The following is a 72,089-nucleotide window of genomic DNA, read 5'->3' as shown; positions in this document are numbered from 1 at the left end:
GGAGCCCCATGTAGAGAGCGTTGCAGTAGTCAAGGCGAGAGGTGACGAGGGCATGAGTGACTGTGCACAGGGAATCCCGATCAAGAAAGGGCCGCAACTGGCGAATCAGGCGAACCTGACAAAAGGTCCCCCTGGTAACAGCCGTCAGATGTTCCTCCAAGGACAGCTGCATATCCAGGAGGACTCCCAGATTGCGAGCCCTCTCTGTGGGGGCCAAAGACTCACCCCCAATAGTCAGTGATGGAGTCAACTGACTATATCGGGATGCCGGGAGCCACAGCCACTCAGTCTTGGAAGGGTTGAGCTTGAGCCTGTTCCTCCCCATCCAGATCCACACAGCCTCCAGGCACTGGGACATCACTTCAAGGGCATCGTTGGGGTGGCCTGGGGTGGAGATGTACAGCTGGGTGTCATCAGCGTACTGGTGGTATCTCACCCCGAAGCCATGGATGATCTCGCCCAGCGGCTTCACATAAATGTTGAACAGAAGGGGCGAGAGGACCGATCCCTGCAGCACTCCACAGATGAGAGGCCTCGAGGTCGACCTCTGCCCCCCTGCCAACACAAACTGCGACCGGTCGGAGAGAAAGGAGGAGAACCACCGCAACACGGTGCCTCCCACCCCCAACTCTTCCAGCCAGTGCAGCATGATACCATGGTCGATGGTATCGAAAGCCGCTGAGAGATCTAACAGGACCAGAACAGAGGAGCAACCCCTGTCCCGAGCCCTCCAGAGATCATCCACCAACGCGACCAATGCCGTTTCCGTGCTGTGCCCAGACCTGAAACCCAACTGGAACGGATCTAGATAAGATGTTTCCTCCAGGAATTGTGGAAACTGTTGCACGACCACACTCTCAACAACCTTCGCCATGAAGCGAAGGTTGGAGACAGGACGGTAGTTGGCCAATATTGCTGGATCCAGGGACGGCTTCTTGAGGAGAGGCCTCACCACCGCCTCTTTCAAGGCAGCGGGAAAGTGACCCTCACTCAACGAAGTGTTGATAACACCCTGGAGCCAGCCTCGTGTAACCTCCCGGGAAGCCAGTACCAACCAGGAGGGACACGGGTCCAGTAAACATGTGGCCGCACTAAGTCTCCCCAAAATCCTGTCCACATCATCGGGAGTCACAGCATCAAACTCCTCCCAGGTAACATTCTCAAGACTATTCCTCATCACCCAGCCCTGATCTACCCAGTCAGAGTCCAAATCCCCCCGGATCTGAGCGATTTTGTCATACAGGTATTGTCCGAAATCCTCCGCCCTGCCTTCCAAGGGATCCTGCCGCACTCCCGGATGGAACAGGGAGCGGGTCACCCTGAACAGGGCGGCCAGACGATTCCCTGATGATGCAATAGAGGCGGAAAAGTAGTTAAACTTTGCCATCTTTATCGCCACTAGGTATGCGACCTTACCAGTGTTCGATCAGATTCAGCGAGACTGGCCCTCCAACCGCTCTCCAGGCGTCTTTTCCGGCGCTTCATTTCCCTCAGCTCCTCAGTGAACCAAGGAGCTGCCCGGGATCGGCATCAGGTCAGAGGCCGCAAAGGCACGACTCGGTCCAAGGCCCCACCAGCCGCCCGATCCCAGGCGGCTACCAGGTCCTCGGCCGAGTCATGTGCTAGATCCTCAGGAAATGGCCCAAGCTCCATCTGGAACCTATCAGGATCCATCAGGCGCCTGGGGCGGATCCATCTAATTGGGTCCGCCTCCCTGCGGTGAGGGGTAGTGGTTCGAAGATCCAGGCGAAGGAGCGAGTGGTCAGTCCATGACAAGGGTTCCATGTCTATATCCCCTATAACAAGACCACTCAACCACTGGCCAGAGACAAAAATCAAGTCCAGAGTGTGACCTCCCCTGTGAGTAGGGCCATGAACTAACTGGGTCAGGTCCATGGCCGTCATGGAAGCCATGAACTCCCGAGCCACCTCAGACGTTTCACCGACGGATGGCAAGTTGAAATCACCCATGACTAAAAGCCTGGGTGTATCTACTGCCACCGTGGCTATCACGTCGAGTAGCTCAGGTAGGGCTGTTGCCACGTGGCAGGGAGCCAGGTACGTAAGCAACAAGCCCATCTGAACCCCACGACCCCACCTCACAAGGAGGGACTCACATCCGGCTATCTGAGGCACAGCGGTCTCCCTCGGACCCAGATCCTCGTTAATAATAACCACCACCACCCCCGCCCCTCCCCTGGGCCCTCGGCTGATGGAATGCTCTGAAGCCTGGTGGGCACATTTCAACCAGAGGGACGCCGCCCTCCGGGCCCAACCAGGTCTCCGTAATACCAGCCAGGTCCGCTCCTCCCTCTTGTATAAGATCGTGAATGAGGGGGGCCTTATTTACCACGGACCTGGCATTGCATAGCATCAGCCGAAGGCCCAGATCCTGAGTATCTAAGCCACCTAGTATCCGAGCGGAGCCGTGGGGACCGGGGCAAGCAATTGCTCTCAGACAGCGAGTGCAAGCCCCCAACACATGATATGGTCCCCTGCTCCCGCCATATCTGCCCCTCCCATCTACCGTGCTGATGGTACGACCCTCATAGGTATCGTCCCCCATCCCTTTCCCAATCCCTCGTCCAGTGCCCCCCGAATCATTACCCTGTGCTGGGCTCGGCTCTGACCCTGGTGGATTTCCCCCCCCATCCCCCAGAGTCGTCTTCCCAATTTCTCTAAAAAGATTATTACAAACCCCCCTCCCAGAACCCCTTAAAATCTTAAAAAATTTCCCTAGAAAACCCCACAAATTCTTCCTTGCTCCATGCCATCTCTCTGGACTCCAAAGTCCATCATCGAGATAGGCCCTTGATAATGTGGAGGGCCAAACCTGCGAGAGGGGAGAATCTCGCAGGGCGAGGAGTTCCAACACCAAATACATATAATCATCAGGGGAGCCAAAGTCCAAGGGTAGGGGACCACCCTACCCTTGGACTTTGGATAGGGTATTACTATCTCTTCACAACTGTGATGTCACAGTTGACAATTCTTTAGTTGGTGATTGGTGTTTCTATGCTTTAATTTCTTCCCAAAAACAAATTTTTAAAGTGCCATCCAAGTTTTTTGGTATGGCACCCAATGTGCCAATCACCCTGGGACTACCACATCCAATTTATACCATACTGTAATCTTTCAATTTCATTTTCCAGATCTTGATACTTTGTAATCATCTCCAATTCTTTGTCTTTGATGTTACTATCCCCTGGTATTGCCACATCAATTATTCACATTCTCTTTTCAACCAGTTGTGTCTGGTGGTGTTTATCATTATTACTTAACCTGCTCACCTGTGCTAACCTCTAGTACCATGATGGTGAACCTATGCCATGCGTGCCAGAGGTGGCATGCAGAGCCCTCTCTGTGGGCATGCGCGCCGTTGCCAGCTGGTCTTCTGGTTTCGGCCGTGTGCATGTGCACCAGCCAGCTAATCTTCATGCATGCTGGAGCCCTGGAAACCTGAAGACCAGCTGGCCGGTGCACATGCGTGCACCCGAAACCAGAAGACCAGGTGGTCTTCGAGTTTCCGGGGCTCTGGTGCACACACACACACCGGTTTGGGCATTCAGTGCCGAAAAGGTTCGCCATCACTACTCTAGTACTTTGAATTTTCTCCTTTGAATCTCATGGAAATTAACCCTAACTAAATGTTGCCTCCTAGTGGTGAAACCTGGTGACTTTCAATGTGAAACATTTAAAGTTTGAAAGAGCTGTTCCAACCAAGTTGCAAGACTGAATTGCCTGTTTTGAATGTGGAACTGAGCTGTTTTGACTTTAAAACACTTGGACTGTGAAGACCCCCATAAGGACAAAACACCCAAGGATATCTTGCACGCCACCAATGCCCCCTTCCAATATTGGCTGGTTCTGTGGCCTTCAGTATTTCCTGTCCTTGCCATCTGAGATGCAGTCTGAAAATGTTTTTGGTGCCAATCTTGGTTGTTCGTTTGCAGACATTTTGTTAGCCAACTAGGGCACAATATCACTGTTATCAGCCACGAACCCCACACGCTCATTGATGATGTTCCTTAGTTGGGTAATGAACAATCAAGCTCAGATAGCACCAGGAACTCTACAGTTCCTCTGAGCTATAAATATTTTACTGATAAATGTTTAGAAGATGCCTCCTTGTGATCAGTAAAGTGGATAATTCACGATCTCAACAGGGAGAAAAAGATCAGGAGTCTAGTAGCATCTTTTCCAATGAACACATTTTATTAAAACTCATAATGTGAGCCCATTAAAACTTCTATCCATTAATAAAATGTCAGAAAGGGTACTATTCCCACCAAAGGCTAACATAGCTATCTTCTGCCTCCCCTAACAGAGCGATTGCTGGTGTATTTTTTTAGAACAAGCCTAGATAAGAGAATTTCCCAAGTGACTGCCTATCGGGACATCCCAAACCGACTCTCCGAATGGTTCCGGGTAGTGATAAAAGTCGACAGAGGGCTGCGGGCAAACAACATGTCGAAACCACCAGATGGAAAGGAGAGAGGCCGACCGGACCAGGGACCACCCAACAGATGAGAAACCCCAACATCACAGCCCACCCAGAGGCCAGCCGCCCCACGGAACCCACTGAAATGCTACAGATGTGGGGGGAGTGGCCACATAGCAGCAAGATGTGGAACCCCTAGACCGGGACCAGCTCCACCGCACAAAGAGTTCAGGGATGTCGTTCTTTCTATTCTTAAATTAAAAAAAAGATTCATTAGAGACCTTGCGTTTGAGAATGAAGTTTATTTAAGATAGCAGCGAAACCTGACAACACAAGTATTACAGCACTCCTGCAGCATTGTGAGAAATTGATGTGATGGCTTACTACTGCATCCACACGGAGTGATGCTGATGTCAGCTCCAATGTGCTTGTCAGAGGTACTTAGCCCCGTTACCTTCCTGGGGTAATTGCCTGGATCGTGGCATTCTCCTTGTGTATACTTTGAAAAATAAAACCGGAATACATCTTCTAATAAACTCATATTTATTGTAAAGAAAATAAAACATCTAACTATCTAAAAATTTAATTGTTACATTTTTGCAAAGTTCTATCGGCTACTTCTCCGCAGCCGGACGTCTCTTGGCAAGAGAAGAAAGAAAAGCGTGAAGTGAAAAGAAAGGAATGCGGATACACGTAGTTAGCTTACTGATAAGAATTTTGGCAAGCTACGGAAAGTCTGACAGTCCAGAAATAATGAGCTCTGCTGGTAAATACAAAAATGCAGTGACAATCCCTTCTTTTGCCAGTTGAGCGAATATCAGGTACATCATCAAATAAGGCACATCTTCTTATGCAGATACTCGTGTTGAGCTGCTTGAAGCGGTTTGTTGAGCATATCAGCAATTTGATCATGTGTAGATACATACTGCAATTTAACAAAACCTTTTTTCACTAATTGTTTTATGTTTTGATAACGGATGTCAATGTGTCTGGACCTAGAACCTGTGAAATGTGATTCAGAAATATAAACCACCGATTCATTGTCTTCCATCACTGTGATCGGTCAGATCGGGTGTGTCCAGATATCTGTGACCAAAGCATCAAACCAAGTTAGAGAATTACATGCATCTGAAACACAAGCATATTCAGCTTCAGTAGATGAACAAGAAACAAAATTCTGTTTACGTACTTGTCAATAAACAGGACATCCATTTAAGAACATCATATAACCTGAAGTACTTTTACGTGATTTCTTATCACTTGCCCAATCAGAATCTGCATAACAACATAATTCTGCATAATCAGTATGTGTTGGTTCTAACAATAATTTCAAGTGTTTTGTGTATTTTAGGTATCTCAATAATTTCTTAATACATGTCCAATGAAACTGTTTTGCCTTACCTACGTGTCGAGACAAGAGATTAACACTAAGTGCAATGTCGGGTCTGGTCCAACTACTAATATACAACAGTGACCCAATAACTGAACGATAAAGTGTTTGATCCTCGAACTCAGGACTTGCTTCATGTGTTAAGTTGTCAAAATCTGTTTGCATGGGTGTCTTTGTTGTGTTAGCATCCTTCATGTTGCAATGATGCAAAATTTGTTCAATTTTATCTTCTTGTGAAAGACTAAACCCCTTCTGTGTTTTGTCAATCTGAACACCTAAATAAGTGCTAATGTGACCCAATGATTTCAATGTGAAGTATCTCTGCAAAGCTTTGGCAAAAACTTCACTCATTTTCTTAATTGGACCAATATAAACAATATCATCAACATAAACAAGAACTATCTCATATGTACTGTTAGATCTTTTTGTGAACACATACTCATCAGTTTCAGACTTAATAAAGCCCATTGAATTTAGTTTATCAGTAAGACATAAGTACCACATTAAACCAGACTGTTTCAGACCATAAAGACTTTTGTTTAGGAACCAGGTATCCCCTTCTTGCTGTCAGAACCCTGGAGTGCCTCTCACGTAGATCTCTTCATCTAGGTCTGCATGTAGATAAGCTGTGTCAACATCGAACTGGAAAACTTCTAAACCAAGGATAGTTGCAGTTGCTAAAGCAATTTTTACACTCTCAGTTTGAACTGTCGGTGTGGGAATGCGGTGGCCATAGTACATGTATAGACCAGTTTAACTGGTTGGACACGTGTATGGAGCTTAGCACCGAAATAATCTGACTATGAAAAGCGGGTTCATATGGATACTCTCTGAAGGGCCCTATTTGTTCTCTCTTTGTTCAGAACATAGACTGTATTTGCAAAGATAGAGACATCTCCTTGCAGAACATTCCTGAGAAGTGAAGTAATCAGATAATGGGAGATGGGCCTCTCGCCTGGCAGTAACTGGCAGCAAATAGTCAGAGTTAAGTTTTGTTTTTCACCTTAAGTATTGCTTTCCTAGAATTCACGTGATTTACTGTAATTTGTAGAATGTGAAACCTATATGGATGCTTCTCTTCTTCATGCATGTAATATGAGATGTGTAGCCATAATAACGCCTTCTGATGATGCTGTATTATGATAACTAATAAAAGAGATGGCAGGCTGTTGTTCGCTGCTCCATCATCCCGAGAAACACCTGTTCTTGTGTTTTTCCTAATCTGACTCATGAGGAGCCCGCCAGAATGAATGCAACAGTCGGTGAATAGGTATTTGTGTAGTCCTCAGGATAATGTTGAGCGAAACCCTGAGCTACAAGTCTGGCCTTGTACAATGACTCACCATTTGGCTTCTTTTTGATTCTGTAGACCCATCGAGTGCCAATGACCTTTTTGTTTGCTGGAGGTTTTGCAGGTGTAAACACTTTAAGTTTCTTTAGACTGTCCATTTCAACCTGCATTGCTTCATACCATTTGTCTTGCTCTGAATCAGGAAGATGTTTGATTTGCGTGAAACTATCAGGTGGAAGTGTAACATTGCAAATCAAAGGCAAGGGTTCTTTTGTCAGTTGCCAAGAATATCGTTGTGGAGGGATTCCTTTTGTGGCCCTCTTGGAACGTCTCGGAACAACAGTCCAGTCTTCTTCTGCTTCGTCCTCGTCCTCACATTCATCGCTAGCGTCAGCATCCGCGGCTTGTGAAGACGGAACATCAGGTTGAGAAGAGCTAGAGTCAATAAATTTACTCCATTTTGAGTTGTCATCAATACCCATAAATCTCAGTCTCTTTGCTACTGGACTTCCTTTCCTTCTTTGAGCTAAGGGAGTGTTCACCATAGCATATGAACCAAAAATATGGATGTTTTTGAGATCGGGCTTGTAGCCATACAACATGAAGAAAGGAGTCTGATTTATTACACTGCTCCAAATACGGTTCACAATGTAATTTGCATATTTGATAGCTTCACCCCAGTATGGGTTACTAAGGTTGGCGTCTTCTAGGAGACAACGCATCATGGTTTGCAGGACCCCTTGTCTTCTCTCTATGACCCCGTTATGAGCCGGTGTGTAAGGTGCCGAAGTCTGATGAAGAATTCCATTCTTACGCATCCAGTCCTGGAAACGCTGAGACATGAACTCAGCACCACGGTCACTCTGGATTCTGGCGATGCTTACTTGGTGTTGGGCAGAAACAAGAGCAGCAAAGTCTTTAAAGATCTGAAAGGTCTCAGATTTTTCTTTCATAGGATATACATATCCATATCTAGAGTAATTATCAACAATTGTTAGAAAATATTTTCTACCACCAATTGTTGGCGGAAATGGACTAACTATGTCAGTATGTACCAAATCAAAAATGCATGTTGACAGGCGTGTAGCGTGTTTGGGAATGGCTGCTGCTTTGGATTTGGCTTTCTTGCAGACAGCACAATCCAAAAACACCCTACACCCCTTTAGATCCAAACCTTTTGCGAACTCCGGCATCTTCCTAAGAACACAGAAACTGGCATGCCCCAATCTTCTATGCCACTTATGGATACACCTAGAATGCAAAGGTTTACCAGTTAGTGAATTCTCAACATTAACAGTTTTATGAGGAACCTCAGGCTTGCTCTGAGCAACCTGTTTCCCAATTTTCTTTTTGTTGGCTTTAGGAGCCTTTGGAGCAGCAACAGGATCTCTCACTGGAGCATCTCTCTCTGGGCCTGTGCTTTCCCTTTTTGGAGTTTGTATACTTGCCTGTGTTTGCGGTTTAGGCTTTGGCTTTAAGTAATAAACACCACCAATTAATATGGTTTCAGCAACAATATCTCCATTTTTAACTATGTAACTTGCTTTTTCAAGGTGGTGAACCTGGAACTTTAACGCTCTAGACAAGTGACTCTGACTAAGCAAATTACTGGTTGCTGTTGGTATATAATAAACATCAGGAATGAATGCATCAAGCTCTTCAACATAAACAGTTCCTTTTCCTTTGACCTGACAAGGATGATTTGAAAAAGAATAAAGTTCATGTAGTTCGGGTTCAGACTCGTGCATGTCTGTGAAAAGTTCCTTTCTGTAGGTAACATGCAAAGCTGCACCACTGTCCAACGTCCACAGGAGTCGTCTGTCGTACTCTGGTTGAGGTTGTGGATCATTGGTTAAAGCCAATGTGGTGAGTGGAGCTTGTGGATCACGCCGGGGACCACGACGACCTTGTCTTCCGCCTCTGCCTCTGCCTCTGGAGTCTGTTCCTCTGGGCTGGTACGAGACGGGAGCTGGAACTCGTTGGGGACAATCCCGGGTGGCATGTCCCACACGATTACAGATGTAACATCTTGGCATCCTTGGAGCCTAGGTCCTTCCTCGGAAGGGGCGCCTAGCTGGAGCTCTTGATGCGGGTGGTCCTCTCAAATGTGGCATGGCTAACATAAGTGCTTCTTCTTCAATTAAAAGTCTGCATACATTGTCCACTGTGCGTTGAGCAATAGGAACTTGGTTAATCTTTGTAATGGCATCTTTCCATTCATAGTTCAAAGAATTAATGATAATGCTGATCATTTGAATATCTTCAATAGGATAGCCTCTTTCTCTTAATTCTTTTCTCAGTCCTTTCAGTTTGGTCAAATGTCCTCCAATTTGTTCACCAGGTTTCAATCTCGAACCATGGAGTTCAGACATGAGCAAACATGAAGACTCAATTGAAACAGGCCTGTAGCAATTTTCCAATTGGACCCAAATTTGTTGGGCCGTTGCATCAGGCGAAAAGGTAACCTGCAGTTCAGTATCCATGGACATCAATAATGTTGTGCAGGCTTTAGTCTCTAAGTCTCTTATTGCAGGAGTCCATGGCTGAGCAGGAGGATTAAAAACCATACAGTGAGTACCTTCTCTACGAAGTAACAATCCAATCTCACTGACCCAGGCCTTATAATTCTGCCCTGACATCTTTAATTTTGACTCACCAGCCAGTGGAGCAACAGAAGATGCCTGGTGAGGAATGTGCATTTGGTATGCTGGCTGTGGAAGTAAAGGCACTTGTTGCACTGGAGGTGGACCAGGAGTTGGCCCTGGTTGTACAGCTGAAGGCACGTGTGCATGCATTTGTGGTTGAGGCTGTTGCATTTGAGCTGAAATATTAACATGACCTGCTGGAGATGCAGTCATTTGCCTTTGCTGCATTAAGCTTTGTTGTGTTCCATCTAAAAGGACACCAGCACCACCAGGGGGTGCTGGAGATTGAGCCTGTGGAGACGCTTGTGGCATTGCAGCCTGAATATCTGAGTGAGTTAAAGACATCTCTAATAGAGTCTTCTGCAATAATTGTAATTGCTCTCTCAAATTGTGATGCATTTCAGCTTTCTCTAGTAAATTACTTTTGCCAGCAGATGGTGCTGCAACTTTAGTTTCGGACAGCTCAGCTCTTTCTGCATACGTGGCATTGTATGTAATTTGAGAATAGAAATGATCATGTGTTAAATGTGACGTGTGCACAGCTCTCTGTTCTGATTGGCCTGACACAAAATCCACCAGGGGGTGTGTCTTTGGCTCCGGATGTTAGATCAGGCGCAGGAACAGAAGACGTGACCAGCTTGATACATTGAATAACTTTATTAGTTAACAAAGTAACAAGACAAGACTGCTGGTGCGCTGCCGGAGCTCTCCTTATATTCGCTCCCGGCAGACGCACCGCCCCTTGACAGGGATTCAAATCTCCCGCCCGATGGCTAGCAGCCAATCAGGGCGGATGTCCTTATAAGGACATAACACTCCTCCCCCCTTAGTCCGAACTGTCAAACTTCATTAACGAAAGTCACGTAATCGCGCAGGTACGTAGGACGCCTCGGCACCCTAGCTGACCTGCGCAGCCTCACTTCTTCTCAGTCTCCGGCCTGGATGGACGGGGCTCCTTCGTCTCCTGGTTCCTTCTCCGGAACCGGGCTCGGTTCGGCTGTTGAGTGAGCAGGGTCACCCCCAGCGCCTCCGGCCGGACCGCAAACCTTGGATGGCTGGTTCTGGTTGTCTTCCTCCTGGCCTGTGGATCTATCGCCTCGTCTCGGTTGCTCGGTTCCGACCCGGGAAGAGCGTCTGAGTCTCGGTAAGTCCATCGCTTGCTCCTCCCTGGTCTCCCGGGCGCTGCGGTTCGGTTGCGGTCCGGCTTGGTGCCGATTGGGTGGTGGTTCCGCCTGGTGTCCTCGGGTCCGGTCCTCCGGCTGCGGGTGGTGCTGGCCTGCGCTGTGCTGTCCGACCTCGCAGGGGTGGCGTTGGTCCCCTCGGTTGGGCTGGCGTTGGTCTACCCCATCTGGTTGGCGGTGGTCGACCCGGTCGGGGTGTTGTTGCGGGACTACCTCTGCGGGGCGGCGGAGGTCTCCCCTGCCGGGGTGGTGTAGGTCTCCCTGGCCGGGTTGTTGTCGGCTTTTCCTTCCCCCTAGTCCCTGGTCTACCGTTGGGTGGTGCCTGGGGTCATCCGGGTTGGGTTGTTGTTCCCTGGCTGTCTTCTGCGATGGGCGGGGGTCCCTCTCGCCGGGGAGTCGTGTGCCACCCTCGCCCATGGGTAGTAGGTTGCCCGTCTTGGCTGGGTCCCGGTCTACTCGCCTGGAACTGCGGTCTCCCTGGCTGGGCTGGCGTCGGCTGCCGTCACTGGTGGGGTGCGCTGCTCCTTCTCTGGGCAGGTCCCGGTCTACTTGCGGGCTGGGTTGGTAGTCCCTGGCCCTGTTGTGCCGGGTGCCCACCTGGCTGGGTTGGTGTTGCCATCCCCCGTGCGGTTGGCCCCGGTCTACCTCGCTGGACTGCCGACGTGACAGTACCTGGTAGTGTGCCAGGCCGACCTTGTCGGGATGGCGTTGCTCTGCCTCGCAGGGGTGTGGTAGGCCTACCTTGTCTGGGTGTTGTAGGCCTACCTCGCTGGGGTGTTGTAGGCCTACCTCGTCTGGGTGTGGTAGGTCTACCTCGCCGGGGTGTTGGAGGCCTACCTCGTCTGGGTTTTGTAGGCCTCCCTCGTCAGGCTGGTTTTCGTGTGCTCCCCCCCACCTTTTCTGGAGTTGGTCGATGTGACGTCTACAGACCTGTCCATCTTCCAACTCGACGGTGTAAGATTTGGGGCCGGTTGTGCTGGCAATTTTCCCCTTCAGCCACTTAGGAGAGCCGTTGAAATTCAGCGCGAAAACTGAATCTCCGTTGCTGAAGGCGCGAAGCGGGCGGCTGGCGGTTGCGGTCACTTCCGGGCTGTATTGGGGGTGCAGCCGGTCCAAGGGTGACCTCAACCTTCTGCCCATCAGCATTTCGGCTGGGCTCTTGTGGGTGGTGGCATGTGGCGTGATGTGCTGGGTGAGGAGGAAGTTGTCTATGCGTTCTTGCCAGTCTCCCGGGCCCATCTTGGTGAGGGCTTCTTTGGTCAGTCTGACCATGCGTTCAGCTTGTCCGTTTCCGGCCGGCCTGTAAGGGGCGGACAGGGCGTGGCGGATGCCCAGTCCTGCCAGGAAGGACTCCATGGCCAGGGATGTGAGCTGGGGGCCATTGTCCGAGACCAGCACGTCCGGTAGTCCATGTGTGGCGAACAGACAGCGCAAGGCTCGGATCGTCGCTTCTGTTGTGGTAGATGCCATGGGTACCACCTCGAGCCACTTGGAGAAGGCATCTACCACGATGAGGAGGTGTCGCCCCTGCATCGGACCCGTGAAGTCGATGTGGATCCTCGACCAGGGGTTGCTGGGGGTCTCCCACTTTGCGACTTCGGATTGCGGCGGTGCTGGGCGAACTTCTTGGCACGGGTCACATCTGGAGACCCATTGCTCAATGTCTTTGTCCATGGAGGGCCACCAGACGTAACTCCGTGCCAGGGCCTTCATGCGGACGATGCCCGGATGCCCTTTGTGCAGAGTCTCTAACGTCCGCCGTTGCAGAGTGCTTGGGATCAGCACCCTGTCTCCCCATAGCAGACAGCCCTTTATGGTGGACAGCTCCTTCTGTTTTCTGGCAAACGGGCTGAACTTTTCCTCTGGCTTTTCCTCTGGCCACCCTCTGAGGATCCAGGACTTCACTTGGCGGAGTGTGGGGTCCTTTTGGGTGTGAACGGCCACATCTGCGGATGACACCGGACAGCTGGCGTTGTCATCAATATGGAATAGGTGGAGCGTGGGGGCTGGGTCTTCGACTGGATTTTTCGACGGGCATCTGCTGAGCGCGTCGGCGTTTCCTATGGCTGTGCCTGGCTAGTGCACGAGCCGGTAGGAGTAGCCGGCTAGGAAGATGGCCCATCTCGTCATCTGTGGAGACATGAAGGTCGGGGTGGGTTGGTCGCCTGCAAGGAGTCCCAGGAGTGGCTTGTGGTCGGTGACTATGGTGAAGCGTCTTCCGTAGAGGTATTCGTGGAAGCGCTTCACTCCAGCCACGATGGCCAGGGCTTCTTTGTCCAGCTGACTGTAGTTCCGTTCTGCGCCGGACATGGTCTTCGAGAAGTAGGCGATGGGGGCTTCCGTGCCGTTGGGCAGTTCGTGGCTGAGGACTGCCCCCACCCCATACGGCGACGCATCACAGGTCAGCTTGATGGGCAGCGTCTCACTGTATTGAATGAGGACGCTTTTGGACGTCAATAGTCCCTTGATGGCCCGGAACGCTGCTTCCTCTTCCTGGCCCCACTTCCAGGAAGCCGATTTCCCCAGCAGGCGGTGGAGTGGCTCAGCAACTGTGGCTTTCTGTTTTAAGAAAATGGCGTAGAAGTTGAGCAACCCAAGGAAAGCCTGAAGCTCCGTTTTGTTTTTTGGGCTTGGAGCTTCATGGATTGCTTCCACTTTTGATTTGGTGGGGTGGATGCCAGTGCTATCAATGAGATAGCCCAGGAACTCGACTTCCTGTACTCCTATGATGCACTTGTCCCGTCTGACCCTCAAGCCCTTGGCCTTGAATCGCTGCAGGACAAGCCTGAGCCTTTCAAGGAGTTGAGCTCTTGAGTCACCGGAGATGAGCACATCGTCGAAGTAAGGCACCACCCCTGGAACGCCTTGGAGAAGGCGTTCCATCATAGATTGGAATATGCCGGGGGCAGCGCTGACTCCAAATTGGAGGCGGTTACATTTGAATGCCCCCCTGTGCGTGATGATTGTTTGTGCCTCCGCCGTTTTTTCATCCACTGGCAGTTGCTGGTAAGCCTGGGCCAGGTCCAGTTTCGCGAAAATTGAGCCAGACCCCAGGGAATGCAACAGGTGTTGCACCACTGGGACTGGGTATGCGCTTTGTGCCAACGCCTTGTTGATGGTACAACGGTAGTCGGCGCAGATGCGCACAGACCCATCATGCTTCAGTGGGGTCACAATGGGAGTCTCCCATGAGGCATGATCGATCGGTTCCAGGACGCCCTGGGCGATCAGCTTATCCAGCTGTTCGTCTACTTTAGGCCGCAGGGCAAACGGAACTCGGCGGGGCTTAAGCCTAATTGGGGTGATTCCCTTATCCAGATTAAAAGAGATTGGCCTCCCCACAAATCTCCCCAGCTTACCATCGAAGACTTCCTTGAACTCTTCGATGATGGTGTCGAGTTCATCCCTGTGGATTTCGTGGATGCCCTCGATGGAAAGCCCTAGCGGCTTAAACCACTCCACACCTAACAGGTTCGGTCGACTGTGCTCCACGATGGTGATGGGCAGCTCTCCGTTGAACTCGTTGTACTTGATGTGGATGGTGGCTCTGCCCAGGATTCCAATGGGGTTTCCGTTGAAGTCCACAAGCCTCGACTTTGGGGTTTTCAGCTGGGCCTTTTTGTAGGATGGCTTCAGCTGCTTTAGGTGCTGCAAGTCCATGATGGAGTAGGCGGATCCGGAGTCTACCTCCATCTTGCACGGTGACCCCTCTGCCAGCAGCGTCACGTGGAATTTGGTGGTCCCCTCGTCGCTTGTGTGAGCGATGGTGGTCTGGTGCACCGTTCTATTTCGGGGATAGTCCTCCTCCCCGCGCCGGGACTGGTTTGAGGACCATTTGGATGTCCTCTGGTTGTCTTTGCGATTCTCCCAGAATCGTGGTCTGGGCGGTTCCGGGGCTGGATCGGTGGCTCTGCAGGCCTCTGCGATGTGCCCCCTCTTCAGGCATCGGCGGCAGGTCGCGTCCCTCCATCTGCAGGTCGCCCTGGGGTGGTCGCCTCTGCAGCTGCCGCATCGTTCTCCCCGGTCGCCATGCTGTGGGTTTTCCCGCCTGGGGGGGCGGGAGACCTTGTGGACGGCCATTTCCTCATCTGACTCGGATTGAGTGGTTGCCTCGTCTGATGAGGTCAGGCCCGACTTGTGGATCTTATGGATCCCTCTTGCCTTTATCATCGCGGCGGCTGCTTGCTCGGATGTTTCGGCTGCTGTCGCCTCGTCGAGGACGTCTTTGAGCGGTATCCTCTTTCGGCTGAGGAATTTCTTCTGCAGCCCCACATCTCTCATTCCAAAGACAACGCGGTCTCGGATGGCATTATCCACGTTGTTGAACTCGCAGTTGGCAGCGATTTGGCGAAGCGCTGCCACGAATTCCTTGATGGATTCACCTTCCCGCTGGTTTCTTTGCTGGAAGGTGAACCTGTTTGCGATGGGGGTGCCTGTAGGTGCATAGTGCTCCTGTAGGACTTCCTGCAGGTCGTTCCAGGACATCTCTTCAATGTCCCTGGGTGCCACGAGGTCAATCGCCATCTCTAGGACGTCCGATCCGCAATGAGCCAGGAAGAGGGCTCTTTTCCGCTCATCGTCGAGGTTCTGGTAGCCATTACCTCGCAGGAACTGTCGGAATCGGACCATGTATGACCTCCACTTCTCCCGGGATGGGTCGAACGGGTTCAGCGCGGTCATCGGGGCTTGCGGGGTAGCCATTCTGGAAGTCGCTGTGGTGTAGTGACTTCAGCTCGGTGGGCGATCGTGCCGTGAGTCTTTCTCAGGTTCTCTTCTCTTAGTCCTTCGTCGCCAGTGTTAGATCAGGCGCAGGAACAGAAGACGTGACCAGCTTGATACATTGAATAACTTTATTAGTTAACAAAGTAACAAGACAAGACTGCTGGCGCGCTGCCGGAGCTCTCCTTATATTCGCTCCTGGCAGACGCACCGCCCCTTGACAGGGATTCAAATCTCCCGCCCAATGGCTAGCAGCCAATCAGGGCGGATGTCCTTATAAGGACATAACACCGGAGAAGAAGGCAAAATGGCGTTTTTAGACATTTTGAAAACACTAGACTCTCTCTTATCTTGCTCAAACATAGATAAAGCCATTTTTGTTTGAGATAGCTTACATTCAAAAATTTCTATCTGGTCACGATAGTTTCTTATAGCTTGCTCTTTAGGAGTGACCCTGAAGGTTTGAGAGGAATAATAAATTGTTTCTCTCTCTGCGTGGGAGGAAAAAGGCTTTGCCCTTTGTGGAAAATCTGGCCCTGCACCAAGTGTTACAAATTCAGAAGGTTCTGGGGCGGCTGCATAATTGGAAGGGGGCGTTACTGACCTCAGTTGTAGTGCTTCGCCTTCAAAAGCAGCTCTGCCTTTATCTTCCTTCTGAAGCCTTTGTAAGAGCATTTCATCCATTTCTTCTCCTCCCATGGCTCCCTCTAGCCGGGTGGCTAAAGCAAGTGGCTGGAAACTTGGAAACCTCCTTTCTGCCTCCTCTTCGTTGGAAAAATCAATCAAATCATTTACGAAGAGTGGTCTTAATTTCATTTGTCCTTTTTTCTTCTTTTTTGGCATCTTAGCAGACAATTAATCAGCGTTCCACAGTCGCAAAAATAATCATCTGGCTAAACTAGCCTAGAGGTCTAATTATCAAAGCAACAAGGAAGGAAAAGTCATAAATCAACCATCCTCTTGCTACCAGTGTCAGAGGTAATTAGCCCCGTTACCTTCCTGGGGTAATTGCCTGGATCGTGGCATTCTCCTTGTGTATACTTTGAAAAATAAAACCGGAATACATCTTCTAATAAACTCATATTTATTGTAAAGAAAATAAAACATCTAACTATCTAAAAAATTAATTGTTACATTTTTGCAAAGTTCTATCGGCTACTTCTCAGCAGCCAGATGTCTCTAAGCAAGAGAAGAAAGAAAAGTGTGAAGTGGAAAGAAAGGAATGCAGATACACGTAGTTAGCTTACTGATAAGAATTTTGGCAAGCTACGGAAAGTCTGACAGTCCAGAAATAATGAGCTCTGCTGGTAAATACAAAAACGCAGTGACAGTGCTGTCGGCATGGAGCTGCCATTCGTGGGGGGAGGAACACACAAACCTCGTTTCAGCCCAGCATCTCCTTCGTTGAGCCTCCCAGGAACTGACAGGATTGACAGGAGGGAATAGCTGGGGGATGACATCATCATGGCCAGCCAGAAATAACAAGGGGATTAACTGTTTAGATGCTGGTTGCAAATACTCAAGTGGATTAACTGTTTAGATGCTGGTTGTAAATGCTCAAGAATTAAACATAAACCAACTTCCGGGTCACATGGGAGGGAGCAGCGCGCGTGATTGGTTGGGTGGTGATACCTAGTGGATAAATGGTGGTGGGAAGCACAGGGCAGTAGCCCTAACAAGATTTTCATCTGTGATTGTCAGTGAGTGCCAAGAAGTGATTAAACTAAGGTAGCAGCCATCCAGGTTTGTCTCCTTTTATTTCCTTCTGTTTGGAACTTGACAGATTTGTTAGGGCTCATTTCTTTTCAGTGGCTGAGGACACGGTGCCAGGGTTAGAGGCAGCTGACCTTGAAGAGTCAGTAGCTCCAACCGAAGCTACTGTGCTCGAGACCTCTTCTCCTACAGAGGAGTCTGTGGCCACGGTCAGGCCAAAGGACAGGTCAGGTGGGAAGAGCTCACCGGACAGAAGGCTGCAAGTAGCAGTAGAGGCAGAGCAAGGTGATTCCAGGGATTGGTGGCTGGACACCAAGACAGCAGACCAACGAGGGCGGACACTTCCTGGGCCACTACTCACACCTTCGGGACAACACTTCACTCAATGGAGGGAGAGACAAATCTCCGAGGACGATGACTGGAGTTACTCCACAGCGCTGGGAAACCAGACCATTGAAGTGCTCCAGGAGATATATGGAGTGGCTGGGTTCCGAGAGCTGACCCGAGGTAATGTGTGGCAGAGGCCAGGAGTGGGACTGCTTCCTTCGCTCAGGACCCAAGGAATAGAAGGTCCTCTGCTTCGATCCAGGCTGCCTGGGAAGGGAAGGCCATATGACCTCCCAGGGGCTTTAGGGGTCCCACGAAAACCCATCCCAGAGGACGCTGGGCTGACAGGACGTCAATATGAACCGCAGGTGCCGGGGTACAGGAGTACATGGGCCAACTGCCCAACCTCCTGGCTGACCAACCAGCCCAGCAAGGCCCCTCTACAAGGGGCTGCCCTTGGGGTGTACCCAGAGGCTCCAACTGGTTCAGAATGTGGCCACGCGAGTAGTTACGGGTGCGTCCCGCTACTCCCATATAACACCACTATTGCGCGAGCTGCACTGGTTGCCGGTGGTCCTCCGGATCCACTTCAAGGTGCTGGTACTCACCTATAAAGCCCTTCATGGCACGGGCACGGGGTATTTGCAGGATCACCTCCTACCGGCCTCCCACCACCCAGTGCGCTCACATAGGGCTGCCCTCTTCCGGGTCCCCTCAGCTAGACAGTGTCAGCTGGTGGTCCCCAGGATGAGGGCGTTCTCTGTGGCCACACCGACCCTCTGGAATGGGTTGCCCACCGAGCTCCGCACCTTCCGCGCCGATCTAAAGACATGGCTCTTCCATCAACTTCCCTGATCTGCTGCGGGTTTTAATTTAATAATTTAATTTAATTTAATTTAATTTAATTTAATTTAATTTAATTTAATTTAATTTAATTTAATTTAATTTAATTTAATTTAATTTAATTTAATTTAATTTAATTTAATTTAATTTAATTTAATTATTTAATTTAATTTAATTTAATTTAATTTAATTTAATTTAATTTAATTTAATTTAATTTAATTTAATTTAATTTAATTTAATTTCCAATTTATATACCGCCCTTCTCCCTGAGGACTCAGGGCGGTGTACAGCCAAGATAAAAAACATAGAATACAAATATTAAAACATTTAAAAATATATATAAATTTTGGCCCGAAAGTTAAGAATCACAAACTAATTAAAAGAATTTAAAAATTTCTTCTAAGCCAACCCGGCTTGCTGAAAAAGATAGGTTTTCAGGGAACGATGCAAGGCATTGAGGTCATGGATTCTTCTTATCTCCGGGGGCAACTGATTCCAGAGGGTGGGAGCCCCCACAGAGAAGGCCCTCCCCCTGGGGGCCACCAGCCTACATTGTTTGGCTGATGGCACCCTGAGGAGGCCCTCTCTGTGGGAGCGCACGGGTCGATGGGAGGTCATCGGTAGCAGCAGGCGGTCTCGGAGATAGCTAGGCCCTATGCCATGGAGCGCTTTAAAGGTGATAACCAACACCTTGAAGCGCACCCGGAAGACCACCGGGAGCCAGTGCAGCTCGCGCAGGAGCGGTGTTACATGGGAGCGCCAAGTTGCTCCCATCACTACCCGCGCTGCTGCATTCTGGACCAGCTAGAGCCTCCGGGTGCTCTTCAAGGGGAGCCCCATGTAGAGAGCGTTGCAGTAGTCAAGGCGAGAGGTGACGAGGGCGTGAGTGACTGTGCACAAGGAATCCCGATCAAGAAAGGGCCGCAACTGGCAAATCAGGCGAACCTGATAAAAGGTCCCCCTGGTAACAGCCATCAGATGTTCCTCCAAAGACAGCTGCCTATCCAGGAGGACTCCCAGAGCCCTTTCAGTGGGGGCCAAAGACTCGCCCCCAATAGTCAGCGATGGAGTCAACTGACTATATCAGGATGCCGGGAGCCACAGCCACTCATTCTTGGAAGGGTTGAGCCTGAGGCTGTTCCTCCCCATCCAGATCCGCACAGCCTCCAGGCACTGGGACATCACTTCAAGGGCATCGTTGGGGTGGCCTGGGGTGGAGATGTACAGCTGAGTGTCATCAGCGTACTGGTGGTATCTCACCCCAAAGCCACAGATGATCTCGCCCAGCGGCTTCACATAAATGTTGAACAGAAGGGGCGAGAGGACCGATCCCTGCGGCACTCCACAGATGAGAGGCCTCGAGGTCAACCTCTGCCCCCCTGCCAACACAAACTGCGACCGGTCGGAGAGAAAGGAGGAGAACCACCGCAACACAGTGCCTCCCACCCCCAACTCTTCCAGCCAGTGCAGCATGATACCATGGTCGATGGTATCAAAAGCCGCTGAGAGATCTAATAGGACCAGAACAGAGGAATAACCCCTGTCCCGAGCCCTCCAGAGATCATCCACCAATGCGACCAATGCCATTTCCGTGCTGTGCCCAGACCTGAAACCCGACTGGAACGGATCTAGATAGGATGTTTCCTCCAGGAATTGTGGAAACTGTTGCGCGACCACACTCTCAACAACCTTCGCAATGAAGCGAAGGTTGGAAACAGGACGATAGTTGGCCAATATTGCTGGATCCAGGGACGGCTTCTTGAGGAGAGGCCTCACCACCACCTCTTTCAGGGCAGCGGGGAAGTGACCCTCACTCAACGAAGCATTAATGACGCCCTGGAGCCAGCCTCGTGTAACCTCCCGGGAAGCCAGTACCAACCAGGAGGGACACGGGTCCAGTAAACATGTGGCCGCACTAAGTCTCCCCAAAATCCTGTCCACATCATCGGGAGTCACAGCATCAAACTCCTCCCAGATAACATTCTCAAGACTGTTCCTCGTCACCCTGCCCTGATCTACCCAGTCAGGGTCCAGATCCCCCCGGATCTGAGCGATTTTGTCATACAGGTATTGTCCGAAATCCTCCGCCCTGCCTTCTAAGGGATCCTCCCGCACTCCTAGATGGAGCAGGGCGCGGGTCACCCTAAACAGGGTGGCCGGATGATTCCCTGATGACGCAATAGAGGCGGAAAAGTAGTTAGACTTTGCCGTCTTTATCGCCACTAGGTAGGCCTTAATATGCGACCTTACCAGTGTTCGATCAGATTCAGCGAGACTGGCCCTCCAACCGCTCTCCAGGCATCTTTTCCGGTGCTTCATTTCCCTCAGCTCCTCAGTAAACCAAGGAGCCGCACGGGATCGGCATCGGGTCAGAGGCCGCAAAGGCACAACTCGGTCCAAGGCCCCACCAGCCGCCCGATCCCAGGCGGCTACCAGGTCCTCGGCCGAGTCATGTGCTAGATCCTCAGGAAATGGCCCAAGCTCCGTTTGGAACCTATCAGGATCCATCAGGCGCCTGGGGCGGATCCATCTAATTGGGTCCGCCTCCCTGCGGCGAGGGGTCGCGGTTCGAAGATCTAGGCGAAGGAGTGAGTGGTCAGTCCATGACAAGGGTTCCATGTCTATATCCCCTATAACAAGACCACTCAACCACTGGCCAGAGACAAAAATCAAATCCAGAGTGTGACCTCCCCTGTGAGTAGGGCCATGAACTAACTGGGTCAGGTCCATGGCCGTCATGGAAGCCATGAACTCCCGAGCCACCTCAGACGTTTCACCAACGGATGGCAAGTTGAAATCACCCATGACTAAAAGCCTGGGTGTATCTACTGCCACCGTGGCTATCACGTCGAGTAGCTCAGGTAGGGCTGTTGCCACGCAGCAGGGAGCCAGGTACGTAAGCAACAAGCCCATCTCAACCCCACGGCCCCACCTCACAAGGAGGGACTCACATCCGGCTATCTGAGGCACAGTGGTCTCCCTCGGACCCAGATCCTCGTTAATAATAACCGCCACCCCCCCCGCCCCTCCCCTGGGCCCTCGGCTGATGGAATGCTCTGAAGCCTGGTGGGCACATTTCAACCAGAGGGACGCCGCCCTCCGGGCCCAACCAGGTCTCCGTAATACCCGCCAGGTCCACTCCTCCCTCTTGTATAAGATCGTGAATGAGGGGGGCCTTATTGACCACGGACCTGGCATTGCACAGCATCAGCCGAAGGCCCAGCTCCTGAGTATCTAAGCCACCTAGTATCCGAGCAGAGCCTTGGGGACCGGGGCAAGCAATTGCTCTCAGACAGCAAGTGCGAGCCCCCAACACCTGATGTGGTCCCCTGCTCCCGCCATATCTGCCCCTCCCATTCACCGTGCCGATGGTACAGCCCTCATAGATATTGTCCCCCATCCCTTTCCCAATCCCTCGTCCGGTGCCCCCCGGATCGTTACCCTGTGCTGGGCTCGGCTCTGACCCTGGTGGATTTCCCCCCCCCCATCCGCCATAGTCGTCTTCCCAGTATCTTTAAAAGAATAATTACAACCCCCCCCCAGAACCCCTTAAAATCTTTAAAAATTTCCCTAAAAAGCCCCATAAATTCTTCCTTGCTCCATGCCATCTCTCCGGACTCCAAAGTCCGTCATTGAGATAGGCCCTCGATAATGTGGGGGGCCAAACCTGCGAGAGGGGAGAATCTCGCAGGACGAGGAGTTCCGACACCGAATACATATAGCCATCAGGGGAAACAGTCCAAGGGTGGGGGGACCGCTGATGTTATAAGCGTAGGGAAAATTCCAGTCCATGGTCAGGCTGCCAAGCTCCACTGTCCTCTCACGACAGTGGCTAAGGAGGTTCATATCATTCGACCCCGAAAGTTTCCAGGGTTTTAACTTGGGGATTTGGGGATTTTAAATTGGTTTAAATATTATTAAATATTATTGTTGGGTTGTTCTATTGTTGTGAGCCGCCCCGAGTCCTACGGGAAAAGGGCGGCATATAAATCTGACTAAAATAAAATAAATAAATAAATAAATGGGCAGGTGGGACCCACCGCCTTTGCAAGCGTCATTTTTTTTTTATTGCAAAAGTTTTACAATTACATTTTCACCCCTTTCCCCCCCCAACCCATCCCAAACTTCCCAACCTCGCCCTCCCTAACCCTCCCTAACCCTCCCCTCCCCCCGGACTTCCACACAATATACTCAGATCAAGAGAAAAAAACCCCTTTGTATAAAACTTGAGCCCCTCCCTCCCCCTTATAATTTTTCATCTTCATTACATTAAAATATATCTATCTTAATATAACATTTTCAAATAAAAGCTATTTGATACTTCCTAGTTTGATATTTGTTCTGGACATAATCTATCCACTTTTTCCATTCCCACTCATAAGTCTCTTGTGAACAATCTTTTAAATATGCTGAAATCTTCGCCATCTCTGCAAAACTGGCCATCTTCAGAGTCCATTCCTCGATAGTGGGCAAAGCTTCATTTTTCCAGTATTTACCTATCAATAATCTCGCTGCTGTTATCATGTACAATATCAGCTTTGTTTCACCCAATGTAAAACCCTTAACTATACCCAATAAAAACAGTTGTGGAGAAAATAGAATTTTTTTCTTCAAAACATTCTGCATAACCCACCAAATTTTTATCCAAAAAGCCTTAACTTTCCTACAAGTCCACCAAACATGATAATATGTAGCATCTAAACAATCACATCTCCAACATTTTGGCTGAACATTAGGGTACATACACGACAATTTTTGGGGGTCTAAATGCCATCTATAAAACATTTTATAGAAATTTTCCCTCAAGTTCTGCGACTGTGTGAATTTAACGTTCTGAACCCAAATTTTTTCCCATGTTTCCAACATCACTGGTTCTTCAAAATTTTGTGCCCACTTAATCATACAATCTTTAACCAATTCAGTTTCTGAATCCCTTTCTAACAGAACATTATAAAGCCTTTTAATATGCATTGGACCTTTCTCTTTTATATGTCTAACCAATTCTTCCTCGTGCAGCATAATACCAGTTTTTTGGTCCTCTTTCCATCTCAGTTGAAGTTGATTGTATTGTAACCAAGTTAAGTTAATCCCTTCATCCCACAGTGTCTCTAATGTCTTCAACTGCCATCTGCCCGCATCTGTAAAAAGAACCTCTTTGTATAAAAACCCCCCGAGTGACATTATATTTGTATTCCAAATAATATGACCAAGATCCAGCCATAGCGGTATTTTGTAATCCCATTTGAGTTGGTGCTTCTTCCAAACCCTCATCAAAGAGTCTCTAAGTATATGGCTTTTAAATACTTTATCAACTTTGTCGTCATAAAATAAGTAGGCATGCCATCCAAATTCAAGATCAAAACTTTCTATATTCAATATTCCAGTCTTTTTCCTTCCAAACCAGTCGCTTGCTTGAGTCAAAGCTGCTGCTTCATAATATAATTGTAGGTTTGGAAGTTTAAGACCTCCCCTTTCTGGAACGTCTTGCATAATTTTCAATTTCACTCTCGGTTTTTTCTCGTTCCAGACAAACTTATTCACTCCAGTTTGCCACACATTCAGTTGTTTATCACTTTTTTTTTTTAATAAAAAAGTTTTTATTTTCTGATCAAACAAGTATACAATATAAACAATCATTCAAACTATCATCAGAAAAAAAGAAAAAAAAATCAATTTAGTAAACTCAATCTTCAACCCCTCCTCACCACCCCCCACCCCTGACTTCCCAGAACAAAAACAGGGCATAGATTTCACCAAACATTCGCTAAAATAAACTAGCTAACTGCAAGATTTAATAACTCCCAAGACCCCTTAACTCCCCTTTTACAATTTCATCAACCTCCCTTTTTATAGACACAAAGTAACATGTAATCCAATAACTCTAAGAATTTTAAAACCATTAACAAATATTAAACATTCAAACCTAAAAACATTTTTCCCCCTCCTACTTTTCTCAAAGTTCAGATATTTTGAAATCTCATAACAAAAAATAAACCTTAGATATTCACTAATTAAATTTCTACATTTTTATAATTAACCATTAGTACATTAACTAGAAAACCAAAAAAGATTAATCAACCATTAATACATCATATTTAAAAATCAATATTCAACTTTATACTTTTTCCCCCTCAGTAGTTATAACACCTAAAACATAATCATTTTTAACCATGAGTAGAACAACTGCAAAGCCAAAAGAAAAAATTAATCTTCCATTCTTGCTTTCTTATTTTGAAATCTCATAACAAAAAATAAACCTTAGATATTCACTAATTAAATTTCTACATTTTTTAAGTTTCTAAATTTCCCCCTTCATTATTCCTCCCTCCAACTTTTAAAATTTGAAAGATGATCATCAACATAATTAACCATTAATACATAAACTAGAAAACCAAAAAGGATTAATCAACCATTAATACATCATATTTAAGAATCAATATTTAACTTTATACTTTTTCCCCCTCAGTAGTTATAACACCTAAAACATAATCATTTTTAACCATGAGTAGAACAACTACAAAGCCAAAAGAAAAGGTTAATCTTCCATTCTTGCTTTCTTTTTATATTTTTTCCAGTCTTTCTGCATCCCTCCTACTTCTATTTTGAGGAGGTTTTTCATTTTAATTTGAGGTTGATGTAACTGCAAAGATTGTCCCCTTTTTAAGAAAATTTCCTCTGATTTAGAGCCCCCAAATCGCCTCTTCATGCTTATATAAATCAGTTCATTCCTTCGTCTGTAAAACCAAAGTTTATCAAGAGTTTGTGAAAAAAAGTTCAGTTGTTTCTTTTCTATTAAATGTATAGATGCCACTGACAAATCTCCTTCATCTTCTGAAACTTCGAAAGTCTGGTCATTTACTACTTTTTTCCAAACCAAGTCATAATTTTGAAAGATTCTATCAATTTTTCCGAAAAGAGCAGAGAATAAGCTCGAAAATTCTTGAGAAAATTCTTCCACCCTCTCTGCTGCAATATCTCCTGAATTGTCATCATGCTCCGTAGTTGTTTTTGTTTCCTCAGTCATTTCTGTTGTTATCCCTTTAAGAATTGCTATTTGGTTACTTATAGCTGCAGTATGATTATTAGGGTAACAACCAGATCATCTGCAAATGCCTTTATTCTATAGTCCTCTTGCCTTATCATTATACCTTTCAGGATATTAGAGTCCCGAATTGTATTTAACAAGACTTCTAATGCTAAAATAAATAGCAACGGGGATAACGGACACCCCTGTCTTGTTCCTTTTTCAATTTTAAACTCTGTTGTCAAGCTTCCATTAATAATAATCTGTGCCTTTTGCTCTTGGTAAATTGCTGAAACCGCCTGTATAAATTGATCCCCAAAGTCCATCTTTTTTTAAAGTCTTTAATAGAAAATTCCAATCCACTCTATCAAAGGCCTTTTCCGTATCCAAAAAGACCAGCACTGCAGGTACCTGTTTATTCCTCTCAAGATATTCCAATAAGTCAATATGCGATCAGACTCAGAGGTTTACAGGAAAATAACAGAGATGATTTAAGGAAAATATCTTCTGAAATTCTGGCTGGGATTTTAAAGGTTCAACCTGGGGAAGTGTTTTGTAGGATTGATAGAGTGTACAGAATAAACTCCTGGATTGCAAAGCAAAGGCAATTGCCTAGAGATGTGGTGATTTATTTTACAGACAAGGAAATTAGGAATAAAATTGTGCAAAATTCCTTCAATTCTACTTTGCAATTGTATGGAAGGAAGATATGGATCTACAAAGAGCTTCCCCCCAAGATGTTAATGGAAAGGAAGAAATTTGGTTTTCTGGTGACTGAGTTAAAATACAGAAATATTCCATTTAGGTGGAATGCCCCAGTTGGCATAATATTGAGATATCAAGGAGAAAGATACCAATTAGATACTGTTGAAAAAGCGGAAGAATTTTATCAAAAAATTTTGAAAATGAACTTAACATCTATAGGCACAATACAGGATAAGCAGAAGGAGTTGGAAATAAAGGGAAAACATCGAATTACAGAGGTTGTGGTAGACAAACTGTCTTTGGATTCTCTTGATACTCCAGCTGGATTATCTACAAATATGAGAGAAGCGGCATCTGATTTCAACGTGATGATCCAACAAGATCAGTTTATAAAGCAGAATGAAAACCGATCAGTTGATATACAACTTGTAGAAAGGAAAACAGGATGGAAATCAAACCCACAAAAAGAAAAGAAAAAAAGAAATAGGTCTCATAAAAACAGAAATTTCTAAACTAAGCAACGGTGAAGCCAGTGATTTTAAAAAAAAAATGAATGAATATGTGAAAAGATAGTGGAGGCGAAGTATTGGTTAATATCATCCTGAGGACAGTGACAGACCTCTGCAATGCCGTAATTTTGGGATGTGAAAAGAGCCTTAATCTGTTGGATTTGAATTATCTATTTTGGATTTCTTTTCTTGTACTGATAAATATATTATAATTATTCTGAGCTACAAGGCAAGAGAGCTACGTTGGGGCATGCAGAAGATCTGGTTGTTACCCATTACGATGATGGGAATTAATAATCCTGATGAAAGCCACAATTACAACTATATGGAATACAATTATAATGTCACTCGGGTGGTTGTTTTTATTTTTATATATATATGAGGATATTCATTACTGATGGGGGCAGATGAAGACTGAAGACTTTGAACAAACTGTTGCACCAGGATGCTATGTTACCCAATTATGGATGGGGGACTCAACAATCTAGTGGAAAGACATCAAAGAAGATATTATATGGATTATAAATTTAAAGTTATTGTCTTTTTTTTTTAAATAACGGAATATATGTATATATATATATATATATTAGTAGAGTGGGCAGATATTAAGAATTGAATTGTTGTGTATGGTAATTTTGTAGGAAAGTGGGTGGAAATATGTTAGTCTACTGATGGATTAGCTTAAGAAAAGGGATGTTTAAGTGATATATTTAGGGTAGTGGAGGAAATGGACAGAGTTGAATAAATGTTAAATTAGGACTTATGTGGAAGGCTGCTTTGAAATGTTATATTAATATACACAAAGAATAAATGTTAAAGTAGGATTTATTATACAGTCTTAAAGTGGAAGGTTGTTTTGAAATGTTGTAACAATACATAGATATAAGTTTTGGGGAGGACAAAAAGGGTAGATTATTGCTAAATTGGGGGTTATAATAATATTATACTAAACTAGAAGTTATCATACAATGTTATAGCAGACTGCTTTTTTTTTTTTTTTTTGAAATGTATGGTAAAAGGGGAAAGTAACAATATTAATAATATTTTTAGTAAGTAAGGGTCAGTATATAGAGGAGAGAGTAAGGCGATGGTAAAATATTATGTAATCTGTTATGAATTAGGTTTTTGGTGTGAAGAAGTCACGGGGGGATGGGTGGCGAGGGGGGGTTAGGGAGGAGGGGGGGAAGGAAAAAAGGGGAAAAAAACTTTTTCAATAAAAAAAAAAAAAAAAAGATATTCCAATAAGTCTATTACTTGCCTTACGTTGTCCTTCATGTATCTACCCTCGATAAATCCCGCTTGATCATCATGAATCACCTTTTGGATTACTGGCATCAACCTGTTGGCTAATACTTTTGCATAAATTTTATAATCAGTATTCAGAAGAGATATTGGTCGATAATTCTCCGGATTTTTAGGACCTACTTGCTCTTTTGGTATCAAGGAAATATAAGCTGTTGTCCATGATGGGGGTATTTTACCCCCTTGTTGAATATTGCAAAATAAGTCTCTAAGTTGTTCCACCATTTCTGCTTGCAAAGTTTTGTAATACACTGCAGTCAAACCATCCGTTCCAGGAGCTTTAGCTGTTTTTAATTGTTTAATTGCTACTATTATCTCCTCCTCTGTTATAGGATAACTCATTCTTTCCTTTTGTTGATTAGTAATTTTTGTAACTCTTTTATTATCTAAGTATTTTTCTATAAGTCCATTCTACACATCATCTTTAGCATATAGTTTAGTATAATAATCCAGAAAAGCTTCTTTAATTGATTTTTGTTGAGAGATTTCTTTCCCTCCAATATCAATACTATCAATAGTCCGAATACTCTGCTTCTTCCTTAATGTATAGGCCTCGCATATTGTAGATTTGTTGCAACTTGTTCCGCCATAAGCATTTGAAATTGATCTTTCAAAAGTTGTATAGCACCACATATTCTTTCATCTGTTGGGTTCTTAATAAGTAGCTGTTCTTTATTCTTTATTTCTGCTTCCAATTCAGATCTTTTCTTTTGTCGATTCAATCTATGTTTAGAATTCATATAAATGAGTACCCCTCTCATATAAGCTTTGCTTGCATCCCACACAATTTCAAGTGGGGTACCCTTATTCAAGTTCATTTGAAAAAATTCTTTCAAGTGCTTCTTAAGTTCTGTTATATTTTTTTCATATCTGAACAAGTTTTCATTTAATCTCCATGGTCGTCTTTCAATTTTACCCGTCTCAAATTCTATCCATACTGGGCTATGGTCGGTCAGAGTTCTTGGAAAAATCTTTGTTCTTTTTATCTTAACAAGTAGATCATCTGACAACAAAATAAAATCAATCCTAGAGAAGGATCTATGTCTATCAGAAAAAAAAGTATAGTCCAATTCTTTTGGATTATGTATTCTCCAAATATCTTTTAATTCCAAGTCCTCTTTCATATCGAAAAAAGTCTGTGGTAATCTAATCCTGGATTTCGCCAAACTCTTTTTATCTAATTTAGAATCGATTACTCCATTCCAATCTCCCATAATTAAAATAGATCTATAGTCCCATTGCAATATTTTAGTGTGTAACATTTTATAAAAATGATCCTGTTGTTGGTTAGGAGCATAAATTCCGATCAAAAGAATTTGGCCGTTTACCGTGAATAATTCAATTGCTATAAACCTACCATCTTCATCTGCCTCTATAATTTTAGCTGTCAATCTTTTATTTACATAGATAACCACACCATTCTTTTTTTGCGAAGTTGAAGCTACAAAATGTGTTCCTAATTTAGAATTTATCAAGTATTTTTGATCTTGAGTTCTAATATGAGTTTCTTGTAAACAAATTATATCATTATTAAATTGTCTCAAATATGCAAATAACTTCTTCCTTTTCTGTAATGAATTCAATCCATTCACATTCCAAGATAAGCACTTAATTGTCATCTTTATCTTTTTGAAGCAACGAGCAGAATAACCGAATATCTTCCAAAATCTTCGGTTTTGCTCCCCCCATGGCTCCAGTCTCTTGTGCAGTGCTCTTAGCTCCCTTTTTGTATTGTCTTTCCTGTTGTTGCTTTTCTTTAAGTTGCTTAGATTTTGCACAAGTTATACACTGGTCTTTGACTTCAACCATCCGGACCGGGTCCAGGATTGGAGAAGGTTCTAGCAGGGGCTCCTCCAGAAAACCTCCTGTAGCACCTTGCATTTCCTCTGGGTCCACCTGCTTAGACTGTTCTTGCATCTCTTGCTGTGGTTGCTTCTTATCACTCTCCTTAATCTCCAACACTGTAGACGTACGTGGAGATGGTGTTCTTTCTTTAAAATTAGCAGAAAAAAAATGCTCCGCCTTCTCAACAGTATTCAACCGATATCTTTCTCCATTGTATTTCAAAATTATACCAGTTGGGGCGTCCCACCGAAATGGTATATCTTGTTTTTTCAATTCATTTACTAGAAAACCAAAATCTTTTCTAGCTTTCAACATTTTGGGTGGCAATTCTTTAAAAACTCCAATTTCGGCCCTGCCCACTTGCACAGAAGAGAGAAAAGATTTTTGCAGGATGTCATTTCTTATTGTTCTGTCTGTAAAATATATCACCACATCTCTAGGCAATTGTCTTTGTCTGGCCACCCAGGAATTCACTCTATAAATTTTATCTATTTTGTAAAAAACCACTTCAGGATTAATTTTTAATAACACAGCCAGGGCATCAGCACAAATCTGTCTCAAATCCTGCCTGTCATCTTCTCTAATTCCTCTGAGCCTTATAGCAAATTCCATGGCCCTGAATTGCATCATTACAATTTCGTTTTCAACTCTTTGCACTTTTTCATCAACATCAAAAATTTTATAATCATTGTCCTTAATCTTAACATCGACTTCTGATTTGAATTCTTCCACTTTAGAATCCACTTTAATAATAAATTCTGCAAGGCCAGACGCCACATCCGATATTTTTTTAGTCACCTTGCCATAATCCTGTTTCACCATATCTTTAATTTCATTAATTTCCTGCATAATTTCCTGTTGAGATTTTTGAAGTTTATCATCTATTTCTTGATGAGATTTTTGAAATTTATCATCCAGAGACTGAGAAATAAATTCTTTTAAATTTTCAAAGTCAAAATCTTTTTTCTGAGTCTGTTGGGGGGGAGGAAGCTGCGACTTGTGTGTGGGGGATCCCCCCCCTGCTGCCTTTCCTTCCTGCTTCTTTGAGGCCATCCTGCCACATAAGTTAGATTTTCTAAAAAAGGAAATCCTTTTTCCTTTTCCACCTCCACAAAAACTTCTGAAAAAGTCCCCCAGGACTGAAGCAAACTCAGATTTTAAAGAGAGAGGTTTTTTTTCCTTCCCCTCTTCTCCTGTTTCTCTTTATTACAGGCAGAGCAACTTTGTAGCAACTTTGTAACAAAGCAGAGTAACTTCACAAATCCACTCTCGCAAGCTCGTTAACTCTGCTGCTGGGCGCCATATTTTTTTTTTCCCAAATCACTTTCACTCGCTCATACTTCCTCTTAAGTTAAAAAGTCAAGAAAACGTTGATACTTGCGATTTCCAAATTTAAGGGTTCAAGTTAATGTTTCCGCTGCTTGTGAAGGTTGGTTTCATTCAATTTGAACGTTTGCTGCAGCCGGCTCGTTCTGCAGAAAGCAGAATCGTCCTACGCCGTCCGGAGTCTCAGCAGGTTGGAAGGGAGCCGCGCCTGTTTCCTCCCCAGAAGCGATTCTCTGGGGGCTTACAGGGGCTCAACCTGTGCCCTGCTATCTCTCCTCCTTCAATCCTTCGGATTTCAGAGTTTTCGAGCCGCTTCTCGATCTCGAGGCGGCTCTACAGGCGGCGGGGCTGGCGGTCCTTAAGAAGGGACCGTCTTCGCCGAAGGCTAGCAAACCGGAAGTCTTTGCAAGCGTCATTTGATGGCAGCCCCGAGAAGGTGCCTTTGTTTATAGGCCAGGTCCTCAATCACTTTACGGCAGACTGTACACCTCCCAGTGGGACATGATTATTGCAGTGACAACAGTCATGGAAGGGGAGGCAACAGACTGGGTGGCGGATCTATATAGAGACCATGCGGCCAAGTTGGGTGATTTAGGCCTGTTTCTATCTGGCCTCCAGGAGAGGTTTGAAGACTGTACTGGAGCACAACAGGCCAAGGGAGACCTACTGAAGATAAAACAGAGGGGGAGGCCTGTGGCAGAGTACATCAGGGAATTTAGAAGGCTGGCTGGAAAAGTGTGTGGGTGGCCTGAGAGACTGGTTGTACACCATTTCAAGGTGGGCCTAGATAAGACTTTACGTCAGGCTTGTGCATGCAGGGACCTGGCTCCACGGTTGGCAGCTTGGTTCCAAGCGGCCACTGAACTGGACATCGAATTCCAAGACGATTGCCAATGGAGAGAGTGGGGTTCCAGGGACCAACGTTCAACATCCAGGCTACCTAGTCGAACCTTAGTACCACCTTCTCCAGCTCAGGTTCCCAAAATGTCAACGGTACAACCAGTGAGACCAGTAATGAAGTGTTTCCGGTGTGGAAAACCAGGCCACAGAGACGTGGACTGCCAGGATGAAACCAAGACTACACCGGGTCCTAGCAGTACAAACCGGGGGTCTGCTAGGAAAACCATCCAACCCACACCAGAACGGTCCCGGGAAACACAACAGGTACCGAAGGCCCCAGTAACCCCATCGGAGGAGAGGTCCCCTCCCACCAAGGACTTGGAGGCCAGTGATAGTGAGGGTGACATCGATCCAATGGTGCATATGGCCATAAAGCCATTTGTGGTGCCTGTCATCTTAGAGGCTGAGCAACGTAGAAGGTGTGCAGCCCTCATTGACTCAGGTTGCAAACGGTGTCTAATAAGCATGGGGGTGGCTGCTGATCTAGGAGTCAGATTACATCGCTTAGGTCAGCCCATCCGTTTTGAACAGATGAATGGGTCTTTGTTGTGAGGTCAGCCAGCAACCCATGTCACCAGCAAAATGATAATGGAAATAGGTCAACATAGGGAGGAAATACGCTTCATTGTAGTACCCAGAATCACCGAGGAGATAGTCCTCGGTTTGGCTTGGTTGGATAAGTGGGGCCCCACCATATGGTGGGGAGGTGGTTGTCGGCATCTACGGATCGGGCTAGGTCCCGATCCACCCCCACATGAAAGCCACCCACACGCCGGGGGCCCAGCTGGTAGCAAGGAGCATAGGACTGCGTGTAAGGGGGGAGAGGGGTTGGCTTTCCCTGTGGAGTACGCTGACTTAAAAGACGTTTGCAGTGAAAAGGAGTGTGATGTTCTGCCACCCCATCGCCCCACCGATTGTAGTATTGAGATTTTTTTTTTTTTGCTTTAATTTATATGCCGCCCTTCTCCGGAGACTCAGGGCGGCTTACAATGTGTTAAGCAATAGCCTTCATACTTTTGTATATTTATACAAAGTCATCTTATTGCCCCCACAATCTGGGTCCTCATTTCACCTACCTTTGAAAGGATGGAAGGCTGAGTCAACCTTGAGCCTGGTGAGATTTGAACTTGCAGTAATTGCAAGCAGCAGTTGTTAATAACAGTGCTTTAGTCCACTGTACTACAGGATCTTTTCCAGGGTCATCTTTACCAAAACCTAAAATGTACTCTATGACCCCACAGGAGTTGGCAGAAATGAGATCCTACATCGAAAAGAACCTTAAGAGGGGATTTATTCAGCCTGCTAGGTCCCGGGTAGCAGCCCCTGTGTGAAGTTTCTGAAAGATGCCCTAATTAATTCATGAGCCTTTATTAAATGTCTCTGGTAAGATCCCTAATAGAAATGTCTCTGGTTTAAAGTCAATATGTCTCTTTGTCATTTTTTCCAACCACGTGTGTATCTTAGTCCAATATCTCCTTGCTTCTACGCATGTCCACCACATATGGTAATATGATCCTGGGGTCTGATGACATTTCCAACACTTCTCCGATTTATTCTTAAACATTCTGGCTATCCTCGCTGGGGGTAAATGCCACCTGTAAAACATCTTATACAAATTCTCCTTATATGCTGTAGACATTGTCATTTTATAATTATGCGACCACAATTTTTGCCATTTCTCTAAATCAATACCATAACCAATTTTTTTCCCCCACGCTATCATTGATTCTTTAACTTGTTCTTCTTCTAATTTTACCTCTAGCAAATATCCGTATAACTTTTTAATTACATGGTCATCCGAACCCATTAAAATCTTATCTAAATTAGTCAAAGCATTATAAAAACCCTCTTGTTTGAGATCTTCTCGATATCTATAAAATATTTGCATATATGAAAACCAGTCCATCTTACATCCCTGATCTTCTAGTTCCTGCTTTAATTTAAGTTCACCCTTTTCCTCCAATAATTCACTATATCTAATAATTTGTTCCCTTTTAAATATTGTTGGATATGAAAAAGCTTCAATTGTAGATACCCAGACTGGAATCTTCAGATAGTGATATTTTTTAACCTTCTCCCAATTCAACCATAAAGCTTCCCGTATCTGATGTCTTCTAAAGTACCCCTGTATTTTAGTTCCTTTATACCATAGAAAGGCATGCCATCCCATCAACAAATCATGTCCCTCCAAGTTCAATAATCTAGTATTTCTCAAAGTTATCCATTCTTTAATCTACATTAAACTTGTTGCTTGATAATATAGTTCAAAGTTAGGCAGGCCAAAGCCACCCCTCATTTTAGCATCTTGTAACAACTTTAATTTTATTCTCGCCTTCTTTCCCTGCCAAATATATTTCAATATCATTTTATTCAAATCTACAAAGAATTCCTTACCCAACTTAATCGGAATTGTCTGAAATAGGTACAAAATTCTGGGCAAAATGTTCATCTTAATCGTTGAGATCCTACCAATCAAAGATAGCTGCAAATTTCCCCATTTCATCAAATCTTGCCCTATTTGTTGTTTAAGCTTATTATAATTATTTTCTTTTTTTTTTTACTGAAAAGTTTTAAAAAACTTTTACAAACATTTCCCCTTCCCCCTCCCTCCTCCCCTTCCAACCCTCCCCTTTCCCCCCTCCCCCCTTCCCAGAGCAAAATACAGGGTATAACATTTGACAATCATAAGCTAACATAAGCTAATTATCTATAGCCTCTATCCCCCTCTTGAACTTTTAACTCTCCTTTTACTATACTAAATTTAAGTATTTTATAAAATCTCTCTAATCATTCATAAGCTATTTGAAATTTTTTAGTCCAATATTTGCCTTGAATATAATCAATCCATCTTTTCCATTCTAACATATATTTCTCATTTGAGTGATCCTTTAGATATGCCGAAATTTTCACCATTTCTGCTAAATTTACTACTTTTAATGTCCATTCTTGAATAGTAGGTAAATCTTCCTTCTTCCAGTACTGCGCCACCAAAAGTTTTGCTGCAGTTATTAAGTTCAGAATCAAATTAGTCTCTATAGCCGTACAATCTGTAATTATACCTAACAAAAACAACTGTGGAGTAAACTTTATCTTTTTTTTTTTAGAATATTTTGAATAATCCACCATATTTTTATCCAAAATGCTTTAACTTTTTTACAGGTCCACCAAACATGAAAATAGGTAGCATCAACACAATCACTTCTCCAACATTTAGGTTGTAAGTTTGGGTACATACAAGCTAACTTTTTAGGATCCAAGTGCCAACTATAAAACATTTTATAAAAATTTTCTCTCAAGTTTTGAGCTTGTGTAAATTTTACATTTCTTACCCAGATCCTTTCCCATGTTTCCATCATTATTGGTTCCTCAAAATTTTGTGCCCATTTTATCATACAATCTTTAACTAACTCTGTCTCCGAATCTATTTCTATCAAAATATTATACAACCTTTTTATATGCATTCTACTCTGATCCCTAATTTGTTTTATCAAATTTTCTTCACTTTGTATAATACCAATTTTCTGATCTTTTTCCCATCTATTCTGCAGCTGTACATACTGAAACCAGGTTTGAATTGCCCTTTCCTCTCTTAATACATTCAAAGGCTTTAACTGTAGTACATTTCTTTCTGTAAACAGAAGTTCTTTATAAGTAATTACATCTTGTCTTTGTTCTATACTTATATTTTCTATCGCATGTCTGGGTACTGCCCACATGGGTATCTTGCCATTCAAATTGTATTGGTATTTTTTCCAAACACGCAGGAGGGCATTCCTTAATATATGACTTTTAAAAGTCCTATCCACCTTCTTCTCATAAACTAAGTAGGCATGCCAACCATATAACAAATCATACCCTTCAATGTTCAATATTCTTTCATCTGTTAAATTAATCCAATCACTAATTGCTGACAAAACAGCTGCTTCATAGTACAATTTTAGATTGGGCAATTTCAAACCTCCTCTTTCACGTATATCCTGCATTATTTTTAGTTTAACTCTTGGTCTCTTCCCTACCCAAACAAAGTTGTTAATACCTCTCTGCCATTCCTCCAAATTTGCATCCTTTTTAAGTATTGGTATCATTTGAAAAAGAAATAGAAACTTGGGCAAAACATTCATTTTAACTACTGCTATTCTTCCCAACAAAGACAATTGTAATTTTTTCCATTTATCCATCTCTGTCTGTATTTTATGCCATAACAATTCATAATTATGCTTGTATAATTTCCCATTTGACGTTGTGATAACAATTCCTAAGTACTTAACCTTTTTCACTATCTCGCATCCTGTTACTCTTTCCATTTCTTCTTTTTGATTTGTATTCATATTCTTAGCTATCATCTTTGTTTTCCCTATATTTATTTTAAACCCTGACACTTGACCATATTGCCTAATTATCTCCATCAGACCTGTAACTGAACTTATTGGTTGGGTTAAAGTTACAACCAAATCATCTGCAAATGCTCGTAATCTGTAATCATGTTGCCTGATCTTAATACCCTGTATCTTATCCGAATCCCGTATTCTGTTCAGCAATACTTCCAAAGTTAGAATAAACAGTAAAGGAGACAAGAGACATCCCTGTCTTGTTCCTTTCTCAATTTGAAATATTTCTGTAAGACTACCATTAACTTATTTGTGCTGTCTGTTTCTGATATATTGCCTTAATAGACTGTATAAAATGCTCTCCCAACTGCATCTTTTGTGCTACTTTCAATAAAAACTGCCAATTCAATCGATCAAACGCTTTCTCTGCATCCAGAAACATAAGCACTGCAGGGACTTGGTTGTTCTTCCCCAAATACTCCAGTATATTAACTTTCTGGATCGGGACTCCCTACGCACGGTCACTCAAGCACTCGTCACTTCCCGCCTGGACTACTGCAATGCTCTCTACATGGGGCTCCCCTTGGGGTGCACCCGGAGGCTGCAGTTGGTCCAGAACGCGGCCCGCGCGGGGGATTATGGGAGCGACGGGGCGCTCACATATAACACCTCTCCTGCGCGAGCTGCACTGGCTTCCTGTGGTCTTCCGGGTGCGCTTCAAGGTGTTGGTGACCACCTTTAAAGCGCTCCATGGCTTAGGGCCGGGGTATTTGCGAGACCGCCTTCTGCCGCCGATAGCCTCTCACCGACCGGTTCGCTCACACAGAGAGGGCCTCCTCAGGGTGCCGTCGGCCAGGCAGTGCCGGCTGGTGACCCCCAGGGGGAGAGCCTTCTCTGTGGCAGCACCTGCCCTCTGGAATGACCTGCCCCCTGAGATACGCACGATATCAGACCTCCGGACTTTTCGTTGGGCCCTGAAGACACACTTGTTCCATCTAGCTGGGCTGGCTTGATCCCATCCTCTTAGTTTTTTAATCGAAATTTGGTTTTTAATTGGGTTGTTTTAAATTCGGGCCAAAATTATTTGTTTTTTAAAATGTTTTTAAATTTTATATGCTATGTTTTATCCTGGCTGTACACCGTCCTGAGTCCCGTAGGAGAAGGGCGGTATAGAAATATAATAAAATAAATAAATAAATAAATAATAAATTTGTCTTACATTGCTTTTCATTTGTCTCCCTTGTATAAATCCAGTTTGATGTTTCCTTCTTGTTTTCTTTAAAGAAGAAGTCCAACTCCCTTTCCATTTTCTGTACAAAAACGTTCTCTTTTAATATTGTATTTAAAGTCCATCTAGATCTTTTTTTATGCCCTTGCCATATAACTGTCACTGGATTGTGATCTGCCCATAAATTAGGTTTTATTTCCACATGTTCTATATTCAACATCAAGTCCATTGTTGTCCATATCATATCTAGTCTGGACCAAGATGAATGTCTATCAGAATAAAAAGTATATTGTCTATTTTTTTTTAAATATTATTAAAATATAAACACAGATATAAAGACAATACAATACAATACAAAGACAAACAAAAAACCCACCACCTACAAACCCACCTAACATTCTACATATACATTTTTGTCATCAACAGAATATATGTCGTTGAGCTTATATATTTTAATAAAGAGTAATTATTAAATGTCTAATTCCAATGTTATAACTTTACACTACAAATTTACATTTCTTATGAGTTCATCTTCTTATGCAAGTCTTTACCCTAATTTCTGTCCTCTACATTTTTGCTGATTTTCCTTTCCAGCCATTGATACCATTGGTGCCATACAAGATAGTATTCGCTTTCTTCCTTTTCCTGGAGTTCCAGCGTCAATCTGTCCATTTCAGCACACTCTGTTATCTTTGCGATGGTTTTGTCTTTGGATGGGAGTTGGTCTAATTTCCAGTTTTGAGCGAACAGTAGTCTTGCTGCTGTCAAGATATGTATGATAAGATATTTCGTTTCCTTAAGATATTGTGCCGTTATCATGCCAAATAAAAAGAATTCTGGACTATTTTCTACTTGAATATTCGTTATTTCCTCAATAATATTTTTTATATCTTGCCAATAGTGTTGGGCTTTCCTACATTTCCACCAAGTGTGGTAATATGTCCCCTTTTTTGTTTTACATTTCCAACACAATGCCGGAGTGTTTGAGTGTATTTTGGCAAGTCGGGCTGGTGGTAGGTGCCATCTATAAAACATTTTAATGAGGTTCTCCTTGTAAGATGTGGCTCTTGTCATTTTAATGTTCTGCTTCCATAATTTCTCCCAATCTGCCAATTGAATATTATGTCCTATGTCCCTGGCCCACATTGTCATGTTATGTTTAACTGTTTCTTCTATTAATTTGTCTCTCAAAAGGTAGTTATATGTTTTAGTAATCATTTTCTGGTCTGCTCCTAATAAAATTCTGTCCAGTTCGTTCAGATCTTTTGCAATTCCATACTTGATTTTATCCGCATTGTATCTTGAATATATTTGAGTATAGTGCCACCAATCAATATTTATATTGCCATTTTGGAGTTGATGTCTTGGAGTAAGTTCTCCTTCATGATTCAGTAAATCTTGATATCTCATGTTTTCTTAATTCCCTGCCAAATCTTGAAGAGTGAGGCCCGAATTATGTGTCTTTGGTGTCAGCCAAATACCTAAGTATTTTATCTTCTTTACTAATTGGATTCCTAATTCTTCTTCTAATTTCAATCTCTGAGTCTGGGTCATATTTTTTGTCATTATTTTTGTTTTTTGTTTGTTTATTTTGAGGCCCGCAACTTCCCCGTATTCTTCTATAATCGACATCAGTCTGGGTCCAGATCATCTCGGGTTTTCCAAGTTGAAAATTACGTCATCTGCAAAGGCGAGCAATTTGTACTCCTCTCCCTGGATCTTGAGTCCTTTGATTTCTTCCTCATTCCTTATTTCATTTAATAATACCTCCAATGCTATTATAAATATTAGCGGTGACATGGGACATCCTTGTCGTACTCCTTTCTGAATATCAAAAATTTGTGTCATGTCACCGTTTATTGAGATTTTTGCTGTTTGTTGGGAATAAATTTTTTTAATCAGGTTATGAAATTTCTCTCCACAGTTCATTAGTTCAAGTTGTTTTATGAAAAAAGACCAATTTAAATTGTCGAAGGCCTTCTGGGCATCAAGGGAGATTATGGCCATTTCTCTATCTATCTTCTGATCATAGTATTCCAGAATATTTATAATCATTCTCAAATTATTCTTGATTTGTCTTTTAGGTATGAAACCGTTTTGGTCTGGGTGTATATAGTTATGTATTATTGCTTTGAGTCTCTGAGCTAGTATTGACATGAATAGCTTATAGTCCACGTTGAGTAATGAAATTGGTCTGTAATTTTTAATTTGCGTCGGATCTGAGTCTTCTTTATGTATTAATGTAATAATAGTTTCTGTCCAGGATTTTGGAATTTCTGCTATCAATAGTGCTTCGTTAAAAACTTGTAACAGTATTTGGTCTATCGATTGTTGACAAGGTTTATAGAATTCAGTAGGAATTCCATCCAGTCCTGGAGTCTTATTATTCTTTTGTTTTTTGCGGGCTTCCATTAGTTCCAGCATTGTTATAGGCCGGTTTAACATCTCTCTGTGATCTTCTGTGAAGTGTGTGAGATTGGTTTTCTGGAGGTATTTTTTGATTTGATCTTCCGGGACCTTTTCCTGGCGATAAAGTTTTTGAAAAAAAATTTTTAGCTATGTTTTTCTTCTCCAGATGTGTGTGGTAAAGAGTTCCTAATTCGTCTTGGAGTTGGTGTATAATTCTTTTTTTCTGTTTGCTTTTTTAGCTTATATGCTAACCAGCGTCCAGTTTTGTTACCATGTTCAAAATTATTTTGTTTTACCATTCTTATTTTCTGTGCCAATTCGGTTTTTGTGGTTAGATTCAGTTTGTTTTTGGCCAAATTTAGCTTTTGTAGCACACTCGTGTTGTTGGGCTGTTGTTGTAATTTAATTTCCTCTGTCTTAATTTCTTCCAATAATTCATTTCTAATTCTTTGTTTCTCTTTTTTCTTTCTTGCCACATATGCAATAGTTAGGCCTCTAATATAGGCTTTCGTGGTATCCCATAGGTTTTGTAACGATGTTGTATCTTTTGTATTTATTTGTAGAAATATCTTGATTTCCTTTTCTATCATTTGCTGATATTCTTTTTCCTTTATTATACTTGTGTCCATTTTCCATCTCTTCTGTTTTCGAAAACCTTTCCAGACTATTTTGATAGGGTTGTGATCGGCCCATATACTGGACATAATTTCTACTTCGTGTGTTTCTTTACTTAGTTGAGGTGTCATCCAAGCCATATCCAGCCTGGACCACGATTGATGTGGGCCAGAAAAATATGTATATTGTTTTGTTTTGGTATTTAGTTCTCGCCAGGTGTCGTGTAGGCTCATTTCTTGTACTAAATCTTTGAATGTTTGTGGCAATGTCTTCCTTTTATTTTTATTCTTCTTAATGCTGTGGTAATCTTCTCATAAGTTTACTATTGCATTAAAGTCGCCGACAATGCATACATTTTCGTAGTCCAACTCCTTTAGTTTGTCATGTAATTTTTTGTAAAAATCTAATTGGTTTCCATTTGGAGCGTAAATAGCTACTAACAATATTGTTTTTATTTCCAATTTTAGTTCTACCATTAAGACTCGGCCTTCTTTATCAGTGTAAATCAGTTTAGATCTTATGTGATCTCTAATATATGTTACCACTCCCCTTTTTTTTGCAATCTCCTAAAGATGTGTATATTACTCCTAATTTTTTGTTTTCAAGTAGTTTTTTCTGTTGTTTTCTTATGTGTACTTCTTGTAATGTGATTATGTCTGCCTCTAATTTTTGCAACCTTGTAAATATCTGATGTCTTTTGCTTGGTGAGTTTAAACCATTTATATTTATAGAAATGAGCTTTATTTCTTCTTCCATTTCTGCTAGTATTTATTTGTCTGTTATTTTGAGTTTTGTTGTGTTTCTTGTAACTCTTTGTGAGATCCCCGCTGTTTCCTCCCTCTCCAACCTTCCCTTCTTTTGTTCTTTGTCTTCCTTGTTTGTCATTTGTGTCTCTTGGTCACTTGGGTTATGTTCTTCTCTACTATCTCTGCTTTCCTGTTCTCCTTCATTTCCTAGATATTGGTCCATAAAGTCTTGAGCTTTTTCTATTGTATCTATTCTGATTTTCCTTCCTTCCCATGAAATAAGTAGGCCTTCCGGTATGAGCCATCTAAACTTTATCTTGAGTTTATTCAGTTGTCTACTTAAGAAATTGTAGTCTCTTCTCCTGTCTCTGGCTCTTCTCGGTACTTGTTTCAATGTTAAAACTTCCCTCCCTTTGTACATGACTGTCTCCTCTCTCATTCTTCTATATATTTCTTCTCTCATTGTTTTTTTTTTTTTGTAAACCTAATATGGACTTCTTTGGGGAGTTTATTTCTCCTTGCATAATTTGTAAAGGCTCTATAAATTTCATCAATTCCATTTCTAATTTTGTCCTTATCTTTGTGCGTTGCCTTTGCCAGTATTTCGATCATAATCTCGCCCAGGTCTTCATCTCTCTGTTCTTCTATATTTTGGAATCTAAGGAAGAAGGATGCCTTCTCCATTTCAAGAAATGTGAGTGCGTCTTCGGTGTCTCGGCTCCTCATCGTTTGTTGGTTCTCCATCCTCTCCAGCCTAGAGGCTGTAGCTTCCGTTTTTTCCTCCACTTTATGTATTCTCTGTTCATTTTCTATGATATTTTGCTGGATTTTCACTATCTTCTCATCTATGTTTCTAATGTCATCTTTGATTTCCCCTACATCCAGTCGCAATTGTTCATGTTTTTTTCTAGTTTCATCGTGATTTAGCGTCATCTTATCTTCCATCCTTTTCATTCCCTCTTGTATCATTGCGAGGGCAGCCTGTATATTCTGCATGCCTATGATAGTATTGGTCTTTTCTTCTCCTGTCTTTTGCTGTACTGGGGAGGCCACTAGTAGTGTTTGGGTTTGGGGTACCTTTTTGGTTGTTTTAATGGTAGTTGATATACTTGAAGTAGCCATGTCTATTATACGTGTTAGTCTTGTCCACAGTTTCATATAATTATGTATTGCCTACTTTATGTTAATGGCTTAAATGAAACGTTATTGTTGGAATTAATATTAGTGGAAATACTTCTAATCAGCAATCAGCAATATAATAATATATATAGAAAGAAGAGAAAAGCAGGGGGAGGGGAGGTAGAAATGGGGGAGACAGCGGGGAAAGGGCACGTTTCTAGCAATTCATAAATTACCTTATTCTTAAATTAATTGCAAATTAAGAGATCTATTTCACTAGCAGTATTTATAGTAATTCTCAATCAATATTTATCACACATATAGTACTCTATAGTTGTTTGGATGATCAACTTGTTATTGTTATAATCAACTTATATAGTCACAAACAGAAAAAAGAAAAAAGAAAAAATACTAAATTATTAAATATTCTTTTCAGTTCTATTGCGTTCTAATATGTTGTAATAAGATTAAGCCAGACCATTAATAGCTATATCGTCCGTTTGTTCACCAGTTGTTTCAATGGTTCAATAGTTCAATAGTTCAATATTTAATGATTAGAACGTTATATATCCCAGTTTTTTGGAAGCGTGTCAGTGGAAATGGTGGAAATATTGATAGCTTCTAGAAGTCCGCTCAAAATACGTTATATCGAAGTTTGTTTCGTCTCTGTCAATGCAATGTCCACACTCTCCTTCAGTCTATTTCACACTCAGTTTTCCAATTTAGTCCAATCCACCCGGCCGAAGCCAATAGAGTCCAATGCAATCAGTTTGTAGAAATCTGTCCAGAATCCTCCTTCCGATCTCTGGCACACCACTCTCCTCACTCTCTCTTTATTTCCTTCAATCCTCCTTCCGATCTCCAGCACACCACTCTCCTCACTCTCTCTTTATTTCCTTCAATCTCGCAAGATCTGTTCTTATTCTTATTCTCAATTTAGTCCTCTCGATCCAGTCCACCCCAATAAAATCTGGTTATATCGGAGTTAAATCCTCCGCGATTCTCGTCGCTCTCTCTTTTCTCTCGGCTGTTCAAAATTTTTGCGCTGTCATATCTATTCAAAATGGCTCCAATCCGCCCGATCCTTCTGCCGCCGCTTGTCTAATGTCTTTTCCCGGTATCTCTGCCACCAGCGTCTGCTTCTTCATCAAATGCTTTTTGGGTTTTTTAGGTTAAAGTCCTCTGTTGATGACTTTTTTTCTTTTTTCAATCTTCGCTTCCCACTCACGCAGTTGTCAGCACCTCCGGCCAGTCTCGAAAGGCTGGTTTTTCCTCACTCTGGATTAAGGGCTTGTCTTGTACCTTCGAAGGAGTTGCGATCTTCTCCGAGGTCCTAAGACGTTCCCCTTTAAACTATCAATCCCTCCGAGATTGATAGCGCCTGTTTCGGCTCCAGATGTGGGATTATTAGAGACTCAGGAACGGAGCGCCGTCCCTTTCGTCCCTAACGCGCTGAGGTCGCCGCCAGAAGTCCCTCTATTTTTTCCATTTCTCTCCCTCCATACATCTTTCATGTTTATTTCCACTATCATCTTGAAGAAAGATTTTGGTAATGTCTTTCTATTATGTCTTGTTGTTTTATGTGTTTCATAGTCCAAGCTTTCATCCACAATTCCATTAAAATCTCCCATCATACATATATTATCATATTCCATTTCAATTATTTTATTATGTAATTTTCTATAAAAGTCTCTTTGGTTGTCATTTGGAGCATATATTGCTACTAGAAGAATTTTCATATTATTATCAATTAATTCCACCATCAGAATTCTACCTTCTTCGTCTGCATATTTTTGCTCCGCCAGTATTACATTTTTGATATATAAAGCAACTCCTCTCTTTTTACTTTGTGATAGTGATAGAAAAGTTCTTCCAAGTTTTGGTTGTATCAATACTTGTTCATGCTGTTTTTTAATATGCACTTCTTGTAAACAAATTATGTCAAATTTTAGTTTCTCTAATTTATGAAATACTTTCCTTCTTTTAATAGCTGAGTTTAGTCCATTTACATCTATTGAAATTAATTTCCTTTCTTCCATGTTTCTTTCCTTCTTTTAATAGCTGAGTTTAGTCCATTTACATCTATTGAAATTAATTTCCTTTCTTCCATGTTCATACTTTATATGTAGGTTTTGTTGCTCTAGTTGATCTTACTTCACGTTGTTCCTTACGTTCCACAACCCCACCAACAGCTCCTTCTGTTGATTCAAGCATTGCCAGTTCTTCTTCTGTGAATGTAATTGGAACTACTGCAGCTTGTGTTTCAACTTGCATTACTGCTTCTTTTTCTTTAAGAAATTCATTGTAAAAAGCTCTTGCTTTCTCAATTGTATTCAGCCTATATCTTTGGAGCTGCCATGTGAGAGTTAATTCTTCTGGGAACAGCCATCTATAGTTAACTCCTTTTTGAATCAGGATTTTTGTCAAGAATTGGTATTCTCTTCTCAGCTCTCTAATCTTTCTTGGTATTTGTTTCAAGACAGCCACTTCTTTCTCCTTGTACTTCAGGGTTTTTTCTCTAGCTGCCTGAAGTATTTGTGTTTTAACCGATTTCTTGGTAAATCTTATGTGTACTTCTCTTGGCAGTTTGTTGCGCATAGCATATCTGGTATAAACTCGATAAATTTCATCGACCCCATCCATCATCTTCTCTTTAGTGATTTCTAGTGCCTCAGCCAGCAAATTAATCATAATATCTGCCAAATTTTCTCCTTTTTCTTCCTCCACATTTTGGAATCTCAAATAAAATTCTGCTTTGTCCATCTCCCATCCAATAAAACCACTTGTTTCTTGTTCAACCTCTCCCAGTCTATTCTCTATTTCTTTTATTTTTTCCTCTTTTTGATCATCTCTCTTCTCTAGTTTTGACATTCTTTCTTCATATTTTGACATTGTTTGCTGAATACTGATCACTTTTTCATCCATTTTTTGAACTTTCTCATCTGTCTTAAGTAGTTGTTCCATTCTTAAAACTGTTTGAAAAATCATTTGTAGTGATGGGTCTTTTTCCTTCTCTTGCTGCAACATTGCTTGTATAGATCGTTGTCCTCCAGATGGTGATGAGGAAGGCGTGGAGGCAGCAGCTCCCACTGTTGCTACTTTTCTGCTCATTTTGTTGAATATCCAGCCAAAGCAACGTCCAGAAAAAAAAAGAAAGTTTTAAAAAGAAAAGGCCAAACAAATAAAAAAGGAGGAAAGATCAATAAAAAGCCAAATTCTTCAGGTTCTTTCAAACCCTAATCCTTTAAATGTGGATCCAAAAAAGAAGAAGAAGAAGGTAGAAAAAACAAAAAGGAAAAAATATGTAGAAGTATAACCAAGAGTTGACAAAAACAACAACAACAACAACAACAACAACAACAACAACAACAACAACAACAACAAAGAATAAAAAATAGTGTATAAGGTCTACTTAAATATCTTCAGGCTCTTGAATGCCTTAATCCAATACGATTATTTAAAAATCCTAAAAACAATGAAAATGAAAAGTATAGGGAGAAGACTGAAACAACAAGAAAAAATAGTCCTTCAGACACATTTATATCTGGAAAGTGTTCAGAGAGTGACTTCTTAGAAGCCACCGATTGAAAGAAAAAAGAAGAGAGCAAGTAGCAGCTCAAAAGAAAACAAAAGCCAACAATGATATTCCAAGACTCCTACTCCAGCTAAGTTCAAGGAAAACACCTGTATAAACAATACAAGTAGTCCACTTTCTTAGATGTTCTCCACTCTTATCAGCATGACTGTACAGAGTCCCTTATATTTTGGCTACTCTGAGCTGTTACTTAAAAGAAAACATGGAAACAAAATATCTTTTCCAGTAGGTGGCAGTACACTCTCCTAGCTTCCCTATTTTAAATATTTTATTATTTTAAAGTCTAGGTCGTTTCCGTTTAAAATTAATACAAAATTACAAAGGGAGAAAAAGAAAAAGGAAAGAAAAAGAAAAAAAGAAAAAAGTGTCCATCTAAGCAGTCAAACCAATCTCTTCAATTGTTTTCTTTTAAAAAGGCAGAGTTTAAAAAATTAGCAATGCTAATCTTCTCTCTTCAATCCAGTCCCGGGCTATAGTGAAGGTGAAACACTTAAGTCTTTCAAATTAGATAATTGGGTGTTAAAAGAAAAACTTTTCCCAGGTCATTTTGCCGCTTCTCCTCTCTTACTCTCTATCTCCAGAATTCAAAATCTTTTTCCTTTAGGGTGTTCTTTGTATCATTTAAAGAAGTAAAGATTCTCTCACCGATCCGATTTGCTGTCTTTCATTCCTCTCTTCCTGAAACTGCCCCAGCCTCGGCAGCCTCTTGGCTGCTGCTCCGTCGCCAGAAAAAGAGCTTTCCTGGATCAACCAGGGACTTTGCGGTGTCCTTGGGATACACAGGATGTGCTCTCCACTATCACAGTCAAAACTAGACTGTGGGGTCCAATATGGACCATCCAGCAGCGGAGTTATCGGCAGGAATTCTGGAGCACCAGAAATTCCTGTCGTTTCACAGAGGCATCAGCTTCCGGTCTCCTCCCAGGTTGCTTTCAGTGTCGCCATCCAATCGGTCAAGCTAACTGAGGAGGGGGGCTCCCTTGGGTACTCAGGCATTGGGACGAAGTTCATGTCACTCACTACCTTGAACGGGGTTAGCCCCGTGCTACTGTGAACAGCATTATTATACGCAACCTCAGCGAAAGGCAGGAGGTCCGCCCAATTGGACTGCTGATAGTTCACGTAGCACCTCAGGTACTGCTCTACCATGGCATTCAGTCTCTCTGACCCCCCATTGGTGCTCGTATGAAAGGCTGAGCTAAGGCCCTGGGATGACCCAATGGACCATAGGAACTCCCTCCAGAACTTAGCCGTGAACTGGACCCCTCTGTCAGAGATAATTCTTCTTGGTACTCCATGGAGGCTGGACTATTGCAACGCTCTCTACATGGGGCTCCCCTTGAGGAGCACCCGGAGGCTCCAACTGGCGCAGAGTGCGGCCGCGCGGGTGGTTATGGGAGCGACATGGCGTTCCCATGTAACACCTCTCCTGCGCGAGCTGCACTGGCTCCCGGTGGTCTTCCGGGTGCGCTTCAAGGTTTTGGTTGCCACCTTTAAAGCGCTCCATGGCTTAGGACCCGGGTACTTGCGGGACCGCCTACTACCACCAATAGCCTCCCACCGGCCGGTACGCTCCCATAGAGAGGGGCTCCTCCGGGTGCCGTCAGCCAAACAATGCCGACTGGCGGCCCCCAGGGGGAGAGCCTTCTCTGTGGGGGCACCTACTATCTGGAACGAGCTCCCCCCAGAGATACGGAGGATCCCGGATCTGCGCACCTTCCGCCGCGCCTTAAAGACCTTACTATTTCACCAGGCCGGCCTGGCCTAAATTTCCCCCTCTTTTATAAAAGATTTTTAAAATTTTAAATATCTTTTAGTATTTACATATTCAATTTTAAATTGGTTTTAAAAGTTTGGGGTTTTAAATTTGTCGGGGCCAAAATTATTTAATTTGATTTTATTCTATTTTTAAATTTTGTATTGTATGTGTTTTTATTGTTTGGCTGTGCACCGCCCTGAGTCCTTCAGGAGTAGGGCGGTATAGAAATCTAAAAAAAAAAAAAAAATGGAGGCGGTAGATGTGTTTCAGGAACAGTTTGGCCAACTGGTGGGCTGAGGGTAGTCCACTGCAGGGTATGAAGTGTGCCTGTTTGGAAAATAAATCTATTACAGTCCAGATCACCGTGTTTCCCCCACTTTTCGGCAACTCCACTATAAAGTCTATTGCAATCTCCTCCCATGGTCTTGTTGGCTCTGCTACTGATTGTAGCAGCCCGGGGGGTTTTCCTGGTCACTTCTTCATCATGGCGCAGATGGTGCAACTTTTCACATAACTGTCCATGTCTTTCTTTATGCTGGGCCACCAGAACTGCCTCCGTGCTAAGTGTAAAGTCTTAGGAATCCGAAGTGGCCTGCTGGTTTAACGTCGTGGCTCCTCTGGAGGATTAGGGTGCATAGGGATTCTGGGACATAGAGCTTTGTCCCCTTCCATGCGAGGTCATCCCTTTTTGTCAGGATGTGTTGATTGTCTCGGAACCAGGGGTCTGCCAGCAGTTCAGTTTTGAGTTTTGCCGTTAGATCACTTGTTGGTTGGTCATGCCGGTCGCGGCATTGTCGTCTGGTGGTTACTTGGCCCGCTATTTGGGTAAGGGGAACGATGGCATCCACTACCTGCTCCCGCTCACATTTGTACTGGGGCATGCGGGAGAGGGCATCGGCTAGAAAGTTCCTCCCCCCTGGAATGTGCTTTAGCACGAAGTTAAAATGGTTGTGTCAGGACTGCCTCCTTCCATTACTCAAGAAAGAAAAACCCCGACTCCATTTTCACAGAGAAAGGTATCTTTTACTGAATATGAACTGAATGCAGTCAAAGAAAAGCAAGGTCTGAAGCAAAGGTGCAAAAATCACATATAGAAAGCATCCCCCCAACTGTCCAGCGTAAATCATCCAATCCACAGGTTCTCCAGGGGTCATGTGGGAGCACACGTCTGGCAGTGTCATCCTCTTGCTATGCCACGACCGTTGACCTTGAGACTTTATCAGCTTCAAAGAAAATGCTGCAGCAAAGTTTTACTTTCCTTTTCCTCCAGCTCGCTTCCCCCTCCCAAAAATTCCAATAGCTCCCCCCTCCCCCCGTTTCATGGCAGCCGAGCAAGTAAGCAATGAAAGAGCAGAGGCTGACAGGTTGAAGTATTGAGCCCAACGGACTTGTTTGGGCGATAGTTTTCACGGGGTCCTGAGGGCCTCCAGGTTTTTGTGGTCAGTCCAGACTTCAAACGGTTTCTGGCCCCCTTCCAGCAGGTGTCGCCAGGTTAACAGTGCCCATCTCACCACGAATGCCTCCTTTTCCCAAGCTGCCCATCGTCTTTCTGTGTCTGTGAGCTTGCGGGAGGTGTGGGCGCAGGGTTGTAGATTTCCTTGACTATTTCTTTGGAGTAGCACTGCTCCAACTGCCACGTCGCTGGCATCTGCTTGGATGACGAAGGGTTGTTCGGGGTCAGGATACTTCAACACTGGTTCCTTTGGAAACATTTCTTTTAGTGTTTAAAATCCCTCTTGGCATGTTAGGTCCCACTGTAGAGGTTGTCCTGGGCGGGGTTTTGTTCTTGGGCTCCCTGTCTTTAGGAGGTCTGTCATGGGTTTGGCAATCTTCGCAAAGGAGGGGATGAATTGCCTGTAGAAGTTCACGAACCCTAGGAAGCTTTGTAGCTGTCTACGGGTGCGAGGGGGTTGCCAGCCTAGGATGGCTTGCACTTTGGCTGGATCCATCTCTATTCCCTCATTTGACACTCAATAACCCAGGTAGTCTAGCCGTGCACGGTGGAACTCGCATTTTGTCAGCTTGACATACAGGTTGGCTGCCAGAAGTTTTTCCAGTACCTGGCGGACAAGGGGTATGTGGTCGCCCATGGTCTCGGTGTAAATGAGGATATCATCTAGGTAGACGAGAACCCCCTTGTAGAGGTGCTCATGCAGCACCTCATTTATTAATTGCATGAACACCGCTGGGGCTCCTTGCAGTCCAAAAGGCATCACTTTGAATTGGAAGCTCCCTAGGGGGCAGTTGAATGCTGTTTTCCACTCGTCTCCCTCCCTGATGCGTACTCGGTAAGTATGCTTCTCTGAGGTCTAGTTTGGTGAAGACTTTTCCTTACAGTTTGGGCTTGGGGAGTTTTGCCCTGGGGATGATTTCAGTGGCACAATCTGCCTCGCGGTGGGGAGGCAGGACGTTGCACTCAGCCTCGCTGAATATTTCTGCAAGGTCCTGATATTCCCTCGGGATCTGTTCGGTCTCTGGGGTTTTGTCAGATGTGGTTGCCAGTTGTTCTGGTGTGCTCTTTTGGAGGGTTCCCTGCATGGGCGGTGTTTCTGCTCGCTGGTGTGGGAGGGTTTGGAGCCCCCTTGCTATTCTCAGTCTGCAGGTACCTCCTTGCCACCAGATGGTCGGTCCCCACTTGTCTAGCCAGGAGAGTCCCAGTATGACTGGATCTGTCATTTTGGGGCTATTACGAATCAAATTACTTCCCAGTGATCTGTTAGCTCTAGCCTCACTGGTTCAGTCAGGTGAGTGGCATAGGCTCCCCCCATTAGGGACCCATCAACCTGTTCGAACCGGATTGGGTGGGTCAGTCTTTTTGCTCTGATCCCCAGTTTCAGGACTGTGGTTAGGTTGATCAAGCATCTAGTGCAGCCTGAGTCTATCAGGGCTTGAAAGGCCCCCTGGGTCCCTGTTTTTGGGGCTGTGAGGCGTATTGGGAAAACGGAAGGGTGGACTGGTCTCCTCACCATTGGGTCATTTTCGCCCTCGTCCTCGCTATCGTAGGGTTCTGGCAACTGGTCATCGTTGCCTAGTGTCCTCCCCCCTTCGGCTGGTTGGGGAGGGACCTCTTCAGCCTGGAGGGCCCTCCGGGACGTGTTGGTGGCTCGTTTGGTGCCTCGTTCCAGCTGTGCCCTTGGTGGTGGCTCTGTCCTAGGCCTCGGGGCTGGGGTCGTGCACACAGATGCCGTGTGGCCCTTCCCCCCACATCTGTAGCACTTCATCAGGCTTCGGGGGAGGGCTGGTTTCGGGGTCTGCCGTGGTGCTGTGTTTCCCCATTGGCTGGGCAGTTTCAGGTCGGGTTGCCCCCTCTCTTTCGTGTCTGGTTGCTCTCTCATGTTGTTGGCGCGCAGTCCACTGTCGACTTTTATTGCTACTCGGAACCACTCAGAGAGCTGGTTTGGGACGTCCCAGTAAGCGGTTACCCGGGCAATTTGATTGTCCAGGCTTGTTCTGAAAAAGTGCACTAGCAACCACTCTAGCAAAGGGGGTAGCCTCCCAATGACTCTCCTAAATTCACGGATGTGCTCTTTAATGGGACGGCCCCTCTGCTTTAGATAGCTGAGCTCATCCTCTGCATACGGGTCTTCTGCCTCCTCGAATCTGGCCTCTAGCAGTCGTAGGAAGTCGTCTACGTCTTGCAGTTGGGGGGCTCTCCTCTTGTGGAGGGCTGCTAGCCATTCCCTTGCTTCCCCCTCTAGCCCCTCTGCGATGGTATTCACCATGGCTCTGGGGGATGGGTAGAGATGTCCATAACATCCTAGGTGGATCTCAGCTGAGTCAAGGAATAGAGCTAGCTGGTCTGAGTCCCCATCAAACTTTCCTCTGAACTGGGGCAGTTCATTCAGCACTGCTCCTCTCTCCCCCTGTTGGCCTCTGTATGCTTGCATTTGATGTAGCTGGCCCTCTTCCTCAGCTCTAGTTTGGAGGGAGAGAGGGGTTTGTCTGCCTGCTGTGTGGAAAAGACACTGGTTGCAGCCTCCTTCTGATGGGTGGAGAAGGGGGGCTGTGTTCCTGTCTGCTTCTCCTCACTTCAAAGGGATCCACTGCTCCTCCCCTCTCCTTTGGCCTGCATGACGGCCCCTCATCGGGAAGGGTGGCCTGGTCAATTTCCTCCCTTGGCTGCTCTCTGGAACTCCCCAGGGGCTTTGGGAGCCTGGCTTGTCTCCAGTCCAACCTCCACTCCACTCTTCCCAGCTCGCTCAGGGGCTTCCCCTTTTCCCGGGCATTGGGGTGGGGGAACTCAACCTCAGCTGCTTTAGGGGTTAACTCCCACCAATACTCATCTCTCTTCAGATAGCCCATCTTTGGCCATGGTTGCCTGATTTTCCCTCCCAGCACCCCAGATATCGGGGAGCAATTGGAGAGTCCAGGATTCAGGAAACCTGGTAATCTTGATAGATTTTAAAAGCAGTTCTAACTGTGAAGTTTCTGAAAGATGCCCTAATTAATTCATGAGCCATGAGCCAAACTTCAAAAGAAATACAGTCATTTATTAGGAGCACCATTTCGGCAATATTCAGATGCAGTTGGAACTAATCCCACGTAGATTTATGTTCCCCTATGACCCTGTCTCTCCCCTCCTCCCTGGCCATGTCATAAATCACATTCTCCAATTAACCACTTTGGCTGGCTGTGAAATCCAACACCCTTCTTCTGATTGCGGAAAGAAAGCATGTATGGAATGTAGCTTCAGTTAGGGAAATCAATCAGCTCTATCAGTTCTCCCTCCCTCCTGCTCATGGCAACTTGAAAGCTTTGCAAGTTGACACCCTGTCCTAGTCTGGGAAAAGGATGGTGGGTTGCGCTTGTGTGTTGACTTCAGGGACGGTCAATGCCGTTTGTGTGGAGCATTTATATCAGCGGTTCTCAACCTGGGGGTCGCGACCGCTTTGGGGGTCGAACGGCCATTTCCCAGGGGTCGCCAAAGCCCTCTCTCGCCCCCCCCGCCTTCACTCACCCTCTGCCTCTGCTGGATCGCCCGGTCGCCGTTCGCTTACCCCGCCCACTCCCAATCTATTGCTGCTCCGGAGTCCCAGCTGATGGCTAGAGGGAAAAAAACTTTAAATTCTTGCCGCGGGGCTTCAAAGAGCTAGCTGCAAAGAGGTAAATTCCTGGAGCAAGTTTTTTTCCCCCTAGCTATACTGAAAAGAGAAAGCGAAAGCAGGGTCTTAGCTGCAACGTGACAAAATGAGGCAGAGAGGTTTCTTTTTCTTTTTCCTCACCAAAAAAGGTAGGTACAAAACTGCAAACAATGGGAAATTTAGGGCAAGAGGAGGTTCAAGATTTTAAAACACAAAAGAAAAAAAGCTCTATTTAACTAGGGAATTGTAATAATTGAGATACTATTAATTGTATATTGTGTTGAAAGCAGAAATGGTTAAGTTGTGGTTTGGAGGAATATATGGGGGAAATTATTTGGTTTATTATTATTGGTAAATATAATTAATTGATTTGTAAGAAATTGGATTGCATGGAAATAATTGGAATATTCATGTTCATATTGATAAATATACAAAAAAGATAGTTATATAACTAATTGATTTATATTAAAATGTTGAATTTGTATTAAACAACTGTATTACATAATTAACCAATGTGAGGATGGATATAAAAATAGATGACAATGCAAAGGGGTATAATATAGAATAGAAGGGAAAAATTGAATTTGATTAAGATTAGAGATGAGGATGAAGGGTAATATTGGTTTTTTTAAAAAATAGTTGAGGAATAAATATGGTAAAAAGGAAATATAGAAATTGTAAATTTAATTGAAATGACTAAATATTGTGTTGGAAGAAATATCCTTCTGGGTTCTGCTCCAAGTGGGGAAAAAGACACTGGAAACATGGAGACTGTTTGGAAAGATGTTTTAATAGTGGACAGGATCACATGGCTTGATGGGGCCCATTGTGTTAGTTTCTGTTGCTATTGTGTTGCAAATGTCCTTTGACAAAGGATTGACTTTCTGCCTCTGGCCCATTAACAAAGGGTGGGGGGCAGGAAGGTGGGAGCTGCTTTGTCTGTAAAATATGCTTCTCCATTTCTCATCCAGGGAAATATAATATTCTGCCTTTTTAATATTTCCCAAAATATTTCATTCTTCTAGGAAAGGGGTGGCTGCTAACCTCCTACAACTGTTTAAATTTGTGGACCGGCCAAATACTCTGTTCAAAGAAAATATGTTGTATGTTTGTATGTGTGTTTCTAATTATTGCTATTTATTCATATTTGTTCTCTTTTATTCTTTAAAGTTTAACAATTCATTCTTTATCTTAATATCTTTATATTTGTTTGGGGTTGGCTTTCTTCCCTTTCATCTTTTTTATTGTACAGCAATCTTTCTCCTCAAACCTACCACCTTTGTCTTTTCTTTCTTACTTACTTTCTCTTCCCCCCCTCTTCTTCTTCTCCCTACTTCCTCTTTCTCCTTCTCCTCCTCTCTTCCTCCCTCTCTTACCTTCACTCCTATTCTAATTTCCCTTCCCTTCCTTCATCCCTCTCTATTGCTGTATCCTTTTATGCATATGGACTACTCAGAGGGCTGAAAAAGTTATTTTTGACTGGTCCTCGCACTTTTGACCAGTCCTCGAACTTACGACTGTCCTCACATTTTACGTTTTTGCCCTATCTTGTCACCATGGTGAAGAGAAGCAGTTGTGAAATGAGTGACATGGTTGTTAAGAATGCTACAATGGGCATAAATGATGACCAGTCATAACTGCGAAGACCGGTCAAAAGTGCGAGGACCTGTCAGAAATCACATTTTTCAGCCCTCTGGGTAGTCCTTTTGTGCACAGGGACTACTCAGAGGGCTGAAAAAGTTATTTTTGATTGGTCCTCGCACTTTTGACCAGTCCTCGAATTTACGACTGTCCTCACATTTTACGTTTTTTGCCCTATCTTATACCATGTTGAAGAGAAGCAGTTGTGAAATGAGTGACATGGTTGTTAAGAATGCTGCACAGGCATAAATGTGAGGATGGTCATAAGTGTGAGGACCAGTCAAAAGTGCGAGGACCTGTCAGAAATGACTTTTTTCAGCCCTCTGAGTAGTCCCTATACACATAGCCATGGCCACCCGGTCACATGACCAGCTAACCACGCCCACTCGGTCACATGACCTCCAAGCCACGCCCACAAAATAAGCCACGCCCACAGAACCGGTAGTAAAAGAAATTTAGAACCCACCCCTGGTTGGGGGTCACCACAACATGAGGAACTGTATTAAAGGGTCGCGGCATTAGGAAGGTTGAGAACCACTGATTTATAAACTCTCCCCCTGATAAAAGACATGATGGCCAGGCTTTCAGAGGGTCGTTATTTCACGAAATTAGACCTCCGTGAAGCTTATTATAGGGTCAGGATTAAAGCAGGGGACGAATGGAAAATGGCATTCAACTGTCCCCTGGGCAGTTACCAGTTCTGTGTAATGCCGTTTGGGCTTCAAGGGGCACCGGCAGTGTTCATGCAGCTCATAAACGAGGTGCTGCATGAACACTTGTATAAGGGCGTGCTTGTCTATTTGGACGACATCCTTATATATACTCAGACAATGGAAGAACACGTCAAGTTAGTCCATCAAGTGCTCAGGAAATTGTTAAACGCCAGTTTATATGTCAAGCTCTCCAAGTGTGACTTTCACCGGATGACCCTGGACTATCTGGTTTTTAGGATAGCACCACAAGGAGTAGAGATGGACCCCAATAAGGTCAAAGCAGTCTTAGATTGGCAAGCCCCGAAAACCAGAAAACAGTTGCAGAGTTTTCAGAGGTTTGCTAATTTCTATCGCCAATTTATACCCTCGTTTGCACAGGTAGCCCTCCCCCTTACTGATTTACTACGGATGAAACATCTGAATAAAACCCCATGCCTGAACTATCCGCTTATATGGACGATCAAGTGTCAGGAGGCTTTCGAACGTTTAAAATCATTGTTTGCAAGAGAGCCAGTTCGAAAACATCCAAATCCTTCCGAACCTTTTGTGGTCCAGGCGGATGCTAGCTACGTGGCGGTTGGGGCAGTGCTCCTCCAGGCCAATGAGGAAGGGGCACTCCAACCGTGTGCATATACATCTCGAGAGTTGAACAACACCAAACGCAATTGGCGTTTGCGGTTCGGTGGGCTCTGTTAACGTGGAGGCACCTGTTGGAAGGGGGTAGTATCCCTTTCGAGGTCTGGATGGACCATAAAAATCTAGAGGCCCTACAGTCCCCACGGAGACTATCCCCCAAACAAGTTTGGTGGGCCTTGTATTTCTGTAGGTTTAATTTCACCTTGAAGTACATTCCAGGTGGAAAGAATTTTTTGGCAGATGCGTTATCTAGGAAGCCACAGTACGAGAGCAACAAGGAAGCTGTAGTACAAGCGATACTCCTGGTACGATCACTCCAGCCGGCCACCACATCTGTGCTGAGTTGTGCCAGAGGGGACATACCACAAACCATACGGGAGGCACTAGACACGGATACATGATTTAAGGATAACCAATCGTGACTAACAAAACGAGAGGGGTTGGCTTGGAAAGGGTCCAAGATATATGTCCCTAAAGAGGTACGCCTGACCATATTAAAATGGTGCCATGATGTCCGGACAGCTGGACACTTCGGATTCCTAAAAACCTTCCATTTAGTGAATAGACAGTTCTGGTGGCCGAAGATGCGGAAGGATATCGAGGAATATGTCCGTAGTTGCGTCATGTGTAATACTATGAAGGCCAGACCTGGGAAACCACCAGGGCTGTTACAGCCAGTGGCTAATCCAACCCAGCCCTGGCAACAAATAGCCATGGATTTCATAGTCGAGTTGCCGGAGAGTCAGGGAAACACCGTAATATGGACGGTTATCGACCTCTTCTCTAAGCAGGCACATTTCATCGCCTGCCCCGGCCTACCGTCAGCTAGGAGACTGGCAAAATTATTTATTACACATTTATATAGGCTGCATGGCATTCCTCAACGAATAATATCGGACAGGGGCGTACAATTCACTGCCAAGTTTTGGCGGACGTTCCTAGAAAGGGTGGGTAGCAAGCAAGGATTGAGCTCAGCATTTCATCCCAACTGGTAAGAAAACTTTGTTATTGGATTATCCCTGGACTGTCGTTTTGCTATCTCCTGCTTTATATGTGTATGACCTGGACTGTTTATTGGACTGTGCCTTACTATTTCCTGAAAGTAAACACAACTCAGTGTATCTCTGTGTTGGCTGTGTTTATTCATAACTACTCTCAATAACTTTCATGTGCACACCCTTGCTACTCAAGGGTTACTCTGCGAATTCCTTAACATTGGTTATGGGCCCAGGATACTGAGAGTTAGTGTGAATACACAGTACCATATTCAGACAGCTTTTCTTGTGGTTTATTGTCCATGTGAAGATGGCACAAGAACAGTCAACCAGCATATCCCTGATAACCCGGTTGGATGGAACAAATTACATTTCCTGGTCTATGAAGTGCAGCCTACTTCTGCATAAGGAAGGACTATGGGCTGTAGTTCATGATCCACCGGATGTAACTGCTTGGGATCCAGCAGACAATGAAGATGCAAAGAAAATAGCCAAATTTAACCGGGATAATGAAAGGGCTCTTTGTATAATCGGACTGACACTAAGTGACCAGCAGCTAGTCCATATTCGTGGTGAGGAGTCTGCTGCCAAGTGTTGGGACACTCTAAAGAGGATTTATGTTCATGATAGTGTAGGTGCACACATACACCTTACACGTAAACTGTTTAGAGCTCGTCTTCTGAAAGGTGGAGATATGTTAGCTCATCTGGAATTTATGAAAGGAACTTTACAAGAGCTACATGAAAAGGAGCTGATTTTCTCAGAGCTTCATCAGGTTTATATCATTCTTTCTTCTTTGGATGAAAGTTATGATGATTATGTATCTTCATTGGAAGTCCTGACCAGAGATGAACTGACATTGACTGGCATAACCGGGAGATTGTTAGAAGAGTCCAGAAGAAAGCAAGATAAAGACCAACTGAAAAAGAGACAACCACAGGAAGAAAAACTTTCTTCAACTGCCTATATTGTTAGAAAATGTTTTTCTTGTGTGGCTAAGGGTCATATAGCTAGATTCTGTAAAAAGGGCAAGAAACTGAATACTGGTAGTCAACAGAGAGCTAAAAAGGATGTTAGTTTAGCTATATCCAGCTCAACTACAACTGTAAACCATGATTTGTGGGTAGTTGACAGTGGAGCATCGCAGTCTATAACTAGGCGTAAAGAGAGGTTTGTTAAAATGACCAAGAGTAAACAACATGTATCATTAGCAAATGGATGGAAAATGAAAGTATCTGGAGAAGGTACTGCATATTGTTCATGTATAAATGAGCATTTACCAATGTTGTACGTACCTAAACTAAAATTTAACCTGCTATCTGTGAAAGCATTGTTAAAAGCTGGGTTTGGAGTAACATTTAGGGGAGATAAATGTCTGATAGAAAAAGATGGTACAAGTGTTACTGCAAAGTTAGAGAATGATTTGTTTGTTCTGAATGATGATCCATTAATCATGGCTAATACTAACTCATGATGAATGCATTCACTTGCTTCATAGGCGTTTGGGACATGTAAACTTTGAGATGTTAAAGAAAACTGTGGAATTATCTGATGGGATAAAACTAAAACCTTGTAAAAATGCTTGTAACCAAGCAATGCTTGTAGCCAAGAAAAGAGTAAGGTAACTCCAGCAAACAGAGTTAATGGGTTTACAACCAATGAACCTTTAGAGGTAGTGTTTGCAGATATTATTGGTCCTAAAAAACCTAGTTTAGGAGGAGCCTGTTATATATTGAGCGTAATAGACCATTTTTCCCGTTATGGTTTCTGTTACCTTATGAAAACCAAAGCAGAAACATTCCAGCATTTTTCAAACTGGCTGAGGTTTGCTGAGAGGAAAAAGAAACGCAAGGTTCTTTGCCTGGTAACTGACAATGGTACTGAGTTTACCAATAACAGGTTTGAAACTATGTTACAGAAAGCTGGCATTGAACACAAGCGTTCTGCCCCTTATAGACCGCAACTTAATGCATATATTGAACGCAGAGGGCAAACGTTGCAGGCTATGGCTCGAACCATGTTGTCTGATTCTGGTTTGCCTGAGGCACTTTGGGGTGAGGCAATAATGTGTGCTAACCATGTCTTGAATAACGTAGTCAATTCAACAACTGGTGAATTACCATTCACACATTGGCATGGAAGAAGACCAGAATTAAGCTATTTGCACACATTTGGAGCCCCAGCATGGGTTCATATTCCCTCGCAATTGAGGCGTAAGGGGCAACATAGAGCAAAGAAGCTGTTTTTTGTTGGTTATGAATCCAACCACAGGTCATATAGATTTTGGGCGCCAGGTACCACTGGTGTGTACTGCAGTGCTAGTACACACCAGTGCTAGTACACACTTATGGCAAACGGACCTGCGTCACGAGACAGGCAGAGACCCTTGGTTTCATACCCATAAATCGATATTAACACACCGGAATGGGGTTGCGTGGATGGGATCTCGCATCTATGTACCAGCGACTTTACGCCGAGCAGTGTTACAGTGGTGTTACAACTCAAAGCTGGCCGGTCCTTTTGGTTTCCTCAAACGCCACAAAGCTCTTAAAACAGTATCATAAAAACAACCCACAGAAACCCGGTCCCGTAATCTAACCTCTCTCTTTCATGTCTTGCAGGTGGACTCCTGGTAGAGGGGGCCACCTGTCGAGTGTCAAGCCAACTCGACATAGAGTGGGGAGGGGAGTCACAGCAGATCCAGCGATGACGGAGGGAATCCTACCGAACAACGACGTTCCCACTGGCTGCGCCGTGGTGATGGGGGGTGTCTACGCTGGCTACAGCTTCGCAAGTTGGTGGTGGTGGGGTGTTAAACCCGGAGTCGTAGGCGGTCGGTCACCCCGCGGCCAGGACAGGGCAAAGTGACTGGAGGGGGAGGCGTTCCTAGTCGCTGCAAAGGGAGGGGCTGGGCCAGGAAGTGATGCCGATTGGCTATGGCCACTCCCGGCTTAATTTGAACATGGTTAAAAGGGCGCTGGGAGGCGGCCGCTCCCAACGCCAACTTTGTGTTATTCCTAACGTTCGTATGTGACTACACCGAGAAATGAGAATTAAACCTGTCTACAACCTCGTGATTTGCTTGCGAGTCGTGTTTTCAGCAGGACGAGCCAGCTTGGTGAGCAGCATACAACACCAAGTTCCTGGAGCATGTTGGTTGGAGTAAGCTTGAGCAGGAATCCGACAAGGTAAATGATAGTGTTGTTGTGGATACTCAAGTGTTCACTGATACCCCTGATAATGAGACAGTTGAGGAAGAACCTTCTATTACTGTATAGGAGGAGGAGGTTATAGGGGAGGTAGAAGAGGAAATACCAATAATGAGTCCTGAGTTACCTAGATGTTCAACTCGAGATAAACATCCACCTGATAGTTATCAAGCCAGTGTAGTATGTCAGGTGAACATAGAGCCTTCTAACTTCAATGAAATTAAACTGTATCCTGAAAAGGATCAGGTAGCTTGGAAGAAAGCAATGGACAAAGAGCTAACATCATTGAAGGAGTTAGATGTTTATGAGAACGTTAGGCTACCACCAGGTGAGCATGCAATTGGTTGCAAGTGGGTTTACAAACTGAAAACTGGTGTGGATGGGACTGTTACCCATAAGGCAAGATTAGTTGCTCAAGGATTTGCTCAGTCAGATAAGGACTATGATGAAGTGTTTGCACCGAGTCTGAGGGCGACTACGTTGCGAGCAGCATTAGTATGGGCAACTAAGAATAGATATAGGATAAACCATATAGCTGTTGAAACTGCATATCTGCATGCGCCATTACAACATACGATCTATATGAAGAAGCCACTAGGTTTGAATACTGATGGGAAGACGGATTGCTGGAGACTGAAGAAAAGTCTTTATGGCTTAAAGCAGTCAGGTTACGAGTGGAATAAAAGCATTGTTAATGAGTTAGTTGCCATGGGTTTTGTAGCTGGTATAGCTGATCCATGTTTATTTAAGAAAGAGAAAGATGGTTTAGTTTCTCTATTATTGCTATTCACTGATGATATAGCACTTATTACTAAATCTGAACACAAAGCAACTGAAATTGTTTCTGTGTTGCAAAAGAAGTTCAGAATTAGGAATTTGGGAGAAATTAAGCATTATCTAGGTCTTGACATAGTTAAAACTAGTAAAGGTTACAAAATTTCGCAAGCCAAGAAAGTTAGCCAATTGCTGACACGTTACAACATGGAACTCTGTAAGCCTGCTAAAACACCAATGAGTCAGGATTTTAAACATAGTAATATTCAAAGTCCTGTATTCGATAAGGAAATATATCAATCCTTAATAGGCAGTCTATCATATTTGAGTAATTGGTCTAGGCCAGATATATCTTACAGTGTAAACCAACTGGCTAGATATAATGCTGAATCTACTGAACGGCACTGGCAAGCTGCTAAGCAAATACTTAGGTATCTGAAGCAAACGATTTATTATTTGTTATATTTGGAGCCTAGTAGTGACCTAGTTTTAACGGCATATGTTGATGCAAGTTTTGCAACTGATCTACCTACTCGTAAATCGACATCAGGTATCGTGGTAATGTTGGGTAATGCTTTGATAGGATGGAAAACTATTAGGCAAAAGCACATTAGTTTGTCAACTATGGAAGCCGAGTTTTCATGTTTATCCTTGATGTGTACAGAATTAGTATGTTATAAACAATTGTTAATGGATATGGGATTAAATGTGAATGATCCGTTTGTAGTTTACGAAGACAATCAATCTGCAATCAATATGGCTACTAATTTAGCTGTAAGAACACGGTCTAAGCATACTGATTTGCGATATTTAAATGTTAGACAGTGTATACAAAGTAAATTGATTCAACTGGAGTACTGCATGACTGAACATAATATTGCAGATCATTTCATAAAGGCTCAGGGTGCAGTTAAGCACAAAGCATGTTGTGAGAACTATGGTTTAAGGATGTAAGGTGTTATATATTGCCCTACCCAAAGGGGAGAATGTTAGGAAATGACTATTACCTAACTTGTTGGGTTGGCAATATATAAACCATCAATATAGCTTTAAGATTGCTGTATTGCATCATACTGTGTCCTGATTGGTTAGCTCTGTAGCCAATGTCCTTAAGAGGGAGCTAGAAACATGGTTTGTTTCTCTTTGCTGTTCTTGCTCTCTGATATCTCTGTATGTTACTGTTTGCAAATCCAGAAGAACTGTTTATTGTGAATGACTACGATGACTGGTAAGAAAACTTTGTTATTGGATTATCCCTGGACTGTCGTTTTGCTATCTCCTGCTTTATATGTGTATGACCTGGACTGTTTATTGGACTGTGCCTTACTATTTCCTGAAAGTAAACACAACTCAGTGTATCTGTGTGTTGGCTGTGTTTATTCATAACTACTCTCAATCGCTTTCATGTGCACACCCTTGCTACTCAAGGGTTACTCTGCAAATTCCTTAACAATACCGATGTACAAGAGTGGTTAGCCCAAGCAGAACAAGTGTGGCAAATCGCCAAAAAAGCCTTACAGAAGGCATCGGATAATTACAAACATCAGTCCGATGAAGCCAGACGGCCATCGCCACCCTTTCATGTAGGCCAACAAGTATTCCTGTCTACAAAGTATCTGAACCTACACCTCCCGAGTAGGAAGTTAGGTCCCAAATATATTGGGCCCTTCCCGGTGGTGCGGGTGATCAACCCCATAACTGTACAACTCCAATTGCCCAGGCTGTTGGGAAAAACGCACCCGGTGTTCCACTGCAGTCTGCTGCGCCCAGCCCACTTATCTACACTCAGGGAGACCCCGTTGCAACCACCTCCACCACTGATGGTGGATGGGGAACAGCAGTACGAAGTAAAGAAGGTGCTGGATACCCGATGGCATAGGGGTAAGCTACAATACCTTCTCTTATGGAAGGGATATCCTCTGTCAGAGGCCTCCTGGGTACCCGAACACGATATACAAGCTCCCCGATTGATTGATAGGTTCCACAGGAAATACCCAGGGAAGCCGAGTGGACCTGGGGATCCACGACATATTACTTAATCTGCATTTCTGTTTCAGAAGCCGTCTCCATGGTAGAGGGGCCGCATGTCAGCTCCAGTGTGCTGTCGGCATGGAGCTGCCATTCGTGGGGGGAGGAACGCACAAACCTCGTTACAGCCCAGCATCTGCTTCGTCGAGCCTCCCAGGAACTGACAGGATTGACAGGAGGGAATAGCTGAGGGATGACATCATCATGGCCAGCCGGAAATAACAAGTGGATTAACTGTTTAGATGCTGGTTGCAAATACTCAAGTGGATTAACTGTTTAAATGCTGGTTGTAAATGCTCAAGAATTAAACATAAGCCAACTTCCGGGTCACATGGGAGGGAGCAGCGCGCGTGATTGGTTGGGTGGTGATACCTAGTGGATAAATGGTGGTGGGAAGCACAGGGCAGTAGCCCTAACAAGATTTTCATCTGTGATTGTCAGTGAGTGCCAAGAAGTGATTAAACTAAGGTAGCAGCCATCCAGGTTTGTCTCCTTTTATTTCCTTCTGTTCGGAATCTGACAGATGGCTAATACCGTATTAATCTTTCTGGAGACCTGTCAGACAGTGCCCTGGAAAATAAACTAGTACTGACCATCAATGTTACAATCACAGATAAGTGTTCTACATAGTGGGTCTTATCTTAATTGAGAATGTTAAACTGAGATGGGATAACTGCTGATGTGTTGTTCAAATTCTCACTCAGCCATGAAATTTAAGGAGGATCTGGACCAGTCACTTTGTCTTAGCTTGAGCACTCCAGGAAAAAAAATAAATCAACTAGTTTCTATACCCTAATTAATTTAACTTGCTTGCTATAAGTATAACCTAACTAACTAGCTCCCTAACCACTTTTTGCAATCTTAAGTTCTTCCTTTAAGAAATCAGAGAAAGGATGCATTTAATTATCAAGAAAAGCTAATAAGGGGACTTCCGGTTTGACATCACGGCGAGACAGTCGGGGAAATAGCGGGCTCTGATGAGCCCCGTGAAAACCCCGGCTGCCGAACCGCCGCCGATGGGTCTTCGGACCAGAACCATCCTGCAGGGACAGGGATGGAAGAGAGGCACCTCGGACGACCAGAGGAACAGGCAAGTTCCTCGGAGGTCAGAGGGAGCTCTCTGCGAGTCGGCGGTGGGGGGCGGCAGCCATGGCGGCTGCCATGAAGCTGGGACAAACCAGGCAAGTGATGTGCAGAAGGAAAGCGGGAAAGAGCGATGCATTTTGAAGCCGGGTGAGTGACAACCAACCCAGGCTTGAAACAACGTTTGGAGTAATGGCTTTTTACTTTGTAAGACCCCTAGCTTTAAATCAGCGGCTGCAGAGCTAAGGGGCATAGAAGATTTTAAGATGAAATTTTTAAAAGAAAAGAAAAAGACCCGATTGAAAATTGATATCTAAATAGACTAAATTCGAAAAATAAACATTGAGACTTGGTTCAAAATTGAACAACTTTAAATTTGAATTAGATTTTAAAGAAAAGAAGATAAAGAAGAATGACTACTTTTAAAACATAGAAGAAGGAGAGAATTGGGCTGGAATGTTATATAATTGAAACAGAATGGCAATTTGCATGACTAAAGGAAATTGTGGATTGTAGAGGGACACCTTCTGGTCTAAAAAGAAACATTGTAACTGACTTCTTGTTTGGGAACATTGTGAATACTTCAGATAACAACCGTGGGATTTTGGAGATGGAGCTGTTTTTTCTTTGTCTGCAGGCGATTTGACTTTGTTGAACAAAAGGGAAAGTATGATGGAACTCTTATAATTGGACTAATTGGCGCAGGAACAAAAGAACTTAAATGGCGCAGGAACAAAAGAAGAAAATTGATGTGATTTGTTTGAAATACAGTAGAAGTAAGAAAAATATATGGATATATGGAGAATTAAATTGTGAACATTGAAACTGAAATGGAATATATGTTACAGACAAGGAAAGGAGGAATGATATACACATGGCTGGAAAAAAGAAGATAGAAACAATGTGATTAAAAATAAAGCAATGTATAGATGGACAGTAATAATAAAAATGAGGTTTTTATAGATTAATAAAAATGAATATGAATATGAGAAGAATTTGATATAATATGTAAAAAGCTGAAATAAAGAAAAAATTAAGAATATGAGAGGAATAGAATATATTAACAGAAATTTACTAATTTATATAAGGAAGTGTTTGGAGTAAGAACTAAGCCTCAATGTTAAATTGTTATAAAGATGATAATGATAATGTGACTGAATATTAACAAGTAATGTATTGATGGATGGTAAAATTAAAAAAAAGGTGATTATGCTGGGATAAACAGCAAACTAAGGTGATTATGCTGGGATAGACAGCAAAATATAGAGAATTATACTGGGTATAACAGTAAAATATAAAGAAAATTATGCTGGGTTTGACAACAAAACAAGATGATTATACTGGGAATAACAGTAATGATAAAAATAATTATGCTGGGATTGACAGCAAAAACGATGATTATACTGGGAATAACAGTAAAACCTAAGAAGACTATGCTGTGATTAACAGCCAAAAGAGGATGACTAAGAGGAAGATTATATACTGGGATAAACTTTTAGAAATAAAGATGACCATGCTGGAATGGATACTAATAATGAAATGATTATGTTGTGATTAAAAGGGTTAAGCTGAGATAAATAGTAAAATGAAGATGATAAATGCTAACAGTTAAAATACTGCGTAAATATTTTGTTGATTTATGTCTTTAAGATATATCCATCCATGGTAAAAGGAAAAGAAATTGAAATGATATTGAATTAAGGATTTTAAGATTAGTGTAATGGGTTTTAAGAATTTTTTCTTTTTTTAGATAGAATTTAGGGCAATAATGTAAGAGAAAATTAAGTTGTGTTATTTGAAAACTAAGATTTGTGGTGAAATAATAGAAGGTAATTGATTTGTGTAAAATGATATAAGTTAGGGGAAAAAATTTTTTTTTTCTTTTTTTTCTATGGTAATTAGTCGGGATTTGGGAAAAGCTTTTGTTAAAGAGGAATTAGTAATTGTACCTACTTATGACCGGATCAATGGCTCATTCTGAAAAGATTTTAGGGGTAAGCTACAATACCTTCTCTTATGGAAGGGATATCCTGTCAGAGGCCTTCTGGGTACCTAACAAGATTTTCATCTGTGATTGTCAGTGAGTGCCAAGAAGTGATTAAACTAAGGTAGCAGCCATCCAGGTTTGTCTCCTTTTATTTCCTTCTGTTTGGAACCTGACACTCAGCCTGCGAAGGCATAGTCAGTCCTGACCAAACACAGAGCAACCCAGCAGGGCTGTCTCAAACTATAACAGATAGGATTAATGAGAAACAAACCGGGCCAACCACAAAGTCACGGACAAGACAGCAAAATGCGAGGGTTGACAGGCTAACATCATCCCCTACAGATAAGCAGGCTAGGAGGGAGGAAACAGTAGGAATTAAGCCTCCATCAACCAGCATGACGACAGCAAAAACAACACAGCTAATTACAAGTGGGAGACAGCTGGAAGGGCCTATTACGTGCCAAATTGAGTAATGGCATATAAAGGCAGAGATCTCTGTAATGGTAGTTTAATACTCTGAGGATGTCAGCAGATGGCTGACGAAAGCTTAGTAGAATAAAATTTTAATTATTTTAGTTCTGTAGCTTGCAGAATGTCTGCTTTTATATATATATATATATATATATATGTGTTTTTCTTCTAGACCCTACGAAGAAGTAAGAAAATTGATATATATATATATATATATATATATATATATATATATATATATATATATATATATATATATATATATATATATATATATATATATATATATATGTTTTCTCAGGTTTTCGCGGGTGTTTGTATGTAGGTCTTTGGTTATTCGGGTCTTCTCCCACGTAAAATTGGAAGTGTCTTGGCGACGTTTCGACGAAGTCTCATTCGTCATCTTCAGGCTGGTGTTCTCGGCTTCGTGCTTCCAGGAGCAATGTGAGATCGCAGCTGTCTCTTCCTTTTAACTGCTAGTGGAGGTGTGAGCTGATTGGGTGAGAACTTGGCTGTGTTCTGATTGGGTGGAGGTGTGTTCTGATTGGTTAGGGGCTTGGCTGTGCTCTGATTGGCTGGGGTTGTGTTCTTTTTGGGTGGGGGCTTGGTTGTGCTCAGCTTAGTCTGAGTTGCAGGGGGATTTGAGCTGGTGAGCTGCGTTGTTGTTGTTGTTTGGCTTCGTGTTTGTGGCCGTGCGAGCTCTTCATGGTGGGTGTCAGTCTGCTTCATGTATGGATTGGAGGGGTTTAAAGTGGCTAATGATGCAGCTGCGGTCTGGCTTCTGGTCCTTGGTCGTGGCTCATTATCAGTGTGGGTTTGAGTCTGCTTTCTGCATGGATGTGTGGTGGTGACATCAGGTGTGGCACTTGTGAGTGTGGGTCTGGTGTCATTCGTCGTGTTAGGGACTCGTTTGTCAATAAGGGCGGGTTTCCAAATGGCTGGTAGGCGGGAGGTATCGTCTCGTTTGTTCATGCTGTGTGGGCGTTTTTCTATCTCAATGGCTTCTCTGATTATTCTGTTGTTAAAGTGTTCAGTTTTGGCGATAGTTCTGGTCTTTTTAAAGTCAATATCATGTCCTGTGGCTTTAAGGTGTTGGACCAGGGAAGAAGTTGGTTCCTCTTTTCTGACTGAGTTCTTGTGTTCTTCTATGCGTGCACTTATTCGTCTGTTGGTTTGTCCGATGTATGTGGTGGGGCAGGCGGTGCATGGGATTTCATATACTCCTTGATTTTCTAACTCAATTTTGTCTTTGGGGTTCCTTAGGATGGTGGATATTTTTCAGTTTGTGCAGAATGCTGTCTTGATGTTATGTTTGTGGAGGATTTTGCTTATTCTGTCTGTGGTGCCTTTTATGTATGGGAGGAGGGCCTTGCCGTTTTCTTGTTCTCTGTCTTGGATTTTAGTGGGGGTTTCTTTTTGGATTAGGTTGGTGATCTTATTTCTTTGGAATCCATTGGATGTGAGTACGTTAGTGAGGGTGTGTAGTTCGGTTTTTAGGTGTTGTTCGTCAGCTAAGCGTTTTGTTCTGGAAATGAGTGTCTTGGCTACAGAGTTGATCTGGGCAGGGTGGTGGTGTGAGAGTGCGTGCAGATAGCGGTTTGTGTGTGTTTTCTTCTGGTATATAGTGTGTCCTAGGGAGCCATTGGATTTTCTGTAGACTAAGACATCCAGGAAGGGAAGTTGGTTGTTCACTTCTGTTTCCATGGTGAACTGTATTTTGGGGTGTAGGCTGTTGAGGTGTGTGAGGAAGTTGTCCAGTTTTTCTTTCCCATGTGGCCAGATTATGAAGGTGTCGTCCACATATCTGAGCCAGAGTTTGGGTTTGTGATCGGATTTTTCTAGAGCTTGGGTTTCAAAGTATTCCATATAGAGGTTGGCAATGACAGGTGAGAGAGGTGATCCCATGGGTGCTCCTTCTGTTTGTTTGTATTTCTGTCCATTATAGATGAAGTATGTGTTGGATAGGCAGTGGTTGGTCAGATCTAAGATGTGCTTGGGGGGGTTATATTTGTTTTGGATAACTGTCAAGGCTTCTTTGATTGGTACTTGGGTGAAGAGGGATATGACATCAAAGCTCACGAGTAGGTCACTGGGCTGTAAGTTTTGTTGCTTTATGATGTCTATGAACTGGAATGAGTTTTTTACGTATGAGGTGATGGATTCTGCATAGGGCTGTAGTTGTTTGGCGAGAAATTTGGCTAGGTTTTGTAGAGGTGAGCCTATGGAGCTGACTATGGGTCTAAGTGGGGTTCCTTCTTTGTGTATCTTGGGGAGACCATAAAGCTTGGGGCATCTGGATGATTTCTCTCTGGGTATGATTCTTTGCTGAATCTCTTCGCTGATGGGGGAGGCTTTTATTTTGGATCTGGTGGTTTTTTCCAGGTAGGTGGTGGGGTCTGTGTTTAGGGGTTTGTATATGGAGTCTTGGAGTAGGTTGGTTAATTTGGTTTGGTAGTCAGATGTGTTCATAACCACCGTGGCATTGCCCTTGTCTGCTGGTAGGATTATTATGCTGGTGTCTTCTTTCAGGTTAAGTAGTGCTGTCTGTTCCTCTTTGGGTAAGTTACTTTTGGGTGGCTTGCTGGTGCAGAGGATATTGGTGATTTCGAGTCTGATTCTGTTTGCATCGTCGGGGTTGATTTTGGTCAGGCTGGTTTCAACTCCGCATATAATGGTTTCAGTGGGGATGCTTTTGGGAGCGACTGCAAAGTTGAATCCTTTGGAAAGGACATTGGTTTCGGCTTTGGTGAGGATCCTATCTGAGATGTTATGCACTGTTTGTTTCATGTGTGGCTGTGAGGGTGGAGGGGATTGTTTCTGGCGTTCTTGTAGTCTTCGGAGTTTGTTGGTGTGTGTGTCTGTCTTGAGGGTGGTCTGTGTTTCGGCTCTCCAGATGGCAAGTTGTTTGGATTTGTCCCAAAGTGCGGGGTGGATCTTGTTGCTGAGTTTGAGGTGAAGTGTGAGGAGATCTTTGTTGATTTGGTCTAGGAGGAATCTTTTTCTGTGGAGTTCATTTCTGATTAGGGCTAGTTCTGTTCTTTTCAGAATGCGTTTGGTGGCTGCAGAGTTGAAGTGGAATTTCAGTTGGAAGCCTGTGGGGATTAAATTTTGATCTCGGCAGTTGCGTAGGAATGCAAGGTCACATAAAATGGAAGCTCTTTGGACTTCGAGTTTTTCATAGGTCCTGGTCAGATGGTGGATTTCCTCCCCGTAGAGGTGGGATATTTGTTTTCTCAGGTTTTCGCGGGTGTTTGTATGTAGGTCTTTGGTTATTCGGGTCTTCTCCCACGTAAAATTGGAAGTGTCTTGGCGACGTTTCGACGAAGTCTCATTCGTCATCTTCAGGCTGGTGTTCTCGGCTTCGTGCTTCCAGGAGCAATGTGAGATCGCAGCTGTCTCTTCCTTTTAACTGCTAGTGGGGGTGTGAGCTGATTGGGTGGGAACTTGGCTGTGTTCTGATTGGGTGGAGGTGTGTTCTGATTGGTTAGGGGCTTGGCTGTGCTCTGATTGGATGGGGGGTTGGTTGTGCTCTGATTGGCTGGGGGTGTGTTCTGTTTGGGTGGGGGCTTGGTTGTGCTCAGCTTAGTTTGAGTTGCAGGGGGATTTGAGCTGGTGAGCTGCGTTGTTGTTGTTTGGCTTCGTGTTTGTGGCCGTGCGAGCTCTTCATGGTGGGTGTCAGTGTGCTTCATGTATGGATTGGAGGGGTTTAAAGTGGCTAATGATGCAGCTGCGGTCTGGCTTCTGGTCCTTGGTCGTGGCTCATTATCAGTGTGGGTTTGAGTCTGCTTTCTGCGTGGATGTGTGGTGGTGACATCCTGTGTGGCTCTCGTGAGTGTGGGTCTGGTGTCATTCGTCGTGTTAGGGACTCGTTTGTCAATAAGGGCGGGTTTCCAAATGGCTGGTAGGCGGGAGGTATCATCTCGTTTGTTCATGCTGTGTGGGCGTTTTTCTATCTCGATGGCTTCTCTGATTATTCTGTTGTTAAAGTGTTCAGTTTTGGCGATAGTTCTGGTCTTTTTAAAATCAATATCATGTCCTGTGGCTTTAAGGTGTTGGACCACTTTCTGGTCTTTGCCAGCTATCAATAGATCATCCACATATTGTAAGAGGGGAGTTTGTTGGGTGTCAAAGTCTTTAAGATCCTGGGCAAGGGCTGCAGCGAAAGCAGTTGGGCTGTTACGGTAGCCCTGTGGTAGGCGAGTCCAAGTCAGCTGGCACTTGGAACCATCGGAAGGATCTTCCCACTCAAAAGCAAAGTATGACTGACACTCTTTAGCCAGAGGGATACAAAAGAAGGCATCTTTTAAATCTATGACCGTATACCAATTCTGGTCACTAGAGAGTGTGGTCAGTAACGTATATGGATTGGACACTACTGAATGAAGTGGGCGGAGCCTACAGTTCGCCTCCCTCAAGTCGTGAACAAATCTCCAAGTCCCATCAGGCTTAGGAACGGGAAAAATTGGCGTTGACCAATAAGATTGTGTATGGACAAGGAGCCCAGTTTTCAGAAAAAGTTCAATCTGTGCTTTAATGCCAAGCCGGGCTTCCCGTTTGATAGGGTATTGGCGAATAGAGATAGGTTGGGCACCTGGGAGGAGCTGAGCCATGTGGGGTGTAGCAAATTTTGCAAACCCAGGGATTCCTTGATACCAAACTTGGGGATTTATTTTATTTGAATCAGGTCCTCTAAGGATTGTTTCTTTCTCTAGGAAGCAAAGATAAGCTCTTTCTGGGGGAATTTCAAGGGAAACTCCCTGCTGGGAGCATTGTATAACTGCCCCCAATTTTCCTAGCAGATCCCTCCCCAAAAGATTGATAGGACATTGTGGCAATATTAGAAAGGAATGCTGGAGTGATGGTCCCTTGGTTGGTTCAACCGCCATTGGGTGACTGATCAGGGCATTCTCTTCTATCCCGGTTGCTCCAACAATGGGGGTGGTTTTAGAAGAGAGGCAAGGGATTGATTTATCGTTCAGGACGCTAAAGGTAGCTCCTGTATCAATCAAAAAGGAATAAGATTTGTTCCCCACTTTGAGCTCCATCAGGGGGTCTGGGGAAGCAATTGGCCCTCCAGAGCTCCTTCAGTAGGTTTCTGGATAAAACTCAGGAGCCTGAGCTGACATGAGGGGGGCTTGCGGGGGATCAGGTCTGTATCTTCCCCTTCCCCTCATTTGTCCGCATCCCCTATTGGTCCGTTGTGGTTCGTTGGGGCATTCTCTCCACCAATGGCCAGTTTGATGACACCGGGCACATTGATTTTTCGGGAGGGGTCTCCCCCTGCCTTTACTTTGGGGGCTCAAAGCCGCTGCTAAAAGAGCAGCTTGCTTTCTCATTTTCCTATCTTCTTTCTTTTCTTCCTCTTCCTCCCTTTGAGAATAGACAGTGAAAGCTGTTTGAATGAGGGCCTCTAAGTCCTTAGCAGTAGGGGTCTCTAGTTTTTTGCAATTTCCTTCTTATATCGGGAGCACTTTGTCCCACAAAGGTCATTTTCAGCAAAACATCATTAG

The sequence above is a fragment of the Pituophis catenifer genome, unplaced genomic scaffold (assembly GCF_029215685.1).
Source record: "Pituophis catenifer annectens isolate HBS135680 unplaced genomic scaffold, rPitCat1.0.hap2 SCAF_5, whole genome shotgun sequence".
In the NCBI taxonomy this organism is placed as follows: Eukaryota; Metazoa; Chordata; class Lepidosauria; order Squamata; family Colubridae; genus Pituophis; species Pituophis catenifer.
The sequence above is the reverse complement of the archived record's forward strand: the minus strand, read 5'-3'. Positions refer to the sequence as shown.